We start from the raw sequence: 72,089 nt of genomic DNA, 5'->3' as shown, positions 1-72,089 counted from the left end.
TGTGCTTATTTAATATTCTTCTTTCCTTAGCTTTATTTTAATTGATTTTGTTTCTGCTATTCCAATCTGATTTGAAAAGAGGAATTGTTATTCCCTTTCTTTGGAATCAAAATCAATTAAGGCAAGCCCTATTTGGTTTAATTTAAAATCTATTAGAATTAGAACCATTGTAATCGAGTACTGGACATTGAACTTGGACATTCAATCATCTACTTTGATTTGGTTCTACCGGGCTGCTACAACGAAGGAGATATTCAGGTATTTTACATATTGTAAATTCCTTTCTATTATTTTGGTTTCTTTCAAGATTTGCCAAAAAAATCTTGTTATATTGGTTATCTGAGGAAAGCCAGGAAACTCGAAGTGAGGGTTTTTAATTGTGTAAGCCCACATATAAAGACACAATTGTAAGGGTTTTGGGTGAACCTGGGAAAACCTATTTTTAGTGAACGCTAATATCCCTGTGTGAGGATATTAGGAGTGGAGTAGCTTTCTGTGTGGCTGTTGTTTAACAGTTGGTGGACACATAGGCGAACCACTATAAACCCTTGTGTTGTGGTTGATTATTTTATACTTCTTATTTTTAATTATTCTTTTGTGGGTTGTATGTATGGTGGTGAATGTTGTAATCATTTAATTCAAGCTTTGTGAGAATGTTGTAATAGTTTAGAATTTATTTTCAGCTATTCCTTTATCAGCTTGAATTTCAATTTCATTTGAAAGTTGTTCCAGCAAGGTTGCCCTGCCATTTTTATGGTGTATGGCTGTCCCTAGAACAATACATTTTTTATTACAAGTTATTTCAATTCAGTTTATATTTATTTTTGTATTCCTCTTCGATTTGAGACTTGATATAAAGATCTTTCTAGAAATAAGGTTGTCCTACCATAAACTCTGTTTTTGGTGTAAGGTTGTCCTTAGAACAACGTTTGTATCAACCTCTCAAGATCTGAATTTTGAGGTCATTTTAATTTACTACATTGTTATTCACTTTGGCTATCATATTCTTTATTATTCTGCTGTTATAAGTTTTTATTTGGCATTTTCGACCTTTGGCAAGTCGTTCGTACAGCTAGGGCTTATTCTGGTCAAGTAAAATGGGGTGGGCTTTAGTGGGTAAATGGTCCATAAATGGGTCATACAGTGGTAAATTTCTCGAAGCAGATTGGCTGATTTACCACACACCACAGGTTTGGCTGATGTGTTGGCGTTGCCAAGTTATGTGGGTCCCATCGTGAGGTATTGTTATATCCAAATTGTTCATCCATTTGGCTGAGCTCTTTATAAGACTTGACCCAAGAAATACGAAAGATCCAAAGATCAAGTAAACCACATATTGAATGGCTACCATTGAAATTCTTTTGGGGTCACATAAGTTTTGGATCAATATAATATTTGCTTTTCCTCTTCATCCACGGTTCTATGACCTTAATTATGAATAGATTGTGTAAGACCCATAGCTTTGCGAGACCTTCCGTACACTTCTACTTCGACAACGACATGTTTCTGGCGGACTAGATCGACAAGTTTTGATTGCAAACCCATTTTTAATACCGCAATACTCTGAAACTTGTACCTTAGCGACCGCACAACAGCCCCATTTTGACTCCTAAATTAGAAGTTACAATTTTAGCACAATTCGAGGTGGGTCGCACAACACCCATGAGCTACGCTTGCACAAATTACCATATTGTCAAATCAATCAATCCATTAATCAACTCATCCATCACTCATGTCACTCTCTCCTCATCAGTCAAACAAGCCCATGCCTTTCTCATGTAACCCATACCCCTACCTATGCGAGCCATCATTCTTCCTTCTTTTTCTCCCCATTTTATTCCTCTTTTCATAATTCCCTATCTACCCAAAAATCTCTACCACAAAAACTCCCTAACTCTCTCTCATTTCTATCATTTTTTAGCAAGAGTAGAGAAAGATTAAGAGAGAAAGTGAGAAAAGAAAGAAATATTATGGAAAGATTAAGAGAAATAGAGAAAAGAAAGAAAGACTAGGGAGAGATTAAGAGAAAAGAAAGAGAACTTGTGAGAGGATTAGGAATGATCAAGAGACTAAGAGAAAGGAGAAAGAGTGATTAGAGGAGGTTGGGGCTGAAGAGGAGCTTGGTGAACCATCCAAGCCGTCCGATTAACGATCCGGCCCAATCTAACTATCCATCATCACTGTGAGTGCATAGGAGGGTCAAAACTCTTCCTTTCATTGTGATTTTCCTATTTTGGTAGACCCACAAGTGTGGGACGCACATTGATCATGTATAACTTGTATGATGGACCCCATAGTGGTAGGGGGCCACCCTAATGGCTGGATCCCTTCCCTTGCTTCTCATTCTTTTCCTTTCTTTTCTCCTTCTTTTCCTTTTAAATTCATGGTGTTGTGGGGCCCACAAGTGGGCCACACGATTGGAGAGGTTGCTCTACACGCTATCACAGCGTGAACCACCTTGTGTGGCCCACCGTGATATTTATTTACCATTTAAACATATTGATTTATGTAATTACATCTGAATGGTGGAAATATGCCAAAATTGATATGATTTAAAGCTTTTTAGCCCACAATTACCCAGCCAATCTAATGGACGGAGTGGATTTGTTTAGGTGGACCCCACCACCTTACAAAAAAAAAAAAAAGAAAGAGAATTGGGCATACACTGGGGTACGTCTGCTGGACGTTGCTACCCAGTGTCACTGTTAATGTAGCCCTTTGGTGGGCGTTGGGAGGAGGTCCACTTGTGAGACCCACCATGATGTATATGTTTCATCCATGCTGTCCATTCAATTTCCCTTCTCATTTTAGGCATTAAGCTCAAAAATCTAAATGATCCACCAATCAGGTGGACCACACTAGAGGCGATGGTGGAGCTGGGAGCACCCCCTCACGTCAGCCATGCGGGCGTGGGATGAGGGCATCCTAGCCGTAGACCCCACCTTGATGTGTATATATTAGATCCACGCCATCCACATTTTTCTATAGATCATTTTAGGCTATGGGTCGAAAAATGAGACAGATCCTAGTCCCAAGTGGACTGTACTGAGGGAAACAAATCCCACTGTTGAAACTTTCTAAGGTCCGCTGTTATGTGCGTTTGTAATGAAAACAAGCTCAATCCTAGACCCCTTTGGTCCAAGGAGAGTTGAACGACAAGATGGATGGAGTGGATCATCCACTCGTAGACCCCACTCAGCATTAATCACAAAAAAAAAGTGACGCTGGGTGTTACTACCTAGCGACGTGAGGGGCAAAAGCCTCCTTGGGCTACCCCCACTCATGGACCCCACCATAACGTATATATTTAATCAACACCATCCACCATTTCCTCCAGATTATTTTAGGCCATGGGCTAAAATATGAGGTATATTTGAATTTAGAGTGGGTCGTACTAAGGGAAACAATGCCAATATGTTGAGACCTTCTAAGGCCCGTTGTGACTCCTTAATCATCTAAACCAATCCTAGTTAGTCTATTGGACCTCATTCGACCTGTCCAAGATGGTGGATGGAGTAGATCATCGACTTGAAGGTCATCTTGATAGTATATCAAATATATGTGTGTAATAAAAAAATATATTTTTTTTTTAAAAAAAAAGGCCATGCACGTGGGTGGTAACCCATTCCTAGTCAAATTTGGGTCTCACAAGGGGGACCCATCTTAATGTATATAATTAATCTGAGCCATCCACCAACTTCTCCAGATCATTTTAGGCCATGGGCTAAAATATGAGACGGATTCAAGATTCGAGTGGACCGCATGGAGGAGAATAATTCATATATCTTAAATCCTTCCGAGTTTGACCATGGGTCCCTGTTCATCCAAACAAGTCCTGGTCAGAGCCTATTGGCCCATTCTCAAGTTGTTCTACGCAGTGAACGGAGTAGATTATCCGTGTGAGGCCCACTTTGATGATGTAACCAAAACAGACAAAAATATATATAAGAGGATCTTCTAGCACCCTGGGCGAGCGGATGGCCAGCCAGGGTTATGGAAGTGGAGCCATTCGTGGGACCCTACATGATATATGTATCATATCCACTCCGCGCACCCAGGGCATGGAAGTGGGGCCACTCGTGGGGACCCTATATGAAGTATGTATCATATCCACTCCGTTCATATCGGGATTCCTGTGAATCTGATTTCTGGGTTCGGGGCGTGACACTAGATCTTAGGTGGGCTGCACCACAAGGAAATGTGGGAGTAGAATCCCCTTGGACTTAGGATTTCTTAGTTTTAGAATCCCTTGTACTTGGGAATCCTTAGATTCGAGATCCCTTAGGTGTTTGGTTACGTTTGGCATCTTGGATTCAAATCCCCAAATTAGTAGGTGTGTGAATGTTGAAACTATGGTTATATTAAATCCATTTAAGCATATTCCTTACCTGAACTGATGAAATCCTAAGGCTCAGATGAGCCATGAGCATAGGATCACATCCTAGTGACTAATTAATGATCTGTAACCGTCGATTTACATTAGCAATGATGAAATGATTCAGATCATCCTACTAAAGTAATTATAGTAATGCCATTGATAATCTAATTATTTTGGGATATCATTAGTGGGCCATGTGCCCAAATGAATCAATAGCCTAGTGACACACATGTTGTACATGTAGGTGTCCATTCGGGTCACTCTTAGTGGACCCTGCCTTAGTGTATGTATTTTACCCATTCCTCATAGGCTACATGAGGAGTCGATTCTAGTCTCAAGTGGGCCATGCCACATGGACCTTTACATTTCTAGTGAGGCCTGTCGTTCGATTCCAACTCTTTACATATGATGTGCAAATTAAGGCTGATTATCTCATGAATGTCTGATAAAATGTTCATGTATTTACGTGGTAGGACACACTGATAACATGCTTAATGTAATGGATGTTATGCCCAATTATATGCCCATACGCATCATTTGTATGCCTGTTGTGGATGACTATTATACATAGTATATGCCGTTCGGCTTGAGACATTTAAGAGACTCTATATGAGACAGGGTTGCCCCGCATGATTTGCGTAATACACGCAGGTTTGATGCATGCCTTGGATAGTGTGATTTATGCATTCTACATTATGTGTGACATATACATTTACTCCTTAGAGACACCAAGCAGGTGGTCCTGTAGCCTTGTTGTGTCTAGTGGATGATGGACACCAAAAATTACTTAGGTTACGGGGCATCACATGCATCCCTAGGTGAAAGTTTCTAAACCCTGTAGTACCAGTAAGATGCTCAAACATCTAAACCGAGTAAATTCGTGAGCGCACGATGGCTGGATACCGGTAGGCCGCATCTCTTGCTGTGTCAGGGTTAGTTGGAAGGGGGTCTGACCTTACCCACCCGAGTGCAAAGGGCTATATGCTAGGTTGAGTTTGACCAGCTCGTGAAATGGGTTCGCTATCGACAGACCGGGCGGTTTTTGTGTACAACTGAAGAGGTGGATAGTGAGGTTTTCTGCACTCGCTTGGTCTTACGCGCGATGGGCAGCAACCAGTGTCAGAAGTTTACTGGACCTCGGTGATGATCCAATTGAGAATTATTTTGACACATGGACTAGTGGAGGATTGGCATATTGCATTGCATATTCAGCATATGACATTTAGCCATGTAGCCCTTCGCATCGTATAGCCTGGGTATGGCTGATAACATTTACAGACTGGCCAGCTTAGCCCTCCATCATTTCCGCTTACTCTGATTTTTGTATGCTTGGCACATGTATTGTGCACACACGCACACACTCTCTAAGCTTCGTAGTAAGCTTGTGCACGTTGTTTACATCTAGGTTATGCTAAACCATAACAGCAGTGAAGCAGGAGCATGTGCCTGATCTTTTGAAATTTTGTTATATCATATATTTCCCTTTCAGCATTGTACTCAAAGTTATATTAGTGTATATGTGGTGATGATGTTTTGTGACTTAGGTACACTTGTGGTTATGCTCCTTTACAAGAAAAAAAATCACCCTAAAAATCTTCCTTATAAGATCCCAGGATTGGAACCTGGCGCATAAGAGCTGGGAGCTAAGAATGGGGTACTATGGAGGCTGTCGACATCGGATTCGACGACCGAAAATTTTGTAAGTCTAGTTCCCAAGTTTGGGGCAAGACAGATTGGATGGATAATAAACATTATGATGGGCCCTATGATTGTTTTAATGGTGAGGATCATTATCCCTACTGTTATTTGTGTGTGGTCCACTTTTGTTTTGGATATGAATTATTTTTATGCTGAGGCACTAAAATGATCTCACCAAATAGAAGTTGGGCTCATGCTCTAAAGTGATCTCACCAAATAGAAGAATGGTGTGGATATGATAAATATATCATTGTGAGGCCCATGTAACTTTGATCTTCTTTGAACTATTCGGGCAACTTTGGAGCTTGATGAGTGTCACTGCTCGCCTTTGCATGACAAGTACCCACACCAGCCAGGTTAGTGGTGTGTAGTACACCAGCGAATCCACTTCCATCGCGGATGGCAAATGCTACAAGAGCTACATTAATTATATGGTACTACCTTATTAGGCATCTGATTAGGAAATAGATTGCAGATTGCGTGGTGTGCCACCAACCACTAACCTCTATTGTGTGTTGACATCATCAAGTTACATGGGCCCCACCATGATGTATGCATTATATCTACATTGTCAATCTATTTTACAAGAGCATTTTAGAGCATGGCCCCAAAAATGAAGTAGATTTGATGCCCAAGTTGACCACACCATATAAATATGTGGGGATTGAATGTCTACCATTGAAAAATTTTTAGGGCTATAGAAGTTTTGGATCAATTTAATATTTATTTTTTCCCTTTGTACATGTCTGTGTGACCTCATGAATAGGTTAGATGACAAGTATACATCATGGTGGGTCCTAGGAAGGTTTCAAAAGTAGGAATTATTGTCCCCACTGCTTTTCATAGTGTGGTCCACTTGAGATTTGGATCTGGACGTCTTATTTTTGGTCTCGTGATGTAAAATGATCTCTCCAAATGGATGAACAGTGTGGATATAACACAAACATCATAGTGGGGCCCACATGACTTTGTGAACTCAACACACCACGGCACACCCATGATCCCCTTCCCTGATTTGGATCCTTTGAAGCCACGTTGGCTAAAAAAATGAAAAGAAGAGAGAGAAGAAAAAGATGGGTTTTCTACTTAAATGCAAGCTAAGTTTCATAAATATAAGAAAATAACCATTTTTAAAAAAATTTAGTTTTCGATTCCTCAAGGTAAAAAAATATTTTTATAAGAAAATGTCTTGCATTAAGCTTTGTACAAATAAAAGCTTCGTTACCATCTTTTCAGACTTTCATTTATCATTGCTCTTCTACTAATTGTCCTTTTACCATTGCATACCAATCGTTTTTTGTGCTCTCCAAGTATTCTTCGACAATCTTTTATGCTTTCTAACTATTCTCTCTAATAGAAACTACCAATTCAAAAACCCAAAAAAAAAAAAAATGGATTCTAAACTTATTTAGAAAGAAAATGATAAGAAATAAGATGAAAAATATTGTAAAAATTCACCTTTAACGGATGGGTTCTTCTTTCTTTAAAAAATGTTTGTGAGCTAGAGTTTGTGTTAGTTTTGAAATGTCAAACTATATCCAAATGAGATTGTTCTAGTTCCATTTAAAAGGTCGTTAAATTATCTTTTCAACAAATTCATGATCATATCGATCTGATCTCTAACTAGAGAGTTATGACTATTTTCATGGGATCGCGCAAAGCTGAAAATGATTGCAAATGACAATACAACTTTAATCCCAGTTTTGAAAGGTCAACCATGCCAAAATTAGATGATTCCAATCCCACTTGAAAGCTCATCAAATTATGATCTCTCCAACAAACTCAAGATTGTCTCTGATCCAATCTATAATGAAGGAATTATGATTGTTTTCATGAGATTACATGATACTAGAAACGGGACCAAACAACTTGTGAACGTCATCATAGACTTTGGTCCCACCTTTGAAAGAACAAGTAGTATCCAAATGAGATAATTCTGGTTCCAATTAAAAGTCCATGTAATTATCTTTCCAACATGCCTAAGACTATCCTTAATTTGACCAATAACCAAAGAGTTATAACCATATTCGTGGGATTGTGCAAAGCTAGAAATGAACGTGAATGCAAGGTACACACTTGTGTTCGCGTTGAGTGTACTCACATTCGCATTTAATTCCAGCATCACGTGTAATATACTCAATGAATTTTAGGGATATAAAACAAATTCTCCATCACAGTGATCTAAACCATCAAAATGGATCTTTAGGCCCATCTAACCCAAATCTAAGGTGATTCATCTGTCAGATCATCAAATCCTGAATCAAGGATCTTTAATTTGAACAGAAAACCATTGGATTATTAATAGACTAGTCATCACGAGATTTGATCAATGGACCCTTGACCCATCTGTATAATAATAAATAGATGGCCACATCACATGAAAAACCATTAATCATTAGCTTTATTTTACACCCATGGCCTACTTTCATCAACCAATGTTTCACACCTCATATAGGATTTACCCAAGAACTTCAAAATCCCTTGTCCCAAGGTTAAAAAGAACGTTGAAAACTATCAGATCATGGTTTCTATGAATAATATGAATTATGAATTTAATTATCTTCTCCCAATCGGGTGCTATATATAGATACAATTACATCTTATATAAAAGAAAAAAAAATCTTATTCTAAAAGAAACTAAATATTCTTATATTTACAAGGACTAATTATAGAATCAATCACACCTCATAGAATCAATCACACCTCATATACAACTCATGCAGACACTCCCCTTCAAGTTGGAGCATATATATCAATCATACCCAACATGTCAATTATACCATGGAATACCTTTCCAAAAACTGCTTTCGTGAGTATATCTACTAACTGGCTTTCGGACTGAACAAATGGAAACTGTATAATCTTTTGTTCAAGTTTCTTTTTGATGATATGACGATCAACTTCAACATGTTTGATGCGGTCATGTTGTACAGGATTTTGTGAAATCTCAATGGCTGCCTTATTATCACAATGGAGATTCATAGGTTTTGCATATTTAATTCCCAAATCTTTTAGTACACTTTTAAGCCACAACCATTCGCATACATTATGAGCCATACCTTGGAATTTGGCTTTTACACTTGATCTTGCCACAACCTTCTGCTTCTTACTTCTCCAGGTGACAAGATTACCTTTCACGAAGGTAAAATAGCCAAACGTGGACCTTCTGTTGGTTTGATCACCTGCCCAATTAGAATCCATGTATCCTTCAATGTTAGAGACACTGTTTTTGGAGAACAACAAACCTTTGCCCGGTGCACTCTTCAAATATCTTAAGATTCGAAATACCGCATTCATATGCTCTTCACTTGGTGCATGCATGAACTGGCTTATGACGCTCACTGCATAAGCTATATCCGGCCTCGTGTGAGATAAATAGATTAATCTCCCAACCAACCGCTGATAACGACCCTTGTCTATTGGAGCTTGATCTGGAAAAACTCCGAGCTTATGATTCATTTCTATGGGCATTTCTACTGGTTTGCAAGGAAGCATTCCAGTTTCGGTTAAAAGATCTAGCACATATTTTCGTTGTGAAAGGAAAATCCTGTGTTTCGATCTTGCAACCTCAATCCCCAAGAAATATTTAAGTTTCCTGAGATCCTTCATTTCGAATTTAGTAGTCAAATACTCCTGTAATGCTTTCATTTCACATGGGTCATTTCCTTTCAAGACCATATCATCGACATACACGATTAAAACTGTTACCTTTCCTTCTTTGTGTTTTATAAGCAAAGTATGGTCTGAATTACTTTGTTTATAACCGAATGCCTTCATTATAGAAGAGAACCTCCCATACCAAGCTCTAGGTGATTGTTTCAGCCCGTACAAATGACTTCTTCAGTTTACAAACTTCACTTCTACATGAAGAACTACGTTTGACTCTGGGTGGCAACTCCATGTAGACCTCTTCCTCTAAATCTCCATTGAGGAAAGCATTTTTGACATCAAATTGTTGCAAGGGCCAATCCTGATTTGCCGCTATAGATATTAGAATGCGAATTGTATTGATCTTGGCTACTGGTGCAAAAGTCTCTTGATAATCCACCACATACCTTTGCGTATAGCCCTTTGCAACTAACCTTGCTTTATATCTATCAATACTGCCATCCACTTTGAGTTTCACCGTGAACACCCATCTACATCTAATTGTCTTCTTTCCTTTGGGTAACGGAATAAGTTTCCAAGTCACATTCTTTTGTAGAGCCTCCATCTCTTCGTTAATCGCCTTTGTCCATTTCAGATCAGTCAATGCATCCTGCACGCTACTAGGAATAGATACAGTGGATAATTGATTAATAGTAAATGCATATGATGTAGACAATCTATGGGATGACACATGGTTACTAATTGGATATTTGGTCTTGGCTTTAGGATCAGGTTCATATTATTTCTTTGGAACTCCATTTGTTGATCTTTGTGGATATTTAGGAGCTATATCTTCTGCAGGAACATGTGTTTCATTGGACTCATCAAATATGGGATTCGAGATTACCTGAGGAAGAACATTCTGGATTGATTCTTCAGTTAATGATGTGGATATGGGCAACTCTGAGGGCATCGATGATTCTGACATGTCGAGAGTACCTGAATTATTTTGAGGAAGAACTATTAACTCACTCTCAACTTCAAGAATACTATCACAGTTTTGATGAACACTTTTCTCAAAACTTTCATCATTTTTTCTAACTCCATAAACTCATCTCCTCCTCTACCTTCCACATTCTCTTCACTAGAGATCTCCCCCTGAAGAGAAGGGTCAGAGACTTCCCCTGTGTAATAAGGTTTTACTTCACGAAAAGAAGCATCCAAAGTCACATGTAATTTTTGGGTTCGAGGGTCATAGCACCTATACCCTTTCTAAAACTCAGAATAGTCAATAAAGACATACCATTTTACACATGGATCAAGTTTGTTTCGCAGACTTTTGGGGATGTGAACATATACCATACAACCAAAGACTCGTGGTTCAAGATTTGGGAGATGAGGAACTGAAAGTAAGGATTGCATCTTTTGTTGGGGAGTTTGAAAATCTATGACTCGAGAAGGTGTATGATTAATGAGGTAAGTAATGGATTTTACAGCCTCTCCCCAATAGAACTGAGGCATGTTCATGCCAAAGAGAGAGGCACGAACCATATCCAATAGTTGTCTATTCTTCCTCTCTGCCAATCCATTTTACTGTGAGTATAGGTGCAAGAGGTCTGATGATGAATCCCATGCTGGCTCAGAAACTTGCCGAAGGATGTATCTGTTTACTCAGTACCATTGTCGGATTGCAGAACACGAATCCGTTTTTGGTATTAAGTGCCCACCATATTATGAAATTCCTGAAATGCGGTACATACATCACTCTTTTTGTTAAGCAGAGACACCCAAGTCATTCTAGTGCATTCATCAATAAATGTAACAAAGTAGCAAGCTTTTGAAATAGATGGGATTTTTGCAGGACCCGAAACATTAGAGTGAATAACCACGAAAGGTTCTGAACTTTTATTCAAACTTGATAAATAAAAAATACGATGACTCTTAGCCAATTCACAAATGTCACAATGAAAATTCAAATCATTCAAAGCTGAAAAAAGATGTGGATGTAATTTTCTAAGATAACCAAAGGACAGATGTCCTAATCTCCAGTGTCATAACCATATAGTTGCTCGAGATTTGTCTTCGCTACTAGTTTGATTTGCCTGACTGACTTTTGGTCCCCCATTTTCTGTCAACTCCAAGTAGTAGAGTTTGCCTCGTCTAACACCATAACTAAGAATCTTCCGAGTTAGAATGTGCTAAAAAATACAAAATGAGGGCCAAAAAGTCATAGTGCAAGCAAGAGTGGAGGTAATCTGGCTAACAGACAAAAGATTATACTCAAAATATGGAACAACAAGGACAGTATCTAATGTGAGAGTATTAGATAAGATGACAGATCCCTCTTCAGTAATAGGAGAGGTACTACCATTAGATGTGGAGATAACAGATTGAGAAGAAAGGAGAATGGAATGCAACTGACCGGAGTCCCTTATCATATGATCAGATGCACCTGTATCAATAACCCAAGTACTGTTCTTAGAAGTTGCAGAGAATATAGATGCCTTACCACTAATACCTGGATGGACAATGTTTGTTGTAGGCTGCAATTGGTCTCCTTCCGTAGATGTCACCATAGCTTTCCCTACAATCTTCTTTCAAGGTTTCTTTGTAAAGTCCCACCACTCAAGATAGCCAATGACTTCATAACATCATTGTTTCGGTTTTTCGATGAGTCAGACGACGATCCTTGTCGAGTTTGGTTAGCCAACATAGCCGAACTCTCAGAGATTGAACGAGAGCCTCCCATTGTCTGTCTCTTTTGATATTCTCTCCTGACATATGTATACGAGCTTTCCAATTTGAGTTTTGGGTCTTTTCGTAAGATTTATCCATGGACCTGATCAAATTCGAAGTCGAGTCCACTTAAAAAAATATGAACTCGAAGCCTAGCCATCGTGGAATGTAACTGGAGTACCCCTTCAACCGTTCCTTTCTGAGAAATAGTCATGTGATCGATTTCCTAGAAAATAGAAACAAGTTCATTATAGTACGTTGATAATGGCCGACCATGTTGCGTGGTAGAAAAGGATCTCTGATTTAATTCAAAGACACAGGTTTCGTCCGATCCATCATAGAAGGTTTTTGATACGGTCTCCCATATCTCCTTGGCTGTGGGGAGATGAATAAATCGCTGCATCAACGACGGACTCATTGAGTCAGTAAGCCAACTCTTCACTTTGTGATTTTCGGTAATCCATGTTCCAAGATTGGGATCTCCGGGTGCAGGTTTTTTCGCTTCTCCGGTGAGATATCCTGCTTTGTTACGAGCGCCAATACGCATTTTCATGAGTTGAGACCATAATGAGTAATTGGTCTCATCCAGTGTGATGCCAGTAGGAAACACAGAATTGCCTTGGTGGACAATAATCTATGGGGTTGGTGTTGGAGCTGGTTTAATTGTTGCACCTGTGGTGATTGTCATCGCACTCACAACAGATTTATGGTGGTAACTCCGGTGTCGTACGCTCCCGAGGTCATGGCCTTCGTCGAGGACCGTTGGATAAAGAAGATAACCAGCGTAAAGAGTTAGGAGAGCTTGATCGTCTTGTCGATGGAGAAAGCAATGGATACAACGTCCTTGGAGTGACCGACAAAGCGATCGGAATACGAGCTCCTTAGAATCGAACCCACTTTAATACCTTGTCAGATCATGGTTTCTATGAATAATATCAATTATGAATTTAATTATCTTCTCCCCATCGGGTGCTATATATAGATACAATTACATCTTATATAAAAGAAAAAAATCTTATTCTAAAGGAAACTAAATATTCTTATATTTAGAAGGACTAATTATAGAATCAATCAGACCTCTTAGAATCAATCACACCTCATATACAACTCATGCAAACAAAAACCTTCTCAAAATTAGCAAAATATTGGTTCCAGTTACACTCCTTATCTTTTTTCCTTAATGATGTATGGATAGTTAAGAGAGGTGTATAAATTATTTATTGTATTTTTTTAAGAAGATGAACATGGTAGGAGGAATGGTGTAGCATACTTAAAATCCTAGGAAAGGACTAGAGTTAGAGGACCACTCGTAGCATGAGTGTTACCCCATTTCACTTTTAAAAGGGGAGGTATGGGGATGCTCATAAGAGTTGGAGAGAGAGACACAATCAAGTTTTTTGTTCTTTTATCCTCTTTTTATATGGCCAAGATCTAACTATATATAGCACAAACATTAAGTGGACCCATTTCTCAAATAATAAATCAAGGCGAATTAGGCTTCAAATTACGGTAGAGAAGCTATCATCATGGGCAGCAAGAGTGGGCCCCACTATGGTCTAGGGACAATAGTGAGGGTCCCACATGAACAGTAGTGTGGACCCCACACACTGTCCAAATGGACATCATAGTGGACCCCACACCTTATTTAAATGGACAAGACAAGTGGGCCCTTTTCCTTAATTTCCTTGATAAATAAACCTTTTTGAGTTTTCTTTTTAAAATATGGGTCCCACTTGCGGATAATTTTTCATTGTCTCGAACTGTGGTGGGTTAAATAAAAAAAATTCACAAAGTTTGATTCATCACAAAATCAATGACCCACATCATATCGAGATGTGAATGCAGGCCCCACAAAATCAGGGTATGAGAAGAAACTTTTAAAATAGATCACATTATCAAGAAACTCGATGTATAAGTCACTACAAGAAAATAATATTATGATATGTGATAGGCCATGCCTGTTAGAAATACCTTTGGAGTGGATCCCTCCATACTATCATTCCAACTTGATTATGCCATAGGCAATAGCTTGATGTAAGGATGTATCACATGATCATAAGGTGGGCCACCCCAAATTGGCTGTTTTACATAGAATCATGATCTAAGACTATTATGATCATTTTAGTAGAAAGATTATCATACCTAAGTGATAAGTTAGTGGACCCCATAACAGTATGATCAAGAGCGTGTCCCACAATGTACACTTGAGAAAGGGAAGGATCCTGTCACTTGCAAGTAGATTTTTTTATCAAGATTTCTCACTGACTAATTAGGAAAAGGATCATAAATCCGAGCCCCAAACCAGTAAATTAAGTGATAGAGATTTAATTATGACCGTTAAGAGAAATCCGACCATTGAGCAGGCTCTACCCAGGCTAATAATATATTAAGAACCAACTACCAAACAAGTCTGGAAGAAAAGATCAATGGTAATGATCAAAAGTTAGGAACCGTAAATGGTCCAAATCTATGATCTAACACTGATCTAGACAAATGATTGGTCATGATGGAAAGTGTGGGACCTCAATACCTATTTGGGCCAAAACATGGTCAAGTAAAACACTTGTACTAGAGCACTATGGTTAAGAAAAACTAGACGCAAAAGCATACCAAAGACAACTCAAGTAACCAAATCAAACCTCATTGCACATATATCATTCATGTGGTAATGATTTTGAAATTGCCCTATGAATTATCAATGAATGTTCATCATACATGGTTATATGTAATAGAACATATGCTTGATAATTTAGTATCTCGTGTGACTATGCTTAGAACACCGAACAACTCTGGGGAGTGTGCAGGAATCCATTAAATTAGAGAGATAGGAAGAGGTCACCGGGGTGTGAGTCCCTGACACCCTGAGTGGTGCTTTTGGGGACTTCATCTCAGACTTTAGGTTGAATGGGGGAGTTTGACTAGCTCATAATGTATCACTCACAGATGTGCATTAGTAATTGTTCGTAGTGAGGAGTGGGCCTTTACCATGGGCCTATCATGCCCCATAGACTAACCACTACCGGTGCTAGAGACCGACCTAGATGGGCCATGTAAGTGTTGGTACTAAAATATGTACAGATCATATAAATGGTGATGATGTTGCCACGTGGCACAAAAGATATTTGAGAGACGTGTAAGGAGTTTGGGGATAGACTTGTCTGTGGGTATTTTTGGTATTTTAGTTCTCCAGGATAGAACTAAACAGTTGCTCCAACCACATCAACCCAAAAGAATACTCTCATAGATGAGATCATGGTTGATAAAGTGTAACCACTCTTTTCCCAGTTCATTGCACATGATGGAGCCATGTGATGGACGGTTATTCATCATCTTTTTTTTCTTTTTCTTTTTTTAAGTCTATAAATATTAGAAGCAAATCTAAGAAGAGGATCCTCTCCAAACCCAACAAAACACAACTATCAATCCAATGCAACACTATATATCTAGGTTTAGTCTCTCCCTGCTCAGCAATAGTGGACCCTTAGCATAGATTTAGATTCAATCTATCCCTCCGCACTCATCAGATCGACTTAGGTCTTAGTCAATAGTTGTTCCCTTCCAGTTGCACCTGCATGTTGTATCTAAAGGAGGACAATAGCCTAGGATTTTGTTCGCCTACGCTCATACACTAGGCCGAACATAGTTGTAATTCTTGGCATTGTCTCTACTTCTCTCACCATCACGCTGCTCTTGGAAGCACCCTGCTACTCACAACCAGGCCGACGATCCTGTTATAATTGTAATTCATTCACATCTTCTAACTATTTCCATCTCTTCTCCCTTTTTGTTTTGACCATGCAATTATTGCTCCTTCGGAATTTCTTAAATTTTCAAGGCAAACAAGAGCTCATTTGGAAGAAGAGCCCCAACCTCCACCAGTTGTTTGAGTAACAAGCAAACAATAGTTAGTTGAATAGACGAACAGTCGAGTCACAACTGATACTCACTTTATCTCAATGCAAGGGATCAGTAGTCACGGTTTGAATTGGACCCAATCGGTTATGGAATGCCTGCAACCCTCTCTTGTGTTCCGCACTGATGAATTTGAGACCCAACAGACAGGCCCAGTGAGAGAGAAATTGGGCCCTAGTGTTGGAAAAACTATCATTTGTATGCAATATAACATGAGAGTTGGTATATCATTTTTTTTAAAAAAAACCTTGTTGGAATGTATAATCGTGCATAGCTATTTATTTAGTGGGCTATAAAGCTCACCCTGAGGGGATTTTTTGAATCAAGATGCGACAAGCATCAAACTACTCAAGGAATGGCCTAACAACTTCAAGAATAAACCTGTAAAAGAATTAGTGAGAGCATGACATTATGATATAATATGAGACTTTAAATAGTTAATTTGTATGACAAAGAAATAATATGATTTGAACCTATTTTATTTTTTAATAAATTATAAAAAGATTACACCTGTTTCAATTTATCTAGCATGTGATTAAGTGCTTGTGTTAACTTGACTCGAGCCACACCCGCGGCTCAATGACTGGACTAAGTAAATCAAATCACTAGGAACTGGGTGTGACAATACGATCCCATGAAAATGGTTATAACTCCATTATATGTCAAATCGCAGTGATCTTAAGCTTTTTAGAAAGATAATTTGATGAACTTTCAAGTGGGATTGAAATCATTTTCTTTTGACATCATTTGACCTTTTAAAAGTGGACTGATGGCATTCGCGAATCGTTCCATCTCATTTCCAACATCGTGGGATCCTATGAAAATGGTTGTAACTCACTCGTTATAAGTTAAATTAAGTGATCTTTAGCTTATTAGAAAGGTAATTTGATGAACTTTTAAATGAGACTAAAATCATCTCATTTAAACACCATCTGACCTTTTAAAAGTGGGCCTAAATTCCATGATAACGTTATTAAACCATTCTGTCTCGTTTCCAACACCATGTGATCTCACGAAAATAGTTATAACTCCTTCATTACAAGTCGAATCAGGGTAATCCTGGGCTATTTGGAAAAGATAATTTGATGAGCTATTAAATAAGACTAGAACCATCTCATTTGGATATCATTTGACTTGTTAAAACTAGCCCCAAAGTCCATGTTGGTGAACACTTTACATTTGGTCTCAAATTTAAACAAAGTTTTGAATGGTTGATGGTGTTCAAATGAGATAATTTTAGTTTTATTTGAAAGATCATCGAATTATCATTCCAACAAACCCAAGAACTCTCCTATCTAACCTGTAACAAGGGAGTTATGACCATTTTGGTGGGATGTAGTGATATCATATTGCATCTATTATAGTCTATATGATTGGATCCTCTATTGGTTTAGAAGTCATAGAGTTAATTACTTAGTGTAAATTGATACATTAGTTATAGATCCGCCAATCTTCTGTGTGTAACCATAGTATCCTCTACGTACCACGTGCAATTTCACGATCGTCTACGGAAGAGATTTAACTAAGGACTCGGCAGTGGCTAAGGCTCTGATCAAAGGAAATTAGTAAGATGAGATAGCGAAACTCCCACTCTTTCTCTCACTCTCATTTTCTTCCTCTCTTCCTATTTTTATAGGGTAAATTCGTATGAAGGAAATGTGTGTATAAGAGTAAGCTATATATAGTGCTAGATGTAGTGCAAATGACCCTAATGACTCGGTATTTGGTATATTAACTATATGGGAGGTTGTTTCGAGTTGTTAGGGCCAGCTAGGAGGTGTACGGGTCAATTTGTGTTGTATTGTAATTGGCCCTAGTGATGATTTACACAAGACTTTAATCGCCCCACAAATTAGACATATTGATCAACGAATATGATTAAAAGTCAGTTCGACGGTCACCAATCATCGATCGAGTCGCAACTATAGGAATAGGTGTAGGGTATTAACTTAGGTTAATGCCCTAAAATTGACTGTGATCTATCAGTCCAAAAGCCTCAACTTTGGCAAAGATTAGACAAGGAAATTAACTTAAGTTCCTAACAAATACTAAGTGTATTCACATATCTCATGCACTCGCCTTGCGAGCCCAAGTTGAACAATTTGAGATGTGATTTTTACAGTTTATTTCGTGATGGACGTCAAGCTGCTAAGACGAACATATTTCTATAGTTTCGTATTTAGCCACCGAATAATGAGTAGTTTAGAGCTAGTTCGGTTAATCTAGACATTTCTGGAATGAGTTAGAACACGAGACTTCTCGTGCATAACGATTAGATTTTGGATTAGCTAAGTTCATGGAGTGACCCATCTCCAATTAGCGAAAATGGTGATCTGACCCTAATTATCCTAAATCATCGATTTGCAGGCTAACGAGGGTAACTAATTGAGTTCATATGGTTTTCTAACAGTGACGCTCAAGTATTCATTAGGGTCAAGTACCGAAAAATCTAGGATGTTACACTTATGGACTCACTTATTACTCTAAATGTTTACTACTTGTTTGCTTAAAGTAATCGTAAAACCATATGTAAGTTTAATGTGATTATCCTTCTATTTGTAATATTATATGATCTAATTATTGATATAGGTGCCAAAGGAAAAGTATTATATATGTTGTAATTGTTGGCCGCCGACCTGGCATACATACTTCATGGGAGGAGGCACGGCTGCATGTCGATGAATTTAGCGATGGTGATCATTTCTCTGTTTGAAGGAAGCGACGGACAACTGAGAGAAATATTGGAGTGGTCATATAGCATTAGACTTAGGTCAGCAATGAATGGTGGAGACGTCTCGCCAGTACCCACATACAAGGAAATTGTGACTCCCACCTCATCATTCTCAACTTAGGTCGAACATCGAATGGTAACAATGGTTCCACGGGGTACATCAACAGAGGACTTGAATCTAACATTTGGGACGCCAACAATGGTTTTAAAGGGTACATCGACATATGACTTAAATCCAACCTTTGGGATGAGAATTGCTTTTGTTTTCATTTCGACTTAGGTTCCCTTTTTTTTTTTTTTTGGCATTGTATGTCTTGATAAAACTATAGGGACATACAACTTCTTGCTTCGAATCCCCACTTCTAGTTTACATTCACACAGACATTCACATGCCCTTTTGAATCGATCCTAAACTGTATGTTTTGTTTACCTATGACATACTATTTTTTGTTATCTTTGCTAGATGTATTAGACTACAAGTGTTGGCCTTAATGAGTTTATGACCCTGACATCTTCATTGTCACCATGCTTATAAGGAAATGAATGGCTAGATCAAGTACACACATGCCATCAAACAGTAGTAGGGATAAACTCATATTGAGGTAAAACCTATGGAATTGTTTTGAAAAAAAAAATTCCATATTGCTCCACTGAAAATGTTTCGTGTAGATCTTCACAGGGTACCACTCGTGTGGCACAAAAACGACACGAGAAATTGAAACGGATTCAGTAGTTATCTCAACTACTGAAGTGACGTCACGAAATTCTGTGAGACCCACCATGATATATGTGTTGTATGATTGTATCCACACCATCCATACATTTGGAGAGATCATTTTAGGGCTTGAACAAAAAATGAGGCAAATCCAAAGCTCAAAATGACCCCAGCTTAGAAAACAGGGGGACAGTAATGTCCACCGTTGAAACCTTCTTAGGGCCAAGCATGATGTTTATTTGAGAACCAACCAGTTCATAAGTTCACCCAGAGATGGACAAAGGAAAAACACAGATATCATATTTATCAAGAACTTATGTGGCCCCCGAGAAATTTAAATGGTAGGCATGCAATCCCCACTGTTTCCTGTGGTGGGGCCCACTTAAGCTTCAGATCTGCCTCATTATTTGGCCCATGTATAAATTAATGTCTCCAAATGGATGAATAATGTGGATACAACACATATGTAATGGTGTGGCCCACATAACTTGGTGATGTAACTTCGGTAGCGAGATAGCTTCTGAAGCCGTTTACAGCTAATCAGCGTCCGTGCCATATCACGTCTCCAAACGGACCGATCGAGTAAGATAGTTGCATGTTACAATCCGAACATGGAGAGGGTGACGTTTGTGCATAATACATTGCTAACTTTTGTGCAGCAAACATGGAGTGTATATAAAACAGGCCTATTACATGTAGCCCTGGCTGATTCAAACATGGCAGTAGAATACGGAAGCGGATTGGCTGGTGTACCACACACCAGCTATATAGCTGGTGCATTGATGTTAGCAAGCTTTGTGAGTCCCATTACAAGGTATGTGTTATATCCAAACCGTCTATCCATTTGGCGAGCTAGTCGTAAAGCTTGAGCTGAAAAATAAGACAGATATAATGAAAAGGTTGGATGACATGTAAACATCTAAAATAAACTCTTGGGAAAATTTCATTGGTTGCCGTTTTTTAAGCCCCACATTTCGGCTTTGTAGTTGGATATATTGCTTCGTCCTAACATAAGCTGTCCAAAGTGACTAGAATTTACACTGACATCATTGTGTATGCAAGGACTTGCTGTACGGATGCAGATTGCCTCCTGCCAGCAGACTAAACCAAATAATAGGCTTAGATTACATTAAATGTATAAAGCATTAAATGCAAGGGCCATTTTTGGTGTGGTTCACTTGGGTGTTGAATTTACCTCATTTGAGGTTGAAATGATACATGAGAAGGGATGGATGTTTTGGATGTGGGCCTGCCCACGGAACTGCCCATTCGTGCATATACTAGAAGTGGATTATATCATAGCCACAGTCTCCAGCCACCAACGGTAGGAGCCAACCCACCATGATGTATTTGTTTATCTACCCTGTTCCAACTTTCTCTCAAATCATTTCAAAGTATGTGCACAAAAATAGATAAATTCAATGTTCAAGTTGACCACACCAAATAATAAGCTTGTGTTGCATTAAATGCACAAAACATTAAATTCTATAAAGTCGAGTGATTTTTGAAAAACAATCCAGATACTAGAATTCTAAGGGCCCGTTTGGCCGGGTGGATTGGAAGGGATTGAATGGTATTAGGTGGATAGCGTGGATTTCAAGGTAATGATGGTGTTGTCAGTGGATTGTCTTAAGATTCATGGGATTGCTATATCCCGGGAGCGCTATATCGAGTTTGTTTGGCACACCCAGCCAATCCCGGGATTAAACCTTCCCATCCCTTCCAATCCCCCAAACCAAACACGTCCTATGCAAATTTGAACGGATTAAGCTTGTGTTGCATTAAATGCACAAAACATTAAATGCAAGAATCATCTTGGGTGTAGTTCACTTGAGCATCAACTACATTTTTGTCCGCATGCCTTAAAATTAATTGAGAAAAAGGTGGACAGTGCCGATAAATATATACTTCATGATGGGCTTGCCCACAGATTTACCCGTAACGGGATGACATCCTACTTGTCATTTTAAGATATGATCTCAAAAATGAGGTGGGTACAAGGCTCAAGTGGAGTACACCACAGGAAGCAACAGTTATAAAGATTCTTACCATAGCAGGAGCTTTGAGTACAGTCATGTATGGGTCTTATCCATCCTGGCCATCCATTTTTATTTTTTTATCATTTTGGGATATGATCCGGAAAATGAGGTGGATCCGAGGCTCAAGTGGACTGCACCACAGGAAGCAGAGGTGATAATGATTCTGACGGTTGAAACTTTTCTAGGGCCCACCATGATGGTTATTTGCCATCGAACCTATTCATAAAGTTACAAACACCTTCACGAAGAGAAAACACAAATAACAACTCCATTTAAAACCTTCCTGGCCTCTAAGAAGTTTCCAACGGTAAGAGTTTAATCCCCATTGTGCAGTCCACATAGGTCTCGGATCTACTTAATTTTAGGCGTATATCCTAAAATGCTACTAAAAAATTGGATGGACAGTGTGGATGAGACCCATGTTTCACGGTGGCCACTCAAAGCTCCTGCCCGTTCCCAGCTGGATACGGCGCATTAAACACAAGAGTAATCTTTGGTGCTGTCCACTTGAGCATTGGATTTGCATCATTTTTGGGCAAATATATTAAAATAATATGAGAGAAGGAATGGACGGCGTGGTAAACAAATACATCACGGCGGGCCCACACACAGAACCGCCCGTTCGTGGCTAGAGACGGGCGGGCGCTGTAAGCCGTGTTGCGGGCACCGCATTCGATCAACACCCCTGGAGAAGCTCTACTGTCGTTGATTTCTCAGCGGACAGCGATGGAGGGTTGTAGGAGGCGAAGGGGCTATGCATGGGCGATTTCAGCCGGGCTAAATGCCGCTTTGGCTGCGGTTTCTGCCAAGCTCTTCTCTTCTCAGGTACTCTCTCTCTCTCTCTCTCTCTCTCTCTCTCTCTCTCTCTCTCTCTCTGTTTTTTTCCTTCACAATCCCCACATCTGGACCCCATCTCGCCTGCATTTTCTATCTATGCTGATGACGCTGTCGAATCTTCCAACGAGGTCTTGGGTTCTTGCGCAACTTACCTATGGATCGTCGGATGCTCCTGTATTTCCGTTCCTCGTAGGGCAACACTCCTGAAATTGTTTGTGGTGGATCTTTACTCGAGGATGAGCAAGTTCTACTTGTTTTGATCCACTTCTAGGGTAGATCAACCTCCTATTGCAAGAAGAAACACTGTTTTAATGGAAAATCTCAATAATTTCGTATTATTTCATACCTGCTAATATCACAAAGACTCCTACAATTTTTGGAAACTAGCAAAAGAACCCAAAATAATTAATTCTACCGGCAATCATACCCCATCCTAACTGCTCACATGCTAGCTGTCCTTCCCAGATAGGACTTAATTCAAAATCATAATGTTCCACCCTCTTTCAAATGAAACCTGCCCTCAAGATTCAAAAGTTGGGCAAAAGATGGTAGTCTTCCGCGTCGTCTTCCTTCGGAAGTTGGTCTGTTGCACCAAAGCTTTTGTTTTAGCTTCATTACCTTTCTTACATGGTTTTTTTTTTTTTTTTTAAAAAAAAAAAAAAAAAAAACGGATAACTGGAAATTTATTGAAAGAAAGGAAAAGGAACAAAAGAAGGGAGAAGTCTGCTGAGATGGCAGACAACTAACAGCCTAAAAAAAGCATATCAAAGTCTTTTAGCCCGTTAACAATGCCCGCCCATTGAAAGATAAGAAATTTAGCTCTAGACCAAACTTCTTGGACTGAAGCTGATTTGTCATTGAAACATCTGTTGTTTCTTTCCTCCCAAACTGACCACCAGATAGCGAGGATTGCCATTCTCCAAATGCGAGTGATGGACCTTCCTATCTTGATTCCGTGCCAAGCCGAGAGCAAATTGCAGGAAGACATCGGATTACACCAGCTAATTCTGAATCGATAGAAGAATTCAGCCCAGATATGAGAGATGAGAGGGCAATGGACAAGGAGGTGGTCCACTGATTCCTCTTCCTTCATGCAACATAAACAGATGTTGACGATGAACATGCCCCTTTTCTTCAGATTGTCCATCGTAAGAATTCTGTTTTTGCCTGCTAGCCATGCAAAGCATATGTATTTGGGGGGAGCATCGTACTTCCAAATATGTGGAGCAGCTGGGTTCGAAGGAGAATGCGGGGCGGGGGGATAGCTGAGCGTAGAAGGATCGAACCAAGAAAACGCTGCTTTTGTCTCGAGCCCATAAGATCTTATTAGGAGTGGAGGGGTCAGGCACAACTTTGGAGATGAGGAGGAGAAGCTCCGCGTATTCTAAGATCTCTCATTCGTGAAGATTTCTGAAACACTTCACATCCCAGACTACAATGGCGTTAGAGATATAGAAGCAGTTAGCTACCGGAATATTTTTTTTTAGGACTCAAACGATAGATGTTAGGGAATCAGTTCATCAGTAGCTCCTCCCCTATCCACAAGTCTTCCCAGAATCGAATGGAGTGACCGTTACCAAGCTCGAAGCTGATATTGAGGAGGAAGTCCTTTTTGGAGCGTAGCCTTTCCAAATGGGAGAGGCAATATGTGCTGACGAGTCTTTGGTCCACCAACCTCCAGGGGAGCAACCGTATTTACCTTTGATGATGGAATTTCAGAGAGTGCCTCCTTCTGTACCCGGTCTCCAAATCCACTTGCTGAGAAGGGCCTGGTTCATAATCTTCAGGTTCTTGATGCTAGCGCCACCCTCTTTGAAGTGTTTACAAACTTCCTACTAGTCGAGAAGGTGGAACTTCTTCACTCCACATAAAGTCACGTCTCAGCTTATCAATAACCAACAGCACTGGAGAAGGGCATTTGAAGAGGGACAAAAAAAATATATGAGCAAGTTGGACAGAGCTACCTTGATAAGGGTGAGACGACCCCCTATCGAAAGGTATTTGCATTTCCATCTAGCGAGAGATTTCTGGAATTTGGTGATGACTTTGTCCCACATCGATTTCAGGGGAAGTCCGTTAGCAAGAGGGAGACCCACAAAGAAGGAAAAGACGCCGAATGGCAGCCGATGGATTCTACGTATCTGTCAGTTTTTGAATCCGACAGATTAACTCCATAGAGTTTCAATTTGGCCATATTGATTCTCAGACCGGATGCTGCTTCAAAGCATCGCAGAGTTGTGTGCAGATTATCTATGAAAGCTTGGGATGCCGCGGAGTATCGTCAGCGAACTGGATATGCGAAATTTGAGAGGGCACCCTCCGCATCTTAATGCCACAGAGAATACCAGCCTCCCGACCTCTATGCAGCATTTGGGATAGGGCCTCGCCAATGACTAAAAAAAGTAAAGGGGATAGTGGATCACCTTGACGAAGCCCTCTGGAGTTGCTGAAGAATCCGGTGGGAGTGCCATTGAGGAGAACCGAGAAAGGAGCTAAACCAACACAAGCGTTGATCCATCTTCTCCATATAGCTCCAAAACCCATGCGGCGAAGCATATATAGCAGAAAGTCCCACTCCACATGGTCGTATGCTTTTTCTATGTCCAGTTTACAGAAGACTGCCTGTTCGCTGGATTTGTGGCATGAATGAAGAACTTCGTTGGCTATGAGAGCACAATCAACGATCTGTCTGCCCCTGATGAAGGCGTGCTGGTTCGACGATATAAGTTTCCCCAATACTTTAGAGAGGCGAGTGGATAACACCTTCACTAATATCTTATAAGGGCCTCCTATCAGACTGATGGGTCTGAAATCTTAAAAGGAGCTTGCGCCTGGCACCTTGGGGATAAGGGCTATAAAAGACGCACCTTGCCCTCTAGATAATCTACCTTCGTTGTGGAATTCGAACATAAATTCCATAATATCTGCTCGGATGATATCCCAGTAAGATTGGAAAAACGCTATTGGGAATCCATCAGGTCCTGGAGATTTATCTCTTCCCAGCTCATGTACAGCCAATTTCACTTCTTTTTCAGAGAAAGGGGCTTCCAGAGAAATAGCTTCCATCTCATCCAGTGATTGGAACTGGATACTATCAAGGTGCGGTCTGGACCAACCTTCTGAGGAGAGGAGGGATCTGAAGTGTTGAATAGCATGATCAGGTATCTCCTGTTTGTCCTCTATACTGGTGCCATTGACTGTGATGCTAGAAATGACATTAGCACGGGCACGCATGTTTGCAATTTTGTGGAAAAATTGTGTTCTTGTCCCCTTCTGCAATCCATCTCACTCTGGATTTTAGCTTCCATGTTGTTTCATCCTGCAGAGCCCTAGTCGCTAAATCTTGAATTATCTGAATGCGTCTTCCCAGCATAACAAAAGACATCCGGGAGCCCTCAGCGTCCACATCAATTTGCTGGAGTTCCGAAAGAAATTCTGCCGTTTCTGCTTCCTTCTTTCCAAGTTCTTCTACTTTCCATACCTTCAGTTTCCCCTTTAACATTCTAAGTTTGCATAGGAGTTTGTGGCCAGCGAAACCATCAACCTGAAATGAGGGCCACCATTCCGCCATCCGTTGATTGAAACCGTCGATGCCTATCCAAGATGAGTTGAATCGGAAAGGCTTCAGCCCCTAACTTTCGACTTCTAGCCTCAACAGGATCGGGCAGTGATCTGATGTAGTCCTGGGGAAGGCCAGTTGGGAAGCAAACAGAAAGGCCTCCAACTAGTTTGTAGAAAGAAGGAATCTATCAAGTTTAGATTGGGTGGAGTGCGAGCGCCCATTTGACTAGGTGAATCTAGCCCCAGACAAGGGAAGATCAACTAATTCATGAGATTGAATCCAGTCAGAGAAGTCTTCCATGGCTGGAGTGACTCTTCTCTTCCTAGAATGTTCCTCTACGAACCTGATAACGTTGAAGTCTCCAATAATGCAGCACGGACCTGAGAATTGTCTAATTTTAGTAAGCTCAACCCAAAAAGTTGGTCTAACAGAAGACGAGTTAGGACCGTAAACTGAGGCAATTAAGCAACAGAAATTCGAGGACTTATCTTTTAAGGTAACTGAGACAGAAAAGGATCCCACAGAGGAGGAAAGAAGATCCCATTTGGCAGCTTTCCAAGCTAGGATGATGCCACCTGAACTTCCTGAGGCATTGAGGGGGACCCATTTGGCATCCTTCGCTCTCCAAAGGGTGGCTAGAAGACTGTTGTTGAATAGGGAAACCTTAGTTTCCTGGAGACAGATAACATTCAGATCCCGTCTGCCTATAGAGTCTTTGAGCAGGCACCTCTTCTGCTTGGAGCTCACCCCCCTGACGTTCCAAGAGAGAATTCTCATTGGGCCACCAATCTTCCTTGGGAACCCTGTCTTGCTCGCCGCACTCGGGGGGGCTGATAATAAACCTGGGCTCAGTTGCAACCTGTGAAGCTCCCGACTGCCGGTGGACTTGGGGGCATGTTTTGTGGGGGTATGAGGGGAGGGGAGGGGTCTTCCTCTATTTTCGATACATTGGAAGAGGGCGATGTAGTCCTCTGGTCTGTCCCCGAACGTTAGCCCAAGCAATCTACCAACGCAGCCCACCGCATCTCTAATCCATTTTTTCTCTTGGATGGATTGGAAGACTTCTTCTCTACTTGCTTGAACTCCTGGAGTCGAATCTTTACCCTCCTGTTGGAGGCGTGGGAAGTCCACACACATCTGCAAAGGTTTTGCGACTATCACATCAGCTAGCAGGTCTTCTTGGAACAGAGTGATGGGTCCCAGATCCGCCCAGTCACGAGAGTGGGGTATTGAGTTCGGAGGGGAGGAGGGGAGGGATGATTGAGATTGGGATTCAAAGTATCGGCTGTCGAGATCATCTACTCTGGAATCATCGTCGGGCATGGCGTGGGGTGGGTGTATCATTGGAAGGTGGAGGCTGTTGGATTTTAGCAAGGGCTGGGTTATAGCTAAGGGGTGTACGATAAGGTTGTTGGGGAGGGATAAGGTTTTAGGGATAAGAGTGGGAGATTGGGTATTGGGTATGGGGCGGGCTAGCGGACGATGATAGGATGGGGAAATCTGGACCCGATTTGGATCTAGACCCGACGTGTGAGAAGCTACTTGTCGGGTCTCCAAAATTGCAGTTACCAAACGATCAGAAGAAGGGGCCAGGTGTCGAGAGGGAGAGCCTTCATCGCTGGGATATGCAGCCCGTCGACTCCCCGGATATCAAGAACCGTCCGAACGCAGGCGGGAACGAGAGTATCGATGCAAGAGGTGAGGTGGTTGCTCGTGCGACGCCCATGTGGTCTCCTTCGTCAGATGATTAATGGGGAGATGCGCTTCTTGATGTGACGAGGCAGGAGAGTTACCACGCGGTGGCTTCTCCGAATCGAAGGGATGGCTTCTCTCTGATCTATGCGCTGCTTTGTCAGGACGCGACGACGCTTCAATGGCGATTGAGCCACGTGTCTCGTCGACAGTGTGGATGGAAGGTCGATCGACGATGGAGGCAGGAACGTTGACAGAACCGTCGGCCAGTAGTTTGCTGGAGGACGGAACATGTACACCTTCGCTACACTGCGTCTCTGGCGTTTGGAGCGGAGCCGGAGAAGCTTCTTTCGCCTTCCATAAGTCTCCCTATCTAGGGTGGACAGAATTGGGCATTTCTCTCTGAACCGGAAGAAATATTTGCCAGTTGTCTACCTCCACTGTCAAGTGGGGAGGAAGGGGAGATCCCTTCTTCCTTCTCACTCGGACTCTGATAACACCTAACTCCTCCCCGAGCTTCGTCTTCGGGTCCAACTCCAGGAGGGAACCAATACAGGAAACAGCCGAGCTAAAGAACTCGTCATACCAGAGTTCCATGGGAATGCCCCAAATAAGGACCTACATATTCTCCATCCCGAAAATGGAATAATCCTCCCAAAGCATAACTTTAGCGACCGGGCCTTCAAAATGCAAATAACCTGCCATGGATAGCATATCCGGGTTAATCCCCTGGCATACCTTAACCCACAAGTCGTTGAACCCTATAGGTTTGATGATGTAGTTTCCAGGGTGGAAACCGGTGCACTCCTTGATCTAGTCCTTGACTTGTGAGAGTGAAGATTCATCTTTTGTGATAATCACCAACGTCTCCAATAGATCCGCTCTTGCTCGATTGAAAGTCTCCTGGCTTATAGAGAGGGTGTATTTTCTTTCTCCTTCGTTGGTTTCCTCTCCTATGGGCGTGGGAGAGACACCGTCTTCTTTATCAGATTTGGAATGAGAATGAGGTTGATCAATGGGGGACGGTTTTTGGTTGAGGACCGCGTCTCTGAAGGATTGACTGTCCGTACGCCAGGACTGAGAATAGCATAGGACTCATGCCAATGGATTTTAAAACGATTACGTCTCAGCCAATACATAATGAAATTGTTCACCCCCTTAGGGGCCATTTGGAATCATGTAACTTCTGTAAAATGTAAGTTACAGATGGTGTTTGGGGGAGAAAAGTTATAGGTAACTTCCTCTCTACCCGTAACTTTCTTACAAGAAAAGGATCCGAAAATCTGACAGGGAGAATGGTCTTTTTTCAAATTTTCTTAGGAGAATTGCAAGTGCATTGTGGCCATTGAAGGCTCTTTAAGGTTCAGGCGGCCGATAAGTTTACCTGTATTGAAGCCGGTAGGTGGCCTTCTCGCTCCCTCCCCCCTCATCTAGTTCCAAAAGAAATACGCCCTAAAACCCTCTTTTGATTTTTTTCCCATCTTCATCGATTTTTTTTTTTTTCTTAATCTTGCGTTGGGGCTCAAGACGGACGTTGTTTGGCTATGGCGCTGCTATAGCCACATGGCTACTAGTTTGTGCTTTGTGGGGCCCACCATCTTATATGTGTTTTTATCCATGCCATCAATCCATTTTTCCAGATCATTTTAATCCCCAAAAATGAGGCATATCTAAACGTCAGGTGGACCACACCACAGGAAAAGTGTAGTAATTGAATGTCCACAATTAAAAACCTCCTAGGGCCCACTATAATGTTTGTTTCACATCCAACTTGTTGATTAGGTCATAAGGACCCAGATGAAGGGAAAAGCAAATCAGTTTGATCCAAAACTTTCATGGCCCCTAAGAAGTTTTTAATGGTGGGCGTTCAATCAAACATTGTTTCATGTGATGTGGTCCACTTGAGATTTGGATCTTCCTTATTTTTGGGCCCATGCCATAAAATGATCTTAAAAAATGGATGGACGTTGTAGATGAAACACATACATTATGGTGGGGCCCATGGAGCACCGATGCTAGGCACCTAGCTACCCGCAACGCCAAAAGCCAAACCACGATTACTACTTGATGGTTTTTTGTGGGCCTCACCATGATTTGTGTTTTATCTATGCCATCCATCTATTTCAGACTATTATTTTAGGGTATCATGAGGAAGATCCAACTCTCAAGTGGACTACACCATAGGAAACAGTGGTGATATAATGCTTACCAATGAAAACTTTCTGGGGGCCACTGTCCTGTTTATTTCCCATCCAACCTGTTGATTTTGTCACATAGACTTAGATGTAGGGAAAACACAATTTCCAGCTGATGAATACGTGGCCCACTTTTATGTAGGTATTTTGCATACATGGGCCCACTTTTATGGCCCAACTGATTAGTTTAGCATAAAAATTGGCCCAACTATTCATTTAGATGGGCTCAATGAGATGACATATTTTTATTTAAGCTTTTTTACGTGTCAATTTGATGTTTAAATGATTCCTTACTCGAAGCTCTGTTTGGTGTGAATATACAATTTTCTACTTATAATCAGTGTTCGTAATATCGATACTATCAGCCTATATTATTGTTATCGCCTGCCAGCGAGACGAAACACACGCGATAACCCTCGGAAGTTTAGAAAAATACCCCAAATCCAGATATTACACGATATATCGTAGATATCGCACGATGTATCGTCACCCATTATTTTCGGATATCGATAGACGCACTCACGGACGGGACAATTAACCACTTGCTTGAAAAGCTCGAACTGATAGAGCATGGCAAATTAATCCCTTTATCTCATAACCCAGGCCCCAAATCCATGGGTTCGGTCCTCGGCTGAACCCTCCTCGTGGGCCCCAAATCTATGGGTTCCACCCTTTCGTGGGCCCCAAATCCATGGGTTCCGCCCTCCACGAGCCAGTTCCGCCCTATATGAGCCACCCATCTCACACGGGCCCCAAATCCATGGGTTATGCAGGCCACCCATCCTGAGTGTGCCCCTGCACCCCACAGGGCACTCCACTCGAACCCGGTGTGAAAATGCCCCTGCATTAATCACCCCCGATGAGGAGTCTCAAACATGAGACCTCCCACTCTGATACCAATTTGATGTAGGACAATTAACCGCTTGCTCTAAAAGCTCGAACTGATAGAGCATGACAAATTAATCCCCTTATCTCATAGCCCAGGCCCCAAATCCATGGGTTAGGTCCTCAGCCGAATCCTCCTCGTGGACCCCAAATCCATGGGTTCCACCCTCTCGTGGGCTCCAAATCCATGAGTTCCGCCTTACACGAGCCTCTCGTCTCACACAGACCCCAAATCCATGGGTTATTCGGGCCGCCCACCCCGAATGTGCCCTTGCATCCCACAGGGCACCCCACTCGAACCCAGTGTGAAAATGCCCCCACATTAGGGTTGATTGCAGAGGACTCACGAGTCTCACTGTAGCCAACAACCTACAACGACCATAAAAAGCCGATGCGAGGTTGCGAAAATAAATAAATAAATAAATAAATTAGAACAAAAGGAGGAGAAATCGGAGTGTACCTGTAGGCTGTAGCGAAGATTGGCGATCGGAGGTGGGCCATTCCATCAATTGACAAGTAAGTTTGATTTCCCTTTATTCGATGATTTTTCTCTTTATTTTCTTCGATTTCCCTCTTTCTTCGCTGATTGGAGAGTGCATGTGGGGATTTCTTGGAGATTCCGGTGAAAAATCGGGCCGGATTGAGGAACCCCTTCCTTCCGGAACGAGAACCATCGCTGAACCGTTGCGTTCGTGAAGGAGAGGGCTCGTGGAGGAGAAGGACGTGGATTGGGGAAAACCGGAAATCGGATTGCGTACGCTCTTATCGTACTGAGTAAACTTAGTTGGGCACACCTTGAATGTATGTGGTCTATCCACGCCGTCCATCCGTTTTTCCATCAAATTTAAGGGGTTGATCCCAAAATTTAGGCATATTCAAATAACAAGTGGATCATACCACAAGAAACAGTGGGGATACTGATTTCCACCGTTGAAACCTTTCTTGGCCCTACAGTGATGTTTATTGGTCATCCAAACTGTTAATAAGATCATACAGACGTGGATGAAGGGAAAATACGAATATAAGCTTGATCCAAGACTTTTGTGGCCCTCAAGAAATTTTCAACGGTAGATGTTCAATTCAACTGTTTTCTATGGTGTGGCCCATTTGAACATTGTATATGTTTAATTTTTGGGCTAAAGCCCTAAAATTATCTGGTAAAATGGATGGACAGAGCAGATAAAATACATAAATCATGGCGGACCTCACAGAGTTTACTCAGTATGCTAAGCGTAGTGAGTTACTACACAATCGGCATTCACTTATGTGATTTCACCAAGTTCTGTGGGTCCCACGGTAATGTATGTGTTGTATCCACACCGTCATTTCATTTGGAAATATTATTTTAGGACATGACACAAACAATGAAGCAGATCTAAATCTGTAGTGGACCCCGCCACGGAAAAGTGGAGAGAGTGACACCCACCGTTAGGGTTTGGTATGGTCCATCTGAGATTTGGATCTTCTTATGGTTTGGTATCACGTCCTAAAATGGGATGGAAAAACAGATGGATGGCATGGATATATAAAAAATACTTCAAGATGGACCCCACATGGTTAGGGTAATGCCCAGTGAGTTGTTCTCGAGGTAACAACTAATCCGCTCTCAGTCCGTTGTACACGGACGAGCGATGTGAGTGTAACCTTGACCGTGGGCCCCACCATGATGTATGCGTTGTATCTACACCATCCATCCATTTGTATAGATCATTTTAGTGCATCAGCCGAAGAACGATGCTAATCCAAAGCTCAAGTGGACCCCACCACAGAAAACAACGAGGACAATCCGCCCACCATTGATCATAATGTTTATTTGTCATCTAATATGTTCATAAGTCCAGGAAGATATGGTCGAAGGGAAAACACAAATATCATCTTGATCAAAAACTCGTGGCCCTCAAGAAGTTTTTAATGGTGGGCGTCACTCTCTCCACTCTTTTGTGGTGGGGTCCACTCGAGCTCTGGATCTGACTCATTTTTTGGCTCATGCCCTAAAATGATCTCTTCAAATGGATGGACGGTGTGGATACAAAAAATACATCATGGTGGGACCCCCACATAACTTGGTGACGTCACTTGTGCCCGTCAATGAGGGGCGTGAATTAGGTACTACCCCCGCCTGTTCCAAGCTCAGGACAAGCAGAGGCTCCGAGGGCCACTGAGGGGCCACTGTCATGTATGAATTTTATCCACACCGTTCATCTATTTTTTCATATAATTTTGAAATACTGGACCGAAAATAAGATAGATCCAAGGTTCAAGTGGACCACACCACTGGAAGAAGCGGTGCTAAGGACACCCACCATTGAAACCTTGTTAGGGTCCACCATGTCATTTATTTTCCATCCGACCTGTTGATATGGTCATATACACCTGTATGAAGTGAAAAGACAAATATCATCTTGATCCAAAACTTCTGTAGTCCCTGAGAATTTTTCAATGGTAGGAATTTAATCCCCATTGTGTGGTCCATTTTAACTTTTAATCTTCTTGGATAGACGGTGTGGATAATATTCATACATCATAGTGGCCCCTCAGTGGCCCTCGAAGCCTCCGCCTGTCCCAAGCTCAGAACAAGCGGGGGTAGTACCTGATCTGCGCCCATCAACGAGAAGTTTATTTCGAAATAGGATTGCGTACTGAGTTACTCAGTACGCAGTTGGGCCTACTATGAATGTATGTGGGTTATACACGCCGTCCATCCATTTTTCCAAATCATTTTAACTGTTGATTCCAAAGTAGAAGTATGCCCACAGCTCTCCAAAACACAAAACACTTGGCACAGATGATGTGTTATGTAGCATTTACCTCTATCCAGCCATCGAAAATCATGTTCCCTACTTTCAGTGGGACCATTTACTAAAATCGTTTCCACCATGGAATTCTATTCATTTATTCAAGGCCATCAAACGGACACTTAAAAAGAAAATAGTCAGGGGACAGTTCCAGTACCAAAATCGCCTTTGGGAGTATCCATTTATTCAAGGCCATCAAACGGACACTTAACAAAGTAAATGGTCGGTTGACGAAATTCATCATCATGCTCGTTCATTGGATGATTAGGATGAGTCCAGATATACGACAGATACCTCATCTATGGTGGGTCCACACTTGTAGGGGTTGGATTGAGGTGCGTGATTGCCATGTGCACGGTGGTATTTGCACCAACCTGAGCAGCTGTGGAAGCGAATTGTGTACTGAGTAAACTCCATGGGCCCACCATAAATATATGTCTTATACATGCCGTAAATCCATTTTAACAGATCAATTTTGGACTTATGAAAAGTAATGGTTTGGATCTAGAATCGGTGAATTTCTTGGGGCATGTTCTATCTGCTGTCAGGGCCCATCAAATTAACGCAATGGATGGTCTTAAATTTGGTGGGAAATTGGGTTTTCTTTAGGCAAAATCCAACCATTGTATGGACTAATGAAATTATTTGTGTGGATCTTAAATCGAGCATCATCCATCCTATTGTTTAGACCCATGGTTCAATGATCCAGAACATTCTGCATTTATGCCTCACTTAACTCTCTATGTGTGCATCATCCATGTTCGGGGTATCTGGCACACTTTACATGTGGGATGATGTTGCATGCATGAACAACTATACGTGTGGCAAAGATAACTATACCTGTTGATAATGTCGCAAAGATTTGGATGAGACCACACACGAGACTAAGATTTTGGTGTCTTATTATATATTGCATGTGTTTTTGTCTTTAATTGCTTATTGCCAATTGGATGGTGCTCTATGGCCCCACCATGATGTATGTGTTTTATCCACCCCATCCATCTATTTTCCATGAGTGACATGGATAATTCTCATTTTTTGGACCATTCCTTAAAATAATCTGACAAAATGGATGGGTGGCATGGATATACAACACATGCACCAAGGTGGGCCCTAACAAATATTAACATAATATTCTTTTATAGATAAAATATGTCGGGAGGATGAGAAGGGAGACAACCTGATATAGAGTGGAGGTACGGTCAACCCACTCCCGATAATCGATTCGGGAGTATTTGTAATTTATGTGGCCATGTATCGAGGAGTGGTGGGGTAACCCGCTTAAAGGAGCATTTAGCGGGAGGGTATCGCAATGTTGTGGATTGCCCTAAGTGCTCACAAGATGTGCAAGAAAAGATGAGGGCCATATTGAAAAAAAATTGTGAAGATAAAAGATGAACGACATGCACAGGAGAGGGAGATTAGTGAGGAGTTGGGGCGGCCACCATATGTAGGTGAGGAGGATGTAGTGGATCTCCGATGGCGATGATGATCCCGAATATAGACACGCAGTTCAAGAGTCCATGCGGGATTAATGGGCAGTGTTTCAAATAGTGCCTGTAGCGTATGCTACGTAGCGTAATGTGGCCGTAGCGCTACGTAGCGTCCCAAATAATGTAAATCCTCGGTAGTGTATGCTACAGTTACATAGCGCGTAGCGTAAGCTACAATGTATTTTTTTTACTATTTTAGTTTTTTATTATTTTTTCACGTTTTCTTTGTTTCTAATGTTGAGGAATGTGACACATGTATTGTACTTGATACTTTTAACCCATGGGATTTTTATTTCTTTTCATAATTGTGACTTGTGGTTTCAATTAGATATTATTAATTAAAGTGGTTTGCTTAGAAAGGTGTTGATGTGATAATTATTTGATTTGGCTTGTATATGTGGATTGGCTTTTGATAAATGATAACTAATAACTTTTTAAAACATGTTTATAATTGACAAAATGAATCATCTTTTAGGCATTTTTATATTTTTTCCTTTTTTTTCACTATTTATTATATTTGTCCTATTTTTAAATTAAAAAATAGAAGTATCGTGTAGCCTACACGCTACGTATATAAGCTACACGCTATAGAGGGCTGAGCGCTACGCATTACGCTACCGCTATTTAAAACACTGTTAGTGGGAGAGGGATCAAGATAGGAGGTGGGACACGAGTAGACCCGTATTTAAGGGGTTTATCCATAAGCATGGTGGGGGGAGTGGAGCAGGTGAGAGTGTTAGGGGTGGACCAGGGGAGGGTAGTAGGAGGGGAGGATTATGGGGCATGGGTAGGAGTAGTAGCGTGCAGGTGCCGGATCTACCTTCAGATCCAAGGATGTAAAAAGAGGCAGGATGGACACAAAAGAAAATAAATGCGATGTTTAGTGGAGGGGATGTGAGGAAGAAAGTTGGAAAGTTTATAGCGAAGTTTTTTATATAAAATAATCCCACGAATGCCGCAGCATGCCCGCACTTCCAAGGATGTAAAAAGAGGCAGGATGGACACAAAAGAAAATAAATGCGATGTTTAGTGGAGGGGATGTGAGGAAGAAAGTTGGAAAGTTTATAGCGAAGTTTTTTATATACGTGTGTGACGGTTGGACCGGACCGACAAAGATGTCAGTCATAAATTTTATGGTCTATACCAAGGGATGGGCGGTGTTCCTAAAGTCTATTAATGCGAGTAATAAGATTAAAGATTCTAACTACATTTACAAACTAATGCGCAATGTCATGCAAGATGTTGGGAGGAGAAACATTGTGCAGTTTGTTACGGACAATGGGAGTGCATTTGTCAAGGCGGGGAAAGATATTCAAAACAAGTATCATATGTATTGGACCCCCTGCGCAGCCCATTGCATCGATCTTATGCTGTAGGCGATCGGGGATGGATCGTTGGTGAAGACCGTAATTACTAATGTATGGCTCATCACAAACTTCATATACAACCACACCTGGTTATGAGCTACGATGCGCGAGAGGTGTGGTGGGGATATAGTGCTCCCCGGGGCAACGCTGTTTGCCACAAATTATATCGCCTTAAGTAGCCTTCTCAAACACAGACGGGTTACGAGAGCTTTTCACCTCTCATGATTATGAAGAATGGAAAAAAAAGGTTGTCGAAAGTAACCTATAGAATCGAGGAGCTAGTGCTGGGAAATTCATTCTGGGATTGCGTGCGTGGTGTAGTGGGTATTCTAGAGCCCATTTATATGGTGTTGAGGATGGTGGACAATGAGACAAATCCGTCGATGGGGTTGTTGTATCCGCCCATACAGCTGATGAAAGAGGCCATCATGGTTAGAACTCCCAATGCATATAAGTGGGTGCATGCAATAATAGACGACCGTTGGGAAATGAAGCTTTCTCACCCACTACATTAGGCTGGTAAGTACATATGGATTTTTTTTGCTATATGCAATAATAAACGAGGGTTGTACTAATGTGTATATGTTGGTTTTCAGCGTATTTCCTGAATCCCAAATACCACTATAGTCGGAATCTCTTCGAAGATAATTCATTAAAGAGGGTTGTACATGAGGTGTACGATCACTTATTCCCCGATTGTCCGAGGAAAGGCACCTTCAGTAGTGAGGTAAATATGTTCCAGACTTACATTCTCTTTATCTTCATCTCAACCATTCAATACTTATCCTAGTTGTTATACGCCATCAATAGATTGTTAGATTCTGCGACGCGGTTGGAATGTTTGGGTGCCACCCAGCGGCGAAGTCAAGGAACACCATAATGGCATGTGAGTTACTGTGGTAAACTTAACTTTTATATTATTTTGGAAAATCTAAAATAATGAAAGAATCTCATAATATGCAGGCGAATGGTGGTCCATGTACGGGACTGATTACGAGGTTTTACAACGACTGGCTATCCGTGTGCTTGCACAGACGTTGTCCTTGTTACCCTGTGAAAGGAATTGGAGTACATTCTCCCTCATCCACAAATAAACGTAATAGACTAGGGTATGAGAAGCTTCAGAAGGTAGTGTATTGTCACTACAATATAAAGTTATGAGAGATGCTACTTCGCGCGGAAGGAAGAAGAAAAGCGCAGGAAGACCCACTGGACCTGATAACGGTTGAACATCATGTATATGTTGAGGATGAGGAGGATGACCCAATTTACTAGTGGGTTAGGTCAGATGACTTGGATACCTTGGATGAATGACCAGAGCCACATGTTGCAGCGGAAGCAGAGACACAAGGGATTGATGTTGACGCACATGTGGAGTAGCAGAGGTCTCCTGATGGGGCATTCAACCCATTGACAACGAGTCCGGAGGGCAGCTCGCGACAGTCACTATCACGAGGGACATGTAGCAGGGAGACATTGTCTGACACCCAGATTGAGTCAAAGAGTGATGCAGGGAATAAGTCCGATGATAATGATGGCAACAATAAAGGTGACGATGACTCTGATGACAGTAAGGATGATGACGATAATGATGGTAACGGGGATGGTAGCGGCGCGGGTCGGAGTCGGGATAAAAGGCCTCTTAGCCCTTTCACCGAGAAGGAGAATTTCGATCATTCCACGTAGGACCCTGACCATAGTTCTCATTCAGGAGAACCACGACCCCGTCTTATTTATAATAAGACATACACGCGTCAAAAGCTACTGCAGAAAAAGCAGACTCATAAACTTTCAAATTTTGAGGAGCTGCTAGCAAAATGCATGAGGGACATAAGTGTTTGTGGCAGGTGAGGTGGCTCTAGATTTGGATCATGAACGAGGGAGAGGAGCTCGAGTTACAGGCCACAACATGAATCTGGATCACAAACACAGTAGAGTAGCTCGAGTTCTGTGCCACAGTAACCTAGTGGATATGCGACGTGTGACTCCATCAGTTATGACACATCATTTTTCAACCATGGTCAGGAATTCACTTCTGCATATGAGCAGGGATATGAGCAGCAGTATGAATATGGCCAACAATATGGATACCAAGGAGCTTCATATGTGCCCTGCCCAAATCTATATCAATTACAGACTGTGACGATTACGTAGTACCCACGAATGGGCGTATTGATTCAGTTCGGAGAGGATGAGTACCAGCGTTATGTCAGGAATTATCTTAACTGATACCACTCTACTATGACCTGGGCACAATATTGTCGATTTGTGGAGTAGCAGTATTATGCCCAGCCCCGTCGAGATGAAGATGATGATTACGAGCCACCGCGCAACTCTGTGGGTTTAGAGCACAACCAGTCCCCATCATTGATATGTATATTTCTCAATTTTTACTTCTTCAGTTCTTCTTTTGCTTTTCAATGAATTGGTTGTGTTTTCATACATGACTATGATATATTTATAAATATCATGCATTCAATTTAAATATAGTTGCATTAGTTCAGTTAAACATTGCATAGCTTAGGACCCTATACAAAGGAAATTTATTATGTGCATCTTTTTTTTTTTTGGAAATGTTATGATTTAAAAGTTTGTATTAAGGGCTTTTTTAACAATCTCCAAAGTTTCATTAAAAGATTCAACCATTTCCCCAATTTTTCCCCATGTTTCCCAAAAAGTGCGATAAATTATGCGATACAAACAATATATCCCGTGCGATCACCGATACGTATCTGTATCCCAAGGGTGAGATACATAGTGCGATACCGATATTTCGAACGCTGCTTATAACTAAGTTACAGTTACCCAAACACAAAAACTAAGTTACCTATAAGTAAGTTACAACTTACATCCAAGCATGATTATCTATAACGTACACCTTACAACTTACAAAACTTACAGGCATCCAAACACAGCCTTATGCGATATGGGGTGAATTAGTCCTCTATGAGAAACATGGACGTTATCTGCTATGCGCTAATACACCATAAAGGGCCCATTTTGAAATTTTTTTTTTTCCCACCTTATCTGTCATTTTTCCACTTCTTTCTTCATTTCAACCATTGAGGAAGCTTAAAAACTAATTTTATACCAGATCCCGGCCTATTTTGAGGATCAAAACACAATTTGAGCAGAATTCAATGAATTAAAGTGGAGTGGACAATTTTGGGAAATATCGTGAGGGTAAACCATTACTTCTTATCATTTTTCCAACCTTTTTGTGGTATTCATATGTAATGAGCCCTAATCCACCAAATCATACTTGATTTGTTGTTTGGCTAGGGCCTATTTGCTCAACTTTTAGTAGGTCAAGCTAACGCTACTCGACAAACAACACTCTTACCAAAGAAAGGCCCCCCCCCCCCCCAAAAAAAAAAAAAAGAAAAAAGAAAAAAAAGGAATGCATGGTTGGGATGCTCACATTTTTAGAATTTTACTTATAGTTTTTTATTTTTTAAAAAAGAAAACAGAAAAAGATTGTTACAAGGCCATGTTATTTACTACCTTGGTTCATGCTGAAGAACTCCATTCACCAAGGGTAAACTTGGGTGCACTCCAAGTCTGTTTCCAACATGCTTTTTAAGAAGAATAACATGAAATGATGGGAGTAACTTTGATCTGATGGAAGATCCAACTTATATACCACTGGTCGAATACGATGAATAACTTGAAATGGCTGATAATGTTACAGTATGAGGTTATGAGTGGAAATTATGGCTAATGTCACAGAAATATAAGCAATTGGTCACAAAAGATCTAATTTTATCCCATCTATTCACAATGGGAAGGCAGTGTTATTCGGAAGGAGGAGATTTGTAGCTGTCCTGAATTTTTTTCATGGGACCTTTTCCTGAAGAATTCCCTAGAGGCCTTTTATTGGTGGATCAAATTCGACTTTATCCCTACTCCTCACTCCAAGGAGAGATGGCCTTCTTTGAAGAGGAAGTGTTTGCAGATATCTTGAATGTGTGTGGATCATGCCCAGAGCCGATGGATTCCCATTGGAGTTTTATAAAATCTGCTGGAGATGGTAAGATATGGCTTGATGGCAGTGCTTGCGGAATTCCACGAAAAGGATTCTGGCCCCAGGCATGTGACACTGTACTAGTAACCTAGTTTTAAAACCTTTCAAAAAAAATTCTTGTCCCAAAGAGGGTGTCGAGTGGGTTGAAGATTACAGATCAATCAACCTTATTACAAGTGTCTAGAAGATTGTGACAAAAGTGTTGGTGTGGAGGTTGAGAAATGTGACGGGGAGCATTGCAATATTAGAGCGCCTTCATTCTCGAGAAGTCTATTAAGGATGGGCAATTTACTGAAAATGGAATTATTTATGAATGTATCAAAAGTGAGCATAGAGGCTTCTTGTTTAAGGTTGACATGGAAAGGGCTTGTGACTTTCTCAACTGGAAATTTCTTATCTACTTGCTTGGGAGAATGGGTTTTGATAGCAGATGGCAGGGTTGGATCAAATACCATATCCCCTCCACATGGTTTTCTGTTCTTAATAACTGTACCCCGAAAGGATTTTTCACGGGAGGTCACGTGTGAGGCAGGGGGACTATGTCTTCCTTCTTTTCCATTATCACAGAGTCTTCATCGAGAATGCTCCAAGGAACAATCTCATTAGTCGGTTGGGAGTGGGAAACGTCAATATTACCCGTGTTCTATATGTAGATTATATTCTCCCATTTGGGGATCACACAATCGGTGATGCTCAGATGTTCTATGATATTCTTCTGTGAATTGAAGTGGTCTGGTTTAACAGTCAATCTAGTCAAAAGTAACATCTCCGGGATCGATTTGGATGGTGATTATGCATTCACATCATGAGGGAGATTGGCTGTGGGTGGCAGAATTTCCTATTAAGTACCTAGATTTCCTGTTATCTCCTGGTAACATTGGCTCCACAGCTTGGGATGAAGTGATTAAGAAGTTCGAACAAAGATTGGCTTCATGGAATTGGATCTCTTTGTCTAGACTCTAGAGAGCCATCTTTTGGACCTAGCTTCTTTATCGAAGGGAGACAATGCTATTCTCGGTGTGTGTGTGTGTGTGTGTGTGTGTCTCAGGAAATGGTACTATGAGGTCAACCTCATGGGAACTTTCCATGAGGTCGAGCTGTGTGAGCCCCACCGTGATGTGTGTCGAACATCTACTCCATCGGTTAGATGCACCATTCCATGTTGGGCCACGGGCTTAAAAATCGAGTGAATCCATGACTTGGGTGGGCCACACCACATACAACAGTTGAGAGGGGTTACCTTCCCATTAAAACATTCATAATCATTTATTGGGCCCACAAAGATGTGGTTCACAAATCCAGCCCATCCATTGTGTGTGTCCCACTTGGATGAGGGTTCGAATCAAGTTTCAGCCGCATCCAAAACTCAGGTGGGCCCCACCAAGTGTTGTCATGTGCGATCGCACATTCGCATATGCGCATACTCAAGCCCAAATCGCACATGCGTCAGTGGCATATGCAATCACTGCACATGTGATCACATATGTCACATGTGCGAGTATATGCGATCCCATATGCGATGTATGCAATCGCATACAGCATATGCGATCACATACTGGCCAACGGTAATATTTCTGACCGCTTTTTTATTGGTTTTTTTTTTTTTTTTTTTTTTTTTTAAATCAGGATTTTTTTTCTCTATAAAAATGGATTCTAAGCACTCCTACATGCATTCTAAGCTCAAACTCTCTCTCTATTCTTTATTTTGCTCTCTTACATTCTTTCTTACATATTTCTAAGCACTCTACATCCACTCCTCTCCATCCATATTCCATATTTCTTTCAACTTTCAAGAATCAAGAATCAAGATTGAGATTGAAGTTTCAGTCAAGGGAGGGTACATACATGATACATCCACATTCAAGAATCAAGGAGATTCAAGACTCTTCAAGAGACATTACTACATCTACAAGACAACCAAGCTCTCCATCCATTGAATTGAACTCTCTTTCTACTTTCTAGTTCAATCAAGGGAACATACACCACTCTCTTTGTCTATCTCCCTTTCTATCTCATTTTCTCTTAGAGTTTCATAATATCCAAGTTCTAAGTTTTCTAAGTTCCAACAACTTCTATTATTTTTAATTTTTTTTTAGTTTGTTTGTTACTTTGTTACAACTTACAAGTTACAAGTACAACAAGAATTCAAGATCAATACTCAAGTCAAGGGCCAAAGGTGAAGAGAAGACAACTTAGACAAGAAGTGACGATTGAAGAATTTGGAAGTTGGAACTTCTTTTAAATTTGTAATTTTAATTTTGTTTGTGTGTAAATCTCTCTCTCTCTCCCTCTGTTTTCTACAAGTGTAACTCAACTCTCTCTCTCTCTTTCTCATTTTCTTTTCCCTCTTCTTCTCCCATTCTACAAGTGTAACTCAACTTTCTCTCTCCATCTCCTTTTCTTTTCCCTCTCCTTTTTTACTAGACTACTACTAGTCTACTATACTACTAGTGCAAAGTGTGTAAGTGTGTGTGTGTAACTCTCTCTCTCTCTCTCTCTCTCTCTCTCCTCCTCCCCCCCCCCCCCAAGTCCCATCTCTCTAGGCTCTTTACTCTTAAATCTTAGTCTCTTACTTTACTTTACTTTTTAGTTTACTTTCTAGTTTCTAGTTACTTTTTGGTACTAGGCTACTAGCAATCAATAATACACACACCACCATTATAATATCTTCTTCCAATCTTCCTCTTTGAAACCCAAGTCGAATGACCCGGGTTAGAAGTATGGGCACTACCGTAGTGCTACGGAATATACTTACATAGCATGTGACTTATGTAAGTATGTGAGTTCCGATGGCATTGCAAGGCACAAGCAACACCTTACACATTTGCCAAGGTCAAATGCAAACGCATGCGACAAAATTACTCCAAAAATCCGAAGGGAGATCGTGGAGTATATGGAAAAACAATTAAGAAAGGGATGCGATAGTGCCCTACGTCAGGAGGAATATCTGGAACAAGATGCATTTGAAGATATAAATATAGTTAATGTAGATGAAGCTAGTCCCACTCCCCCTACTTTGACAGGCCAATCTAGACCACAAGTACAACTAACAGTCTCGAAAAGAGCCCGAGGGCATGGGCCCATGGATAGATGGTGTAGACCACATCCCGAGGATGTGATCGACCAAAGGGGTAGAGGGAAAGGGTCGGCTTAAAGAACTTTAGAGAACCGGTATAAACAAAAAGATAAAAAAACCACTATTCAATATATTGCTAAGTGATTTTACCAAACCGTCATTGCTTTCAACACCGTTAAATCGAGAAGCTTCAAAGTAATAAAATGAGGCTATAGGTCAATTTGGACCTGGGTTTAAACCTCCTTCATATCATGAAATAATATAGAGACATGCCTAAAAACTGAAGTTGAATATACACAATCCTTCATAACTGAATATAAGGAATCGTGGAAAACATATGGTTGTTCACTAATGGCCGATGGATGGACCGATGATCGGGTCGGTCTCTCATTAACTTTTTGGTAAATTGTCCAGTTGGGACAATGTTCTTGAAGTCTGTGGATGCGTCGGGCCATTCACACATAGGAGAATATTTATTTAACTTTCTAGATAGTGTAGTTGAAGAAATAGGTGAGGAATATGTTGTACAAGTAATTACAGATAATGCAGCCTCGTATGTAATAGTCGGTCGTCTTCTTATGGAGAAGAGGCGACGTTTATTTTGGACCCCCTTGCGGCCCATCGTATTGATCTTATGTTAGAAGATATAGGTAGATTATTTATACATGTGATTGCAAGGGCTAGAAGAATCACAGTCTTTATGTATAAACACGCCCTTCTTCTTAGTCGAATGAGAAAATACATTGCGGGTAACTTGCTACGTCCAACAGTCACCCGTTTCGCTGTAGCCTTTTTAACACTACAAAGGTTATATGCAAAGAAATCAGAACTTAGAAGCTTTGTAGTGTCGACCGATTTTACAAGTGGGCCAAAGAAGGCTGAAGAGAAACGGGTTCAACAAACAATTCTTTCTCAAAGTTTTTGGACTCAAGTGGTAAAGGCGCTTAAAAGCATCTAAGCCCTTAGCCACTGTGTTGAGATTGGTGGACGGGGATGAGAAGCCTGCAATAAGCTACATATATGATGCGATGGAGAGGGCGAAAAATAAGATCATGGACCATTTTAACTATAGACACCGTGATTACAAGCCAATTTTAGATATTATATATAGAAGATGGGGCAGCCAAATGTCATCCCCATTGTATTTGGCTACTTACATCCTTAACCCACCCACATTCTTTACTTCTGTCTATCAAACTATGCATATGGTTGGATTTATTAATGTCTTGGAAAGAATGATTCTGAATGGAGGAGAACAAGACAAGATCTCAACTTTGCTGGACTTCTACATAAAAAGTGAAGGGATATTCTCAAGGGATATCGTAATAAGGCATCGGACAATGAAATTACCCAGTAAGTACTTCTATGAATGTCTGTGACCGTAACGGCTGTTAGGGGCCGTTACGGGCGTAACGGCCGTTACGGAACCGTAACGGCTGTAACGGGCCCTAAAAAAAAAAAAACTCACCTTTTTTTCCTTTCTTTTCTTCTTCTTCTTCTCTTTCTTCTTCTTCTTCTTCTCGAGCAGCTGCGGCTGCAGCTGCTTCTTCCTCTTCTTCTTCCTCTCTCTCTTTCTCTCACTCACTCTCTCTCTCTCTCTCTCTCAATCTCTTCGGTCCCCCTTTCCCTCTTTTTTTCTTTTCTCTTCTTTCCCTCTTTTTTTCTTTTCGTTTCCCTCTCTCCCCATTTTTTTTTAATACTGCTGTAGGTACGTGTCACGCAAAGACGAGCGCTGACACTCCTCGAGCTCCGAGTTGTACGAACGGTTCAAAGGAGATCAAAGTTATATGGGCTCCACAGTGATGTATTTATTACATCTACACCGTTCGTCTATTTTCAGAGATCATTTTAGAGCACCACCCAAAAAATGACTTATATCTAGAGATCATCTGGACCACACCAAAAATAGCAACAAAGATAATGATTTTCACGTTAAATAATTCGTAGGCGCACGGTAACGTTTATTTTCCATCCAATGTGATCAGACCCGAGTGGGCCCACTATGATGTATATTTTCTATCCATATCGTCCATCCATTTTGCCACATCATTTTAGGTCAGGATTCAAAAAATTAGTAATATCCAAATCTTAGGTGGACCACACCATAGGAAAAAATGGTTATAGAATGCTCACTATTAAATTTTTTTTAAAGTCCACTGTAATGTTTATTTTCAATCTAACCTATTAATTGGGTCACATTGACGTGGATGAAGGGAAAACACACATGTTAGCTTGATCTAAAACTTTTGTAGCCCCTAATAAATGTTTAATGGTAAACGTTTAATTATTGTTGTTTCTTATGGTGTGGTCCACCTAAGCTTTAGATGTGCCTCATTTTTGGGCTCATGCCCTAAAATTATTTGGCAAAATGAATGGACGTTATGGATATAACACATTCATCACGGGTGGGGCCCAAAAAACTTTGACACGTGTGTTGCACTTTACATCTGAGTCCCTCCTAATTCAAGCCTTAAAAAATTGTACACGAGACATATATTAACTTAAAATTTGACAATTAAATTATGTACTGAAATTGCTAACTCAAATTCCAAAAATAAAATTATTTAAATTTTTTTAATTTTTAATTTTTTAACTTTTATTTTTTAAAATAGGGCCTTTTGATTTTTTATTTTTTTTAATGATTCACTATCCAATAAATGTCCACCAATTTATAAGTGGGATAATGGCAATAAATGGCATGAATTTGAGGCTGATTTGGAGAATAGATTGGTCCTCCAAGTCAGCCCCAAATTGGCAACGCCATCTACCTGAATTTAATTTCATTTTTTTAAAGAATATTGGGAGAAATGATATCAACTTGTTAAGTATATAAATTACATATTTAAAAAAATTAAATATATGAATTTTGTAGTCAAATTCAAGTTACCTGGTTAATAAATTAATCATTCGATACAACTTCTCACCAAAGAGTGGACCATTACACCACAATAAACATGTTCCAATTTATAAACGAATGCATATTTGGAATGCTTAGAATATTCCGAATTTAATCCATATTTTTTCATATTTTTTTAGCATAAAAAAATTGCACCGTTACGGGCTGTTACGCCCCCGTATTGCTGTTACACCCCTGTATCCGTATCAGTATCGGAGGGCATCGTTACGCCAACCGATACCGATACAGGATACCTTGGGATCAATAGAACAAGTACCATACACAATGAAATTACCCAGTAAGTACTTCTATGAATGTTAGTGTACTGTGTACTCTTACAAATAGTTTTTCTATAAAGTATCTTTAACCTACTTAAACTGTTTTTCTCAGCTGACTGGTGGGCTGCCTATAGAGCGGACCCGAACAGGAAGCATCTAGCTCTAACAAGGATAGCTATAAAGATTCTTGGACTCACGTGTTCTGCCAGTGGTTGTGAGCACAATTGGAGCGGGTTCGAGGCGGTAAGTTTAGACTGTTAAGCAATTGTTTGTAAACTTTAATTTTTTAGTGGCCTAAGCTAAATTAATTACCTAAATATTTAATGTCAAATGCGCTTTCTTTCTTGCAGATTCATACCAAGAAAATGAATCGCCTTGAGCCAAAAAAGCTCAACGACTTGGTTTTCGTTCAATACAATCAAAATTTGCGAGAACGATTCCAAACTAGGAAGGAAAAGCCCGGTTTCTTTGACCCTATCTGCTTAGATGAGTTGGATGCAGATAACGAGTAACTCGTAGAGACGGAAGACCCAGTATTTGTTGGAGATGAGCTGATGTAGGCACAAGTTGAAGATGTCGCATGCGGATCGACACCTGGTGAAGGTAGTACCACTTGAAGGCGAAGGACGGGAGGGAGCTGGGGGACGAGTAGTAGCCGTCAACCAGTTGACGAGATTGAGGAGATTGAAGAAGGAGATGGTGATAATGATGATCAAGTTGAAGATCATCCACCATTGGATGTTGATGAAGTATTAGTACGTACAGATGATGAAGAAACGGCAGAAGAAGAAGTGTATGTGGAAGAAGGAGATGACTCGAATGATGATGATGATGGTGGTGGTGGTGGTGGACCTAGTGGTGATATACCACAATGGCTACTAGATCAATATGTATGATTATTGATTAGATAAATTATAAATAAATAACTTCTTCATTTTGTTTGCTAAGTGTGTTGAGTTGATGTTGATTGTTGATGTATATCATATAGTGTTGAATGTTGAATATTGATATTTCATATTTGTTAAATGTTAATTGTTAAGAAGTTAACTATATTGTAGAATGTAGTAGAATTGTTGATGAATGATGACTTAACTTAATATTTAATTCATTACATAAAATTGTAAATGTAATTGGTTTTATTTTACTTAAATTAAATGTATTTCAAGGGCCAATGACATATAATAATTTTTCCTGATTTTTCTGATTTTTATTTTATTTTTTTGAAAAATGCAAAAAAATAAAAATAAAAATGCGACCGCATATGCGATTGTGCGATCACAGCAATCGCATATGCGCACACACATATGCAATCGCACATGATCGCATATGCTATTCGACAACATTGGCCCCACCAAGTGCTTTTATATGTTTTAGGCATGTCTTCACATGATTTTAGATGGTATGGCCCACCTAAGTTCCGTATACAGCTGATTTTTGGGATATCCTATAATTTAAAGGGGACCCATCAAATGCACGGTGTCGATGTTCGACACACATAACTTCCCATGAGGTCGAGTTGTGTGGGCCCCACCATGATGTGTGTCGAACATCAACACCGTACATTTGATGGGTCCCCTTTAAATTATGGGATATCCCAAAAATCAGCAGTATATGAAACTCAGGTGGGCCATACCATCTAAAATCATGTGAAGACATGCCTAAAACATATAAAAGCACTTGGTGGGGCCCACCTGAGTTTTGGATGCGTCTGAAACTTGCTCTGACCCCTCATCCAAGTGGGACACACAGAATGGATGGGCTGGATTTGTGAACCACATTTCGGTGTGGCCCAACAAATGATTATGAATGTTTTAATGGAGGGTAGCCCCTCTCATCTTCTGTATGTGGTGTGGCCCACAAAAGTCACGGATTGACTTGATTTTTAAGACCTAGGCCCACCATGGAATGGTGCATCTGACTGATGGGTTAGATGTGTGCATCATGGTGGGGCCCACACAGCTCGACCTCATGCACACACACACACACACACACACACACACACACATATATATATAGAGAGAGAGAGAGAGAGTCATCAATTCCTGGTTAGGGTTGCTAGTGCTTTTCCATCATGATTGGTTGGGTCATCTACTTGAATCCAGTGATGAGTTGTGTACAACCTGCTTGCAATGAATTGTCATTGGATCCGCTGTTCTATGGAAAAGAAGAAATTGAGGATCATGTGGAAGTAGTTCTTCTACCTAGGACAACTAGTGTTTCAAGAGCAAGTCACAGGTTTTGGATAATATTGAGTTTGCACCAATGAGTTACAATGATTGATAGCATTTGTATGCATTTATCACCAGCGGTTAGGGGTTCCAACCAATCATCCTACCTATGGTTTTAAATATCTGATACATCAATGTTCTTGATGTTTCATCTTTGCTTGGGCTGTAATGTTGATTCTCATTTTGGATGTTTCCTTTAATGTATTGTTTGCTGTCTTGATATTTGTCAAGCAGCTTATCAATAAAATAAACTCATTATACTTCAAAGAGAAAGAAAAAAGGTCGTATCATATCCATATCAGCCTCTTGTATGTGATATGGGCAGATATGGGACTGGTTCTATATTGTTGTATAGAGCAAGAAGATGCGGAAGAGGCGAATACCCATTGAAGACGATCAGAGATGGGAGTCAATTCTGAATCATCCAGTAAAAATATTAAGTGAAAAACCAACAGACTAAATCTATGAAACATGATGCTGCATGCTTTATTTATTTTTTGAGTAGACTGGCATGGCCATTTTTATCTAAAGTTTATTATGAACATTATGAAGTATTAGAAAATTTTGAGAAAAAATAAAGTTATACTAGTTGGATATAATGTTTGAAGTATCAATATCACTACAAGTTTTGTTGGCCGGGTATATGGCAACAATATCGATATTGCCGATAACCAGAAATGTGAGGAAACACGTTTTGTTGGCCGGGGATATGGCAACAATATCAATATTTGCCGATAACCAGAAATGTGAGGAAACAAGTTTTGTTGGCCGTGGATATGGCAATAATATCGATATTGCCGATAACCAGAAATGTGAGGAAACATTGGAAAAACAGTGAAATTTTTTAATAAAACTTCAGGAGATTCTAAAATACACATATTTGCAAATTTAGGAATAAAAAATTACAAAAAGAATGCATAAGTAATAAGTTTTCATTTAATGGCAGCCTAAAAATATGTGTTGTCGTAAGAAATCAGTCCAATCATACTATCAATCCCATCTATCCATCCATCCAATCATCTAACCTTCCATCCAAACATCCATCGTGATTTCAAATTATCGACAACACATGATATTTTACCTAAAAATTATGGACAATTGGAAAGGAAACGAAAGACTGTGGTATTGATGTTGTCCATGTTGTGATAACAATAATATCACCATATTATAGATATTATCATCAACAATCTGAAGACTGCATACAAGTGCCCATAAAAAATTTTGAAATGGAAATTTTTTTAATAAACAATTTGTTTTTTTGGTGATATTGATACATTGGTTATATTATTGAAATATCACCGATACATTGGCAATACAGGCAACACTTGGAATTTATACGATAAAAAATATCGATGATACATTGGTGATACAAGCGACACTTGGAATTTTCACAGTCGAAAATATTGGCAATACATTGGTCATATCGATGCATTGGCAATACTTATTGATGCATCATTGATACCTGGAATTTCTGATACTACCTACCAATGTTATCAATATCGCCGAGCTGGAGATACAGATAATATCAGGGATATTTCAATAATATTAGGGATACTCCAAACAATGGATATAACATCCAAGAAAACTAGTTTGGAACTTCACTTGAGGCAACCTATGGATCGTGAAACCTTGTATTGGAATTGGGCCTCTACAAATAAGACTTTGGTAAGGGGTGCACCATTACCATTGATACACAAATCCCACCTTCATTTTTGGTTGCATTGGCTCTATAATGTTGACTCATGGTTGGGTTGGATCTATGAAGGGCTTCATGGAATGGTATTGCCATCCATTTTGTAACTTATGTCCTCTTCTTCGTCAGATTTATCTATTGAAAAGCTATTTCCCTTCCCTTTTTATGGTGATTCTTTAGCGATGAGGGCCTCTCCCCCTGGCCCTGAAGCTCATTTCTGGTTCCAATCTTTGCATTAAAGTTCCCCTAGGCTCACATTGTTTGTCTTTTATCCAAAACACAGTCCATGTGAATTGGCATATCTTTCCTACTTTCCACTTTTGACCTCCATTAGATGGGTACTGGATGCTCTTTGCTTTTGCTTGTCCATTATGGGATCTACATATAGAGAGAAAAATTCAGATTACCCAACTTATTCAAGGATCTTTTTTGATATATCTGGATTATATCTCATGGGATGTGGATGCTTTTTCTTCAATCCTCGAATGGATTATTGCTTCTCCCCCCTCATGAGAGATCATTAACTATGGTTTTCTCGATGATGGGTTGGCTGTTGCAAGTCCCATCCTTTATTCCTACTCCAGCTATTGTTCCTGAAGGGCTTTACAAGTTTTGTGGGGAAATGGTTAAACTAAATTTGTCGGTGAGTGTAAGGGAAGTAATTGGTTTTATTCTTAACAAAAATCGTGAGGATTATTAGGTAACTTGAGCTTGATTGATTTGGCCCTGAACTGATTGTTGTTCACTTGGGCTGACTTGCAAGTGAATTATGTGCAAACTTTATAGCATTCCCATTTTGAAGAAGTGGGAGGACCTTTTTTAGCCCAACCAATGTTGCCTGGATACTATTGGAATCTTCTACCATATCATGGGGGTTGAAAGTTGGAACCCTTTAAACCTGAGAAGGTGTTGCTCTAAGCTCATCATGACCATGGTAGGTATGTGGAAACTTGGCAGAGTAATTTATTAGTTGCAAAGTGGAATGGTGAGCTGGTTGTTAATTTCCTCCAAAGCTTCAATATGTGGAAGTGAATATTAAAGAGTGGAATAAGGAAAATTTGGCAAGCCTGTAGTGCTTAAGAACCACATCCTTAAGGATTTTGAAGAGATGGATTTGGAGGAATGAAGGACCTTCTTTAGTGTGGAGAAAGTTAAAACCTTAGTGCTTAACGACACGGTTAAAAGACTCGGCGACTCAAATCAACTAGTTCAGTCGAAGTCAGGTCAACCCATACAAGTCGGGTTGAGTCACCCTCTATCTTTCAATATAGGGACTACAATGTTGTCTATGTGACATCCACTTCATTCATTATGTGTGCTCCTCAATGGTAGGCCCTGAACCAAAAATTAGCCAAATAGATAACTTAGGTGTGCCATAGGCCCATAATACAGAGAACAATGGGGATGTTATGTAACCATGGGTTTGTATTTGGGGCCACCATGGAATACATTTTTCATCAAACCCATTCATCTAGTGTGATTCACAATGATGAAGATAAGATACAAAAATCAACTTGATGCACTACTTGGGCAAGCCACACTACAGTCAACTTTTAGAGATTGTAAGCACAAATTTACATTGTTCCATTGGTGTGGTTCATCTATGGTTTTTTTTTTTTTTTTTTTATCAGGTTGACCGTTTATGTACGATCAACATAAAGGTTTTCACCTGATGGATGGAGTGGATTTTTCACGTATAAAACATGGCGGGCCCCACAGAGCTTGGGTGCTTTACATGTTGCGTAAGGTGCAGTCGTAGATGATTCCAGTCTCCCTAACGAAGTAGGGAGTTGCATGTAGCATGGAAAGGAGAGAAAAATGTGTGAAGACTAGAGAAGACACGTTGCACACACATGGAGGTAGGGAGAGGTGCTTTTTTTTTTTCGCCTTTGAATTGAAATGAAGGGTTGAAAAACAGATTTTTGGGTTTTCTTGAGTTTTTTTTTTTTTTTTTTTTTTGAAGGTTGCGATTTCTGAATATCTCAGTGATATCGCATACGGTATTTATATATCGTTGATACCATTTAATATATGTGAAGGAGGTCGTGCGAGATCTCACGATATATCACAATACATTGCGCGATACTTGGAATTTTAGATACTTCAATGGGATATCATATCGCTGTTGTGCAATACACGAGATATCGACCAATACGGGCTGATATCTGTGATATTTTAAACTTTGTCAATCACCATAGCATGGAAGTAACCCATGCCATACTCCCAAGAAAAGTTCGAACGACCTTCAACAAAAGGGTACCTATACCCAAAACCAACACAGGTGGGTAGGTAGAGAATACCTAGGGGAATGAGACAACTCTCTCTAAGGAACTCAGCAAAATAGCCCCGCAACTTCAGGAGAAGGGGTGCCTCCTCACAAAGGGGTTTGCAGTGACCAGGCCTAGGCGAATGTTTACCAAAAACAGAGATCCCTACAAAGTCTTAAGACCATGTATTGTGGCTATACAGACACATGCAATGGAGTTCTCTGATCTTTATGGAGTGGTTCCTCAAAAGGAAGTATTGGTTCAAGCATTGGTATGAGCTTAGTAGTGGAAGAATCATTTGGAACAATATTTTGAGGAGTAATGTGGAGTCTTTAATAGATTTGTGATTTTCACAGTTAGAGAGAACAATAATATCAGGGTTTGTATTAGCATTTTCTCCTTTGTGCTTTTGCATGAGGTGACACCCCATCCACATCTCAAGATTCCCCATCTACTCTGTTTATTTGATAGTCAATTGCATCATCTTCCTCTACATCTTCATCAGATTCCTTTGTTTCTCCCTCACAATACGAGGGAACGGGTATTATGTGTGATGGAGGAGAGTAGTTACAAAGTTTTTTAGAAAGGGAGGGAGAGACTACGAGGTTTGTTTGGTTGTGATAAGAATGGTTTCATGCATGTAATTTTGTTGGTCAGGGAGAATAATTAAGCCAGGAGTTTCTAATGATTATAGTGGTTTTTTAAAATAAAAATAAAAATAAAATTGGAGGGTGCCATGGTTAAGCGTTTTTTTGGCAGTCATTGATAGTAATCTTGTTTTGGAGAGAATAATTTTAAATTCATGTCAATGTTGTGAGGACATTTGGAGCTATGTTGTAGGATCTTCTACTGAGGTGTCACCCTCACTTTGATTTTGCATTTGAACCCACCCTTGCTTCCTGCTTACCCGCCATTTATACTTCCTTCAATTTGAAACAGAAGCTCTACTCCTGCACCAGAACCAGCTTTTGCTTCCCTTCTAGCTTTGTGCAACTATAGTTTGGAGCAGGTGAGAGGAGACATGTTGAGTAGTTCTAGTATTTGGATGGTGCTACGTGACTAGGCGTACAAACTTATGTTAGAGATATTTCAAGGGATAACATTGACTTACATGTTTAGTTTCTTGTTTAAGCATATATAGAGAAATTTTTTTAGAACATAAGTCTATGCTCAGTTAGCTTCCTCACCACTAGGCACTCTCCTTTACAAGATTCTCATTTAAACATCAGAAGTTTTTTTGCATCAGCAACCTGCCATGTTCGAATTATGTACATATTTGAATACTTAAATGCATCTAAAGTAGATAATAATAGCTCAAGGAAAATCATCAGTAAGCAAAAGAGTAACATTTATGTTGGTAAAAATGAGTCCCTCAAGAAAATCTCAATTATATCTATTTTTGGAAATTTTGAAAATAATCTGCCTAAGATGTCTTCATGCCTTATTTTTCATTGGATCCCTCATAAATCAATTTCCAGCCTCTGTTGGATGCTTTTAGGGAAAATTCTCCAGTTTAAAAGGCCCCGTTTTGGTGAAACGTATGCTCTCTAGCATCCCCATTCACAGGTTTATTGTCTTCTCCATTCCAGCTAGTGTGATTAACTATACGGAGAAATATGTGAGGAACTTCCTTTGGTTGTTTACTGATATCAAGTGCAAAGGCAACTTAATCAATTCGGCTTGGCTTTGACTTGGATCATTCATGAAATGGCTTGGGTTTGACTTGGATCATTCAAGAAACTGGAGTATCTGAGTTGGGCACTCTTGAAAGGATAAGCATCAGACATCCTTGTTTCCCAAGACTTACAATCCAGATTTACTGGGATTTTGAACTCAAGAGTTGTCAGTTATTTAGAATTTGTTTTTGCGCCAATTGGGGAAACAACCTGCGATATAAATGTCGAGGTGTTTTTACATTACTAGGTTTATGAGCAAGTGACCAGTCCTTTGTTGTACTTGCATACTGATAATTAGGATCTTGAGGATACACCAAACTCAATCCTTGTCATACTTAATACTCGGACCCATACTCAGCAGCATAAAGGTCTGAATTTTCTGCTTTGCCCGCCATTTTAATGTTTTGATTGATCCAAGAATATCTGATTTACATGATTTGTTACGAAACAAACATCGGAAGTTTTTCAAACATATATGATATGACATAATATCTCACACAGAAATCAAATCAAGTTCTGTGGACTTGTGAAAACTCTGAATAGGATTGTGTGACTCTCATGATCTTTTGATTATATATCTTTTCTCAAACATCCAATGAACATGATTCTTGATTTGTTTGAAAGATTGAGAAGTCAATCCTCAGAGAGAAGATTTTTCTGGGGCTCAAAATCATCATTAGCCAAAAAGTTGAAGTTTCTTTCGTGGCCTGATTATCAGACTAGTAGTTTTCTGCTTTAGCTATTTTACCCGGCATTAAATTACTTTTTCCCCCATAGATAAAGAACATCTGATAACACTAAGGGCGTGTTTGGAATGTCGTATTTCATTGCATTAGATTGTATTAACACAATGATTACTCCTGCAGTACTTGTCTAGAAATACCATGGTATTTTGACCATCTAATCCAATGTTTGGGATCGAATTATTCCTTTGGGAAAATACTGTATTACATGAAACCAGCGTGTGGATGCTGGAATTGTAACCAACAGACCAGATTTCACATATGATGCTCGTCATATATATTCATATGCAAGTCGAGTGTCACATGTAAAGGGTGCATATGGATGGACGGCGTAGATAAAACACATGCATCAACGTGGGTCCCACAGATGTAGTGGATTTTGAAATCCACCAGAAATCATGCCATGTCTCCTGCTGGGATTGGAAGGTCAAATATCTGGAATAATTCAATCCTTCCCATCGATTCCAAATGGCCGATGGAATTTATATCCCACCAAATGCAATTCAATACGTTAAAATTATGCGTGCCAAACATGCCCAAAAGGTTTGGTGCCTCTGTGATCAACAAAACACTTAAACCTGCTGTTGCTCAAGAGCACCATACAGTCATACGCGTTGTACAAACTTCTCCGTACTTTTCTACCTTAGGCATGTAAAATTTAGCTGCATGCAGTAAAATTGCATAGAACTTCGCAGATGGCATATTCAGTCTATAATTTTCATTTATAATGTTGCAAGCAGAGTATGAATGTGCAAATTCATAACCCTTTTCTTTTCTTGGGCAAAAACATGTAATTTGCGTTGATCTCTCAGCTTGTGAAATATGGCCTGGTTATTTTCTTCAATGTGTCAATGTGGGGATGCTACGTCAACAGCCTGAAAGCACTTCCATCTCTGCAAGCAACAGTGACAAATTTTGCCACCAACTTCCTTTCTTCAGGTCTAGCCGGATTCTTTCTTTTTAAGGAGCCACTGTCTTCTCAGGTAATTTGTACATAAATCTCAGGCAATAAAAATCATAACATAGAGAAAAAAGAAATGTAAACACAACAAGTTATTTTTCCTCATAATAGATTTATCATTTCTCAGGTAACGCATGCATGAGATGGTTCTTCATACAATAAAAATTAGAACACAAGTAGAAAGTTAAGCATATTCCTAACTGGATCTTTGTTCGGAACTTCCTATTCTGCTTTAATGCCATAGTTGCTGCTCTTGATACTTGGGCTTGAAGGCATCTACATGAAAATTTATAGCTTGAACTGGGAAAGCCAGAAAAGGGTTCATCTACATAGGAAAATTGAAGTCTGCAGACACATTTACATTTTAAGGCGATTTTTTTTATTAATTTTATTATACAAGTCTCCTAAATGGCTTTTCTCATTTCATAAAAAAGTTAAAACGCCACAGTTTCAGGATAGCCTTTGATGATTGTATAATTAATTGAGTGGCTTGATATATATATATATATATATATATATATATATAAACATGCCTGTCATGAATTAATGCCAAAAAATAAGTACGACGAATTAATGTAACACGGCGACAAGAAGAGCATTTCAATCTTACACGGAAACAGAACAATAACATGCATATTACAAAAATGAAAATAATAAAGACACATGATAATAGCAAAGAAGATCACACATAGGATTAAGATAACTAAAAGATATATACGACACACCATGGATTACACCTAATTTTTGAACTGAGCTCTAAGGAAGAGCAGTACATAAATGAAAAGGAAAACTAGAAGACTACATCCACACATTTTTTTCTTCATTTTTCACCTTCTTAATGAGTTTTGTTCACAATGGAAACAACACACATTTATAGGCGAGACAGGGCTTCTAGGAACTTCTGCAGATTTCAAATGGGTTGAAATCCGAGTTGTTAGTGTGGAAGGATAAGATCGAATCCTGTGAACTTAAGGCGAGATGAAATCCGAGAAGCCTCCAAAGCCAGTCACTGTGTGGGAATAGAAATTTTTGTCCGTGAATTATTGTTGAGAGCTTTTCTGGACAGCTGGTAGTATGATCAATCACTTTCTGAAGAGTCTTGGCTGGAGGCTTGTTCAAAGACGAGAGCCTCAGCATGCCTTCCGCAATAGTCGACAAAACATATGAGATGGGTGTCCTGAGTATTGGTTGCTAAGGGGTATACCCAAATCTGTTCTGGAATGGAGAGAGGTATGATATTGTCAAGATCACACATCTTTCGTTTAAATATTTCGAAGGCACTTTGATGGGCAAATAAGGGGCTTCCGGGAACTTCTGCGGATTTCAAATGGGTTGAAATCTGGGTTGCTGGTGTGGAAGGATAAGATCGAATCCTGCGGGCTTAAGGCGAGATGAATTCGAAAAGCCTCCAAAGCAGTCACCATGTGGGAATAGAAACTTTTGTCCGTGAATTATTGCTGAGAGCATTTCTGGATAGTTGGCAGTATGATGAGTCACTTTCTTAACATCCCTGGGAGACTGTTACAAGAACCGTAACGGCCGTTATGGCCCAAAAATTCCACTTGGGGACATATCCCAAAAGGCAAGTCTTATCTGCTCACAGAGGTCCCCAAGGTATGTTAATGTGTGCATAAGATGACGAATGGCAAGATGTCTTAGTCAATGGGAGGAAAACCACACACTGAGATTACCCTGGCTTATGTTGCAAGACATTCGTATTAGAGAAACCTCAAGTTTCCACTTGGGTAAGATGAGATGCTTCTTGTGATGATGTGATGTATGGGTTGATGAGGTACTTCTTGTGATGATGTGATGTATTAGTAGCATACCCATGTCTCTTGTATAATAATAATTGTCATGTAACATTCTAGGTAGTTCCATGATGATCCAAGTATGCTTAAATGGTGCAAGCTCACTCTCTCATGGATCATGAGGTTCTTGGTTGAGCCTTAGTCGTCTGGTGATCAAATCTTGATCACAAGGTTACAAACAGAGAGGCTATGGACTTTAAGATGGTCGGTATATCTCCTTAACCCTCTCGGTTAAGAAGTTGATGCGGGACAACTAACCACTTGCTCCAAAAGCTCGAACTAATAGAGTGGCGAATCAATCCGTTTATATCATATCCCAGGCCCCACATCCCATGGTTAGGTCCTCGGCCGAACCCCCCTCGTGGGCCACACATCACATGGGTTCCACCTCACATAAGCCAACCGCCTCACACTGGTGGGGCCAGTCTTACATGAGCCACCTGCCTCACATGGGTTGCCTCGAGTGTGCCCCCGCATCCCACAAGCCACCCCACTCAAGCCCGGTGTGAAAATGACCCTGCATTAATCACCCCTGGTGAAGAGTCTTGAGCACGAGACCTTCTGTTCAGATACCGCTTTGATGTAGGACAACTAACCACTTGCTCTAAAAGAAAAAAGATAGAGCGTAGTGAATCAATCTCATTATCTCATAAGCCCAGGCCCCACATCTCATAGGTTAGGTCCTCGGTCGAACCCCTCTCATGGGCCCCACATCACACGGGTTCCGCTTCACACGAGCCACCCGCCTCTCGGGGGCTGCCCACCCTAAGTGTGCCTCCCACATCCCACAAGTCACCCCACTCGAACCCAGTGTGAAAATGCCCTTGCATTAGAAGTCCTAGTTTGACATGTGTGCTTAATGGATTTAAGCACATATTGGTTTTAGGGCAAGTGGGAGATTGTTGTAGCCAATGTTTTAAATATCGGTGATATCGGCCGATATACCCCACAATATCTCTTGTATCCCACCTGTGCGATATGAAACACACTGGTAGTGCCGATATATTCCACATGTTCGATCCGATGAGCATTTTTAATTTCTGATTCCTTTTTTTCTAGTTGAAATTATGTTAAATCAATGTCAAATAGTTACAAATCCATTGGTTCTTCATATTTTGCATGAAAAAATCATAGAGTTGGAGCTATAATTTCGATATCCCTTGGTTCTTCATGTTCTCCATGCTTTTTTCAAAATTTTCCTTCAACCAGTTATCAATTGAGACTAATTTCAAAGTATTTAGGAGTGTTTGATGAAATGATCATCACATACATTCTAATTTTGAAATTTGAGTATAGGTAGTTTGATTTGAGAAAAATTGGGAAAAAATAAAAAAAATTCCCAAATTATCCCAAATTGCTTGCAATGTTGCACTCCAAACATGAAATCAAGCATGTATGAGGACTGATCTACTGATTTGTTAAGCCCTTATTAATTTTCGGACAATAAAAACCATTTTTAATTAATAATTAATAATTTTTTATTTTTTATTTTTGAAATTTCCCTTCAACCAGCAGTCAATTGAGACTAATTTCAAAATATATAGGAGTGTTTGACAAAATGATCATCACACTCTAAATGTTATGCATTTAATTTGAATATAGTTGCATTAGTTCAATCAGACAATGCATAGCTTAAAACCCTATACAAGTAACTTACTATGTACACTTCTTTTTTGAGATGTTATGATTTAAAAGTGTATTAAAGGTTTTTTTTTTTAACAATCCCTGAAGTTCTATTAAAAATTAAACAATTTTCCCAATGTTTCCCAAAAGGTGCGATAAATTACCTGATATAAACGATATATCCTATGAGATAACCGATATGTATCTGTATTCCATGGATGTGATATGTAACATGATAGCGATGTTTCAAACATTGGTTGTAGTGTATGCCTTGGAAAACCAATGTGAGCCTTAATCCACTAACCATGTGGATGGGATAAGGCCGATCTCACCCATAGATATATAGGCTTTCTCGTACCATTAGTTGAGCTGCTCACAGGTGCCAAAATCCAACCCAATCAATATGATCTGTTGTTGAGTCATTCACCAAATCACTGTACCAGTTATTCGCCATTGCCTTTCATCTGCCATCCCTGATGCCGTCACGTCCTTTCAACAACACGTACGGTTGTCATCGCCACGTGTGCTTTGCCCATGTACATGCCGGTGCATGTACCAATCTGGTAAACCTGGCAAGATTTGAGCAATCAATCAGGTGGGCCATGATGTGGGTTGTACTGGGAAGGAAAATGCTCCAATTTCGCGCACCCTCTCCACTTCCACTGGAGGTTTTTTCTGCTTGTGTATATGATGCATCTGTGTACACACCATGATATATGCCACAGTGGCACATGGGAACAAGATACAAGCTGTTCATCCACTGAATCTTACCATGTAGATGATCTACTTAAAAAAATAAGGCTGCTCTACTCTGTGTAGCCCACAATTTTAGAAATAATCAGGTTCTCTAGTTCCAGCCATACATTTATTTTGTAAACTGTGGCCCATTGACAAGCCCATTGGCCCAACTTTTGAGCCCAGGTATCTTCACATTGTGTCCAACCTGATGGCAGATTGGATCATCTGTCTGCCTTCCATGATGGTAAATTTGGTGGCTGAGATCTTTCTTTTTTTAGATTTTTGTTGAATTGTTTGTATTTTATTTATTTTTATAATAAATATAATTAAAAAATTAATAATAATTTCTTGACTTACCTGGTCAACCTGCCAAGTACAAGTGAGCCCAACCTGGAGGCAATTCAAGTCCGAGTCCAGGTCCATGTTTGCAAACTATGATCAGGAGAGATGGCCCAAACTGAAGCTGGATAGAATGGCTTTTTCCAGCCATTGTCCCAAAGTCGCTCTCAGAGTACAGAAGACGCTTTCTGTGAGGAGGAAGTCCTAAGAGCATTCCATAGCATGGAACCAATAAATCCCTGAGCTGGGATGGCTTCTCTATGGGTATCTTCCTGCAAAATGGGGAAACCATAAAGGAAGCTTTATTTCTGAAAAACATTAGGGCTTCTCTCATTTGACCTGTGCCCAAGAAGGATGGGGAATGCACAAGGGCTTCTTTCATTTGCCTTGTGACCCAGAAGGATGGGGCGGAGGAGCTTGCTGGCTTCGGACCAATTAGTGTGATTGGAAGTGCGTACAAAATCATAGCCAAGGTCCTGGCTGGGATGCTTAAGTCATTGTTGCCGTGAATCATATCTCCCTTCCAAGGTGCGTTCATGTCGAATCACCAGATTCTTGAGGGGATTCATTATAGCAAATGAGTGCATCTCCTCATGGAAAACATCGAAGCAGGAAGCACTGTTGTGCAAAATCAATATCGGAGGCAGCCTACAACCACGTCAACTGGAATTTCTTATTATACATGCAACAATGGACAGGGTTTGGTGCAAAGTGGTGAAACTGGATCAATGCATGCTTATCCTCTGCATCTTTCTTGGTTCTGATCAATGGAACCTAGTAGGTATATATTTGTGAGCTCGAGAGGCCTAAGACAAGGCAGTCCCTTAACCCCCCTTCTCTTTTATTGTGGGAGAGGGTTTTAGCATGATGATGTTGAGGGGCGAACAAGTTGGTTTGATCTTTGGGTTAGAGTAAGACAATCCTTACCATTTCTCATCTGCAGTTTGCTGATGACACCTTAGTTCTTCTAAAGCCTAAGTGATCATATTAAAAACCTTGAAGGGCTGCTTAGATGTTTTGAGGCGGTGTCTGGGCTGAAAGTTAACCTCCATAATGAGTATTTCAGCAGGCATTGACCTACCAGAGAAGAGGATAAAAGTTTTGGCTTCCACTCTTGGGTGCAAAAACAGGTCCCTCTCAATCACCTACCTTGGTCTTCCTTTCGGTGCAAGGATACCGGCAAAGGCTATGTGGAATCCAGTAGTCGAAAATGTAGAGAAAAGATTGTCTGCATGGAAGAAGAGTTCTCTCATTTGGGGTAGGATCACCCAAATCTAAGCAGTGTCAACTAACCTCCCAGTGTACTATATGTCCTTATTCAAAGCTCTGGCTACGATCACAAAAATGTTAGAGAAGCTGCGAAGAGATTTCCTGTGGGAAGGGAGATAAAAAAAAGGTTTCATTTGATGAAGTGGAGGGATTTCCAATTAGGGATAAAACATGGTTCAGGCCAGTGTTCAAATTATCTCCGATATTATCTTTATCTCCAGCTCAGTGATATAAAAAATTCCAGGTGTTAGCAGTGTATTGTTAAGTATCGCCAACGTATCAATATCGCTAATGTAATCGCCAATATTTTTGACTACCTAAATTCTAGGTAATGCTTGTATCATAAGTGTATCGATGATATTTCAATAGTAAATATTTATTTCAATTATTTTTTTCATGGGCACATGGTTGTATGTAATGTTCAACTTTTCATTGATAATATCTCGATACTATCGATATCGCAACATGCGTGATATTGAGACTACAATCTTTCGTTTCCTTTCCAATTGATGATGATTTCTTGATGAAATATCATGTGTTGTTGATATTTTGCAATATCGATGGATGTTTGGATGAAAGGTTGGATGGTTAAATGGGCCGGATGGGATGGTTGAACTAATTTCTTGCAACAAATACTTTTAAGGCCCCATTAAATGGAAACTTGTTATGTATGCATTCTTTTTGCAATTTTTTATTTCTAAATATGCAAATATGTACATTTTAACATCTCCTGAAGTTTCGCTGAAAATTCTACCGTTTTCCCATGTTTCCCTGCATTTCCGGTTATCAGCAATATTATCGGCGATATCGATATTGTTTCCTTATCCCTAGCCAGCGAAACTTGTAGCGATACTGATACTTCGAACACTGGTTCAGGCCTAGTAATGATGAAGGAAAGGAATGCGAGTCTAATGGGGAAATGGTGGTGGAGATTTAATTTAGAAGGCAACGCCTTGTGTGAGAAAATTAATAGTGGAGAAGTATGGGCTAGAATGAGGAAAGTCGGCACAGATGATAGAGTCAAACTGGGACTGTATGGCATGGGAGGAAGCACTACAAAAGTTCCCGGACCTGTATAGGTGACTCTATACAGAGTAGCTCACATCTTGCCAATCTTGTCAAAGGGCATAAACGGTCACGTGTCACCCAACAGGGCTGTGCGCTTATCCGATGGCGCCACCCCCAAAACTTTTTTTTTTTGTGTATGTGAAAAAAAATTATAATAAATAAATAGAAAAATCAAGGAAAATGGAAAAGAAAATTTTGTAAAAATACTACAATTGTAGGGAATATATATATATATATATATAGATATTAGACTATTAGATTATAACTACTTAACAAGTCAACTAACAAGTACTCAAGTGAATGCATATACTAAAAAATATGAGAGAGAGAGAGAGTAAGAGAGTATTACAGAGTGTGTGTGTGTGTGTGTGTGTGTGTGTGTGTGTGTGAGAGAGAGAGAGAGAGAGAGAGAGAGAGAGAGAGAGAGAAGAAGAAGAAGAAGAAAATGTGGTTGGGAGTGCCTATTTATGGTAAAAAAAAAAGGGGGGGGGGGAGGGAAAAAGTCTCATTGATCAGAAATCTCCATTAGGACATTTTTTCCATCGCATATCGCAGATTCATGGCTTATGTGGTCACATACTTCTTTATGCGACCTCATAATGCCCAACATTACAAAAACCACATATGCCACTATGGCATATGCGGTCCAGGGTCTCCAAATGAGATATGTAATGGCATAATCGCTTATGTAATTGCATATGACAACATTGCATCTCGCACACATGTTCCACATGTGTGCCTATGTGTGGAGTCCATGTAGATGGGATGGCTTCACACCATGTCATCATTAATGAAGCCTCCCCCCTAATGCATCAATTTGAATCTTATAATAAATTTGAGGAAATCATTTCACCCACAAAGCCCTTTCACTCCCATCCAAGGTAATTCTACAAAAACTCGATGATCTTGGATAACTGACCGATTATCACGTGCGTGCGTACATGCAATTCTACAATAATAATAATAATAATAATAATAATAATGATCTTGGATTACTGACCGATTATCACGTGCATGCATGCTCGTTGAGTTAGCTTATTATCTCTCTTTAGCTCCTTGACTTGGTTGATGTGATGCAACTCATGGTGACTCGAGTTGAGTGACTTGCCTGGTCCTAATAAAAGTTAAAAACGAGCCAATGAGTTTTGAATTCACAACCTTATCCATGTTGGTAAATGTCTGTGACAAACATAGCACCATGGCCTGCACAATTGTTTACAAGGAAAACTTTAATAGTCTGGCAGAATGTGATGGATGATAGGTTGGCACTAAGAAATCATACACTTAGCATATGAGTAATTCAAATTGAACTGTCCAAATTACGGGTCCCAGTTTGGATGTGTCATAACCCAAAATTACATGTTTGATTGTGTAACTGCCAGATTGGTAGACATTCATTGGACAGTTGAAACAAAAAATATCCAACAGTTCTATTTCAGCAAGCAAGTGTGCACGAATCAGGGGTTAGGTTTGTTCAACCAATCTGATTTTGGTATTCTTAGTTAAGGTGGGTTCCAAATTTAGACAGTTTATTGACACAAATGTTGCCACATGTACAATTTCTAACTTCATGCTTATCAAGCATCATAAGCTGCCAGAGTATCAAATAATTCCCTTTGTTTATTTTAGCTATTACTTTATATTATAAATAACCATAACACTTTAAATATTATTAATACAAATATTCTTAATTTATTTGTTAAATATTGGGTCAAGAAAAGAGACGATCGAGTCTTTGAGTTGATACGACCTGGCTGGATATCAGGTTGAGTCAAGTTTTCAGGTTTTGAACTATGATCAGGGTTGATGTTGCTTTCTGGCATTTTTCTTTTTTATTTGTAACTTCATTGCTAATTAGAAACCCCATTTTTTGCAGTGGTTTGGAGGTGCTCTCCTCATTGTGCTCGGTGTTTTTGTCCTTAGCAAATCTAGCATTGACAGAAAGGTGAGATCGGAGTGAAGGCACTCCAATTACTGGATGATTTTCTTCATCCCAGGAAGAAAGGCAGAGGTGACTGGTGAGTGGACAGGACAAACCCTGCACTGAGTAATGGTTCTTCAACTAAATACAGGTTGATCCCTTTTTTCCCACCAACGGTAACTGGGGGAACGAGTGATTTCATCGTCTTGATGGACTACAAACTGTACCTCTTTCCTAATTGCTTTCTTGGGCAGTTCGCGTATTGATTGAGACTGTGATTGGGGGTGGGGGGGGGGGGGGGAAGATTATGGAACTATAAGAAGATTGACAACATCCTTCAATTGCTGAACTACATGGTCCGATGTCAGCTTGAATACTTTACTCAGAAAGGGAACAGTAAAGTCTATTAGGCAAATTTAGAGAATGGTTTCTGTTATAGCTAACTACTATACTGATATTATCCTTTTACTGCAGACCATCTGCAGTTGGGGCCCACCAGATGGACGGTGGCTTTTACTGAGCATCCAGCCATGTGCAGGTTGATTAGTGGCAATGCGCCGAGACTAATGGGAAAGACCCCTTATTACCAAGCGTTTTCTTTCTTCTTTTCTTCTCTTCTTCTTTTTTTTTTTTTTTTTTTTCCTCTCATAAGGGAATGATTCCATCCTCTAGGATAATGCATACTATCCTCAGGTTTTTACATTTGCATAAGTGGGCCTATGTTTTCTTGATCTAGACAGATTGCGTGAGGGATCCATCAAATGGACCATGCCCTAAAATTACCCTCATTGGAATGAATAAAACCCTTCTGGTGGTGACCTGGTTGTTTCCTGCAATACGGAAAAGAAATACAGCAATGGTCCACTTCCAACTGAAAAAGGATCAAAGATTTTGATGGATTATATGTGAGTTTTTGGGCGTGGTCCAACTAGCAGATGGCTCTTGGAGTCAAGTCTCAATCAATGAATCATGGGCTCCTGTACAAGTTGTCACATTCTCGGATGGACGCTTTTAAATAAACACAAGTTGAAAATGCCCACGTGGAGGATTACAGATTTAAAGGGAAGATACAGCTATCTTATTAATTTTTCAAATATCATCTCAGTGAGAAGTCTGAAAATTCACAGAAAGGAAAATGTTGAAAGAGAACCACAAACACTCAGTACCCTTGTTTAGTCGAAAGTATTTCTGGGCTACTGATGAGTGCACAAGACCATGGAACAAGAGTTCCAATCGAGGTATGCATAGATTTCCATGGAAACAATTACTAGGATAAACAGAGGAATAGTTACGTTTGTCTTTCAATATTTATTAGAACAAAGGATGAAATCATATCTCACATGGAATGCAATTTCCTGGTGGTCTCCAGAGTGGTCCGAGTCATAGGGTATCAGCAGCTGCCATGAAGTAGCATGCATTGCAGCAATTTTTGTTACAAGAGCTGAATCCAATACAGTATCCTTTGTTAAGGTTAACCTACAAATTCATATGTGTGAATACATAGCATTTAGGTGAAATTAGAAGAACCTACAAACCGTATATAAGCATGCGTAAGTGCAGTTAGATACAGCTATATCGGCTGGTGTCGGGTTGTAGGCTGATACAGGAGCAATGCAAACCCCGTATCAGTGGTGAACGGTTCAATTTGCAAATACTAACTTGCAAACCATGCTTTTGATAGGTAATCAATGTAGCCAATGTACTGTTTTTTTAAAAATAAAAAATAAAAAATAAAAAATAAAAAAATTATCAGTTTGTTGGTTATTTGATACGTTGGTGGTTTCTCTGGGACTAATTTTATGCTGATTAGATATGGATCATTTGGGCCTTTATCTGGACTGTTTTCTAAACTGTTGATCTAGCCCAATCTTGATTATGTATCTAACATTAAATCAGACTGGAAGTAGATCACTCTTGAAAATCAAATCTGCATTAATTCATCATTATATCTGGAACTAGAACTAGTCATTTGACTGTGAGCAAGATCTGATTATTATTTTTTTCTTTTTAGGTCAGATTCGATTTTTGGTTAAACCATTTATATAGATCAAATATGGATCAAATCTGACCGTAAACTTGGAACAGATCTAACCATTTATTTCGACTAGATTTCACCATATGTTGTAGGCAAAATCTGACTGTTTGTAAAAGTCAAAAGTGACCATCATTTGGGCCATGTCAAAGGCCTACTTGGGTGATTCATTGAGGTAGTATATCACGTAGCAATCCAAAGTTCAGACACTGTTCATATTTGACGTGTTTGGAGTTGGTCTTTGGATTTGAGTGGCCTTTCTACCCTATGGTTTGTTTGACTCCAGCATTTACGTATGCAAGTACTTTAAAATGATATAGCATTTCACTAGGGATCCATTTACATATGTAAGTAGTATACCATGTATCAGTTTTGATGGGATGAGACTAATCATCGAATTAGTGGCTTGGGAAATGGACAATTCATATTGAGTATACAAGAGAAGTCTAAGCATTGATGCGGACTGTCCACAGTGTGGGGCCTACCTTTGATTGCCCATCCCTCTGAAAGCACTTTTATGGAATGATCCTAACAATCTAATTAGTGGTTTCATGAAATGGACGGTCCATGTCGAGTATGCTAGAGAGATCTAGGCATTGTTGTGGACCATCCATCATGTGGGTTCCATCTTTGACTGCTCGCCTCTGAAATCACTTTGATCGAATGAGCTTTGCCACCCAATTAGTGATTAGGAAATGGATGGCACATATTGAGTATACCAGTGAGGTCTTAGCATTGATGGGGACCATTAATCATGTGGGGCCCAGCTTGGATTGCCCATTTCTCTCCAATCACTTTGATCGAATGACATTATCTGATTAATGTTATGGAAAATGGACGGCCCATATTAAGTTGGTAAAACCAATGGAAGCAATTCACATATGAAAGTGTTTCTCATGGGGTAGGATGTGATTTTTATTTTTTATTTTACCATTTACATATGTAAATGGCGTGCAAACAAACGTCCTCTGGAGGAGTTGGGTCTCTTGAATTTTATTAAATGACCTATAATCAAATCTTTTGGATGCATTGACTTAGACCTCACAACGTGGGAGACATGCTCACAAAACCTTCTTATTCTAGCTTAAGACCTATAGAGGGGTAAGGGCATGGTTCGATGTGCACTCCATTCATAAATTTGACATTTTTAATTATAAAATTCAAAAATTATGTAATTTATGTGTTTAGTGATATGCTTGAATACATCCCAACATATTACATAATGATACCATTGAATTTGGGCCTTTTTCAATGGCTCAGATCATTTATATAAAACGGTTCCTTGGCTGGGGGATGCCCAATCTCAGATTGAAAATTTCAATGCGTACAAAGGTTAAGGTGACGGTTTATATTCAAAGCAAAAGAGGCCAATAAGTGAAGGTTGACATGGCTTGGATCACTGGAAGTTTATCCAGATTCAAAGGCTAAAGTGGTCAGGATGTCTTTGAGCAACCTCTTGATAAAATCATTAATTGCCTAATTAGCAAATAGGCATGAGAATCATGAACTTGGAAAAAAAAAAATTCCTCATTTACGAAATTGTAAAATCAAGGGTTTTCAAAGATTAATTTTGAGAATGACTCCCCACCCCCACAAAACATCCATTTTGTAACTGCTGGTCTAATAGCTATGTCGATTAGTCGATCAAAGTGATGTTTGAGGAGTGAGACCCCACGTAACGATGGTTTCAACCAGCGACTCTTTCTAGTATAATATAAATTGACTACTAAGTTTTGGAGCCACTGTTTAGATGGTTAATATCATTGGAATCTGATGCTGCTATTTCATTCTCAATGCGTGATTAGTACGGGCGTTACCTAATTGAATGTACGGCTCAATATAAACTAAATAGCTTATGACCCCAAATGTCAAAATAGGTAGATACGCTAGAAATTCATTGTATATGACTGAGTTCTAATAAGATCGGTCGCCTATTCAGCCATTTGCATAATGTTGCTTAAGATGATCAGGTGATAATTAGAGAGTGAGGTTCGTCTTCTCAAAATAGGTCATATTTCTACTTTTCATACAAAAAGACTTTCTTTTCAATACAAAAAAAAATAAAATTCTTATAGTCGGCCGTGAAAAACAATTATAAAACACCTTACTAGATGGAGAACTTTGCTTGATACTCGAAATTGAATCTAGCATCTAAGCGTGGACTCGAATTACAGCTAAAGATAACAACTACTTGACTACTGCTACGGATTACAGTAGAGAATGTAAATGACAAATAAAGTTGAGTGATTACAATAACTAATGTAAATGATTGATAATTAAAAGGATAATTGCAAGATAGATTTATTTTGGTTCAATTTGTACGAGACGATTCCTTCTACTGACTTCCTTTGTTATTTATAGCCTTAAACTGATCACCTAGATGCTTCCCACATTTTAATAGTTGCTATAATCGCTTCAGCACTACATGACCTTTTGTATACTTCTCGCGTTCTGACGGTTATTGTAACGGTTTAAGCACTATATGACCTTCTAGAGACTTCATTTCAGACCTCCTTATTGATTCGACCGCATTCCACTCGGTCACTCAGTTGACCTCCTAAATGACTCTTAGGTGCTTGGTTTGCTTTTGAATTCCTTTTAACTGCACATTGTCTTGCCATCTTATCAGTTCTGATTCTGTAAAAAGAACTTAAAACATCCTTGAAGATCTTTAGCATTTTTTATATTTCCCTTGCTATAACACGTGTCTTTTCTAATCGCGTTTCCCAAAAACAATCGGAAATAGGGTACAACATTGTCCCCCACATCGCTTCTCATTTAGGAAAAGGTGAATGCGATGATAATTTGTTGTTTGACGCAATAAATGTGATTGCTCGGTCGTGTAGAAACATCAATTTCGGCCATATAGGTTAAACTCGACTATCTTCACCGAAAAACATCCAAGTCGGCCAACTTGGCCGAACTTGACCATCTTGGTTGAAAAACAGCAAATTCGGCCATCTTGGTTGAATTCAATAATCTTGGTTGAAAGATAGCAAATTTAACCGTCTTAATTAAACTCGGCCATCTTGATCAAAAAAAGGGCAAAATCAGCTGTCATGGTCGAACTCGGATATCTTAATCGAAAAACGGCAAAATCGGTCGTGACAATGGAGACTGTCAATCAATCAATTCTGAATAGGGCTTATGGTTGACCGATGTAGTAATACGGCCGCAAACTTAGCCTGTTACTTCCTAAATAATTTGAATAATTTGATCACAATTCAAACGGCGTTATTCAACTATTTGACATGGTTTAGGACTTACCTAGTTTTGTCTTCCATGATACAGTAGATTACCAAGGAAGGGTTGTCCCCCAGGTATATCCTGGTTTTCTTTTTTAAGGATAAAATTCCCGACCTCCCGCTTTAGTCGCCTGAACTCGGTGGACAGCGAAGCATTCCGTATCTCCTGGATTTGAGTCGAATGAATATTCTGTTGTGAAAGAGGTAACTGCGATGCTGGCAGTACTGACGCCAGATTTCTGACTGAATTAATATCAACAATTGGTTGAGGCACATTTTGTTGCAACACGATAGGTGTTCTTTCAGAAAATATCCTATTCAAGCTTCCAACCTCGTTGGCAATCCATCTATTGAAGGCCTCGGCCTGAGCTCATAACTGCTCAGCCATATGTTGATTCACCATTTGCATATCACGTGGCCCAACCATTATTATCTTAAAAAGATATGTTGGCAATCTCACTTTCTCATTACTTTCATTCTGGCTCATGTTATGAGTCCCGCCGAGGATGCCAAGATATGTGTTGTTGTTATTTCAATCTCGGTCACATGATTATTGCGAGCGTGCCTAAATTGAATGTATGGCTCAATTCAAACCGAACCTTACGACCATAAGCACCAAGATAGACAAATATGTTAGAAATCGACCGTATATGACCGAGTTCTAATAAGATCGGTCACCTATTTAGCTACTTGCATAGTGTTGCTTAAGGTGAGCAGGCGATAGTCAGAGAGTGGGGTTCATCTTTTGAAAATAGGTCACATCTCTTCCTTCCATACGAAAGGACTTTTTCTCTTCAATACAGATAAAATAAAAAAGGAAATTCTTACAATCGGTCGCAGAGAGCAACTGCAAAACGCCTCTCTTTGCTTGATACTCAAAATTGAAGCCAACGTTTGAGCGTAGACTCGAATTACGGCTAAAGTTATCAACTACTACACTAAGGAATGTAAATGACTGATAAAGATAAGTGATTACACTAACCAATGTAAATGACTAACAATTGAAAGGATAATTAAACGATAGATTTAATTTGGTTTGGTTGGTATGAGATGAATTCTTCTACTGACTTCTTTTACCATTTATAGCCTTGAATTGATCATTTAGATGCTTCCCATGTCCTGGCGGTTCATATAACCGCTTTAGCACTACATGACCTTCTGGATGCTTCTCATGTTACGACAGTTGTTGTAACCGTTTTAGCACTACATGACCTTGTGGAGACTTTCTTCTAAACTTGCCATAAGTCTTAGTAACCGCTCCAGGCCTCCTTGCTGACTCGACAGCATTTCACTCGGCAGCTCCGTCGATCTCCTGGATGACTCTCGGTCATTTGGTTTGCTTTTGAATTCCTTTCAACTACTCCATGTTTTATCATCCTGTCAGTTGTAATTCTATAAAAAGCACCCAAAGCATCCTTAAAGATCTTAGCATACTATATATTTTTCTTGTTATAACACGTGTCATTTCCAATTAGGTTTCTCAAGAACAGTTAGAAATAAGGTATAACATTGCCCACCCACATCGCTTCGCCTTTAGTAAAAAGTGAATGCGATGTTAATTCATTATTTGGCGCAATA

General features: G+C 39.9%; 1 protein-coding gene across 6 annotated transcripts; it reads left to right on the top strand.

Moving 5' to 3' along the window:
* Nucleotides 1-22,412: 22,412 nt before the first annotated feature.
* Nucleotides 22,413-66,709, top strand: LOC131237367 (uncharacterized). 6 transcript variants are annotated; one of them, XR_009167199.1, is made up of 5 exons: nt 22,413-22,622; nt 29,209-29,286; nt 56,317-56,487; nt 65,190-65,324; nt 65,709-66,709. XR_009167199.1 is itself a non-coding variant. In XM_058235086.1 (4 exons), exons 1-4 carry the CDS (start codon nt 22,524-22,526, stop codon nt 65,271-65,273), a joined length of 432 nt encoding a protein of 143 aa, XP_058091069.1. In that variant the 5' UTR covers nt 22,415-22,523; the 3' UTR covers nt 65,274-65,519. The 6 variants fall into 6 exon arrangements, 1 of the variants encoding a protein (XP_058091069.1); XR_009167198.1 differs by having other exon boundaries at nt 22,414-22,622; nt 65,190-65,331; XR_009167197.1 differs by lacking the exon at nt 65,709-66,709 and adding an exon at nt 65,489-65,519 and having other exon boundaries at nt 22,414-22,622; nt 65,190-65,385.
* The last annotated feature ends 5,380 nt before the right edge of the window (nt 66,710-72,089 follow it).

Source organism: Magnolia sinica, chromosome 2, assembly GCF_029962835.1.
Source record: "Magnolia sinica isolate HGM2019 chromosome 2, MsV1, whole genome shotgun sequence".
Classification (NCBI taxonomy): Eukaryota; Viridiplantae; Streptophyta; class Magnoliopsida; order Magnoliales; family Magnoliaceae; genus Magnolia; species Magnolia sinica.
This window is presented reverse-complemented; position numbering and strand designations above follow the sequence as displayed.

Excerpts from the sequence above, each read along its gene's own strand:
- LOC131237367 (XM_058235086.1), top strand. The coding sequence starts at position 22,524 with ATGGAGGGTTGTAGGAGGCGAAGGGGCTATGCATGGGCGATTTCAGCC. Across the intron at positions 22,623-29,208 it reads CCAAGCTCTTCTCTTCTCAG|GAGAATTGCAAGTGCATTGT; the intron begins GTACTCTCTCTC and ends AAATTTTCTTAG. Across the intron at positions 56,488-65,189 it reads AGGAGCCACTGTCTTCTCAG|TGGTTTGGAGGTGCTCTCCT; the intron begins GTAATTTGTACA and ends CATTTTTTGCAG.